The sequence below is a fragment of the Micropterus salmoides genome, unplaced genomic scaffold (assembly GCF_014851395.1).
Source record: "Micropterus salmoides isolate LMB-PRFRI ecotype aquatic unplaced genomic scaffold, ASM1485139v1 Ms_hic_scaffold_18, whole genome shotgun sequence".
In the NCBI taxonomy this organism is placed as follows: domain Eukaryota; kingdom Metazoa; phylum Chordata; class Actinopteri; order Centrarchiformes; family Centrarchidae; genus Micropterus; species Micropterus salmoides.
The window spans coordinates 8,681,491-8,752,757 of NW_024040928.1; the positions used below are offsets into that span (position 1 = coordinate 8,681,491).

Consider the following 71,267-nt stretch of genomic DNA (forward strand, 5'->3'; position numbering starts at 1 on the left):
ATACCCCTACAGGAATGCTGATGGAGTCAGTGCTTGGTACTGTAATAGTAATTCTCTCTGAAGTTAAGCTGCTCTTTGCAACGTGTCGTGCTTCATAAGCAATCAAAGAGATGCATGTACGGTAGTGGATCCTTGAAACTATGCGTCCAAGTTGTCATTTTAATGAATGGACAGCACAAGCACAAGTAAATTTATCAGATCGTCACAGGGAAGTAACAACAAATAAAATGTATTTGCAGCCATGTGTTCCTCGCTTTAACTTTCTTCTTCTCTTGTAACTACCAAAGTGTCCATAAAAAAAGAGACTTCTTTCCATTTTTGGGTGCGAGGAGCTGATATTTTCTCTCCCTCTTCTTCAACCAGGTCCCGACTGCATTGTGAGACTGTCTCCTCTCTTTTGTCCCAGTGATCTTAATTACAGGCCCTGGGCCCTGTGCATAGAAGCCCATTTAAATCAGAACACATCCAGCTTCCATTATGGGCTTGGCATTTGGTCTTTGTGCCCATGCTCTTAAATTACATGCTGCCAATCCTAGTGGGCACGGGCAAGATGAGGAGCGGAGGATGGGTGAGAGATGAGGTGAAAGGGGGATGAGAGAAAGGAGAGAGGGGGCTGAGAGTAACAGCGGAGGGGGCCACAGGCTACACTTGTCGACAGAAAGCGCCCCCCCCCCCGCCCGGGCCCTCTCTTCTTCTGCCCTCTTTATCACCAGATAACTTATGTAAAGTAGCAGATGAAACCCATTCCCATTCACGTCGGCCTGATTGTCAGAATAAGCTTGCATTCCTTTGAAAAGTGATTGACCGCCTGAAAGGGTACAAATTAGGGGCCTGTTCGTCTTTTCTTCTCCGGTCGTAGGGTTTATTTGCGGCAGATTCACCCAGGCCCAAAATTAAGTGAACTCAGGCAGGGATGAATGGGAGAGCTCTGATTGAATAATTGATTTCCTTTGTGCGGCCTGTGTTTAAGAGGGATAACTAGACATCCTTTGGAGTGTAATGATTGTAATTACTGCGATGACTGGTCATGTCAAATATGACACAGGAAAGGACTGTTATTAACCTTTATTCTCCACATGGAAAAAAAAAACTAACCCAATATCCTCTAGTCTCTCCCGTCTGCATATGCGTTTCACCTCAGGTGGAGGCATGGCTGGTGTAGGTTCAATGCATGGATGAACTCATTCCCTGTCTTCTACTCCTGGTCCATGAAAGGTAGATGGGTAATTGACTGTGGAGTCGGAGTCACTGGTGTGTCAATGACTCAGATGGCTAGTGAGCCTTGGAGTAACTCTCAAAGTACAATGCATTATGCTCCAGAATTTAAGTGTAAAAGATAGGAGTTATAGCCGTGTTCATGATATCTGTCAGATTCCCATATGCCTTGACCTCTCAAGCAGTGCAGCCCGAATTGGGCTTTAATGCACTTGATGCATTTGAGGGCCTCAGTGAAACAGACATTCATCATGTAGTGATCAGACACAGTCTGCTGAAGTTACTGGACATGTGGTCCATATGAATCACAGTTGCCACCACTGATCTACTGAGACTTGTCTAAAGCCCCAGCTTTAAAGGTGAATATGCAGACTTGACTGGTGGTAGCAATTCTCTGCTTTTAACCATCCTAGGCTCTGACCTTGTTTCTAGGTGTTAAGGCCTTTGCAGACCAAATATTAATACAATAACATTATATAGTGTGTATTTCCCGTTCGCGTTTTTTATTCCGTCATCCAATAAAAATTGTGACGCAAAGTAACCCTTGCACACTGAGTCAGAGGCTTTTTATTATTCTATTCTTTGCGAAAATTCACAATGCAAGACACAATGGAGTTGTCAAGCAGTGAGGATGATTTTGTGGACACCTCCTCTGTCTGCAGCTCCTGACGCTACTGTTGTCCTATCTCTCGCTTCTTCTCTCTCATTTCCTCCCTTGCTTCTCTCCATTGGAGGAATCTCATGAGGCTGTCGCCACTCTCTGCCCAAGTCTTGCATTTGGCACGACGGCTACCTGAATGAGCTGAGTAAGTAATGATGACCGAAAGTTTCAGAGTTTTTATGTTATATACAAACGTGAAGTGGTATTTATGTTTTAACGTGTAACAATTTCAGCCAAAAAAAAAATCGACTTGGTGTGCAAAGGTCTTTAGGATAAGGCTGATGATCTGGGTGTGTGCGTGCATCTTCATTTATTTGGGGGGGTTCCTGCCTCAATTTAATTTAATTTTATTGCATTGTATGACTACTGCAAACACTTCATTTCCTTTGACATTTAATTTTTAAATGTAATGGACATAAGGATTCTCAAGCCTATGCCGCCAGTTTTTAATTGCTAATTACTACTTGCTTTATTCTGTTTTTACATTTTTATTTGACAGCTGGAATGTTTGGCACTTTGTGTTGACAGTGATGACAGGAGACAAATTTGAAACACATTTAGGGAATATCAGGTGTTTTGACCAACTTTTCTCCAGATTGTGCTAAGTATCCTATATCTTTTACTCATTTAATCTATGCCTACATGACAAAAATCTACCTTAAAGGGGCTATATGTAGTTTTTCACTTATAAATAAATCAAATTTTTACTTCCTTTTTGTCAGTGGGCTCTAACCTCACTTAGAAGCACACGCCTGTTTTCTCTGTTGCTTGCACCAGCCACTATTCTGCTATTAATGTGAGGACTCCAGGTCGTGATGTAACCCTTTGCGCACTCCCGAGCCTCTCGCCGACTACAGCAACAACAACGCAGCTAACGACATGCAGTTCACTAACACCAGAAAACAACATGCTCCCAGCACAACACAGACTCTAACATAAACTCCACGTAAGTATATAAAACACCAATAAAGTTTTATATGCTGAAGCCCGTCAGACTAAAAGAGATTCAGATGATGTTGAGTGAAAACACAGTGAACATCAGAAAGGCTGGAATCATGGAGAGTCACGTTAGCCAAGCAGTTGCTAACCTTATCCGGTGCAAAGTATCGCTTTCCACATTACCTCACCAGCTAACACGAACCATATTACTATCCTGTGTACCACCGGTATTATGCCAAAGTGTTGATTTAGTCTGCAAGACAGGATGTAACTGTACAAAGCAAATGTGTCTAGCCTAGTGATGGAAGGCAGGGCAGCCAGCTAACACTAAATAGCCCGGACCTGCTGTTGTTTGCTTCTTAATATTCGATTTAGATTTATTGTGGTTTTACCGATACTCAGGTACACAGCTTCTTCACCATCTGTCGCTGTAACGTGACCCACATAATATACAATGCTGTAGCAAAACGGCGACCACACGGAGGAAGAGTCATCAACTAACACTACAGTAAAGTTAATTACTGCGGTCTAACTGTTGTAAAGTGTGACAGCAATCTCATTTATAATATTCAGTCCAGCTCACTAACATTAACCGTTTCGTTATCATCCACAACATTTAGCTGTGCTCACATTGCTGAGCCAGTGAAAGATACACATATAGTTATGTTAATTACTGAAAAGTAGCAGGCAAGCTAACGCCAATGTATCACGTCAGCTAAATACGAACAAAGCCTGAACATGTCAGCCGGCATGCCGGTATTTCTGCGTTTATTGCAGGATCTCTGTATGAAAGCGGTTGTGTTTCGGATTATGCTCGCTCATTAGTTCAAGCAAGCACGCGTACGAGCACACGCCTGGTTGCAATCTTAAAACCGCACTGCTAGTGGCCGCTGAAAACTCCATAATACCCCCTTAAACATAGTTCCAATAACATGATTTTCATATTCACAAAAAAATCAACCTTATAAATTAGGCTGTATATTAGAATTTAGCTTACAACAAACAAACATGTCAGAATGCACCAGCAGCACACACACAGCGCAGAAAGGCCACAGTGGACAGGATGAAGTATGCGCAAAATAATGGAAATATTCTTACACCTATTGAGAGAAAGTATATAGTCTGCACCAGTGGTACTTTTTCACATCAAGGACCCCTAAACTGACACATATTACACCATGGACCCCCATTTGATAAGATTTTGTCCCATGGTCCCCCATCTTAAAGGATTTTTGAAAATAGGCACAATTAATATATTAACTTTTAAATGTCAGATTACAATTTCAACTTTTTGCCCCCTGGTATCCCCTTACTTTTAAGAACCACTGGTCTACACAGTGTACTGCCTGTTATTGTACTATCAAAAGTATCTGAATTGATACTACTATTAAAATTCGACAGAAACAAAATAAAACTCACCAAAACTGTCTTGGTTTTAGTCTTTAAACTGTTCCAACAATCACCAACACTGGTCGAAATAAACTCAAAATTAGATATGAAAATATTCTGGCTCCTAATGCTGTTTGTCTCCGCCTAAATGTGAACGACTTCCCAACTCTGAAAGTGGGGAAAGTGGGACCATCTGAGGAGCACATGAAATCAGCATTAGTGTGTAATGAGGGAGGTAAGGAGACATCAACCAGAGCGACTGACAGACTAACCATTGGTCAGAGTAGCAGGAACAGCTGTATTGGGCTGGTAACCAGCCATGAGCAGCTATTGCCAGACTCTCCATCAGCTACTAACCTACTAAATATTATAAACACACAACTAACAACTAATAAAATGAAAAGTACGCTAAAATGATTATGCTAACAGTACAATCTAACTTGTCAATCACTATACTCAGTCTACTCTTCACTAATACTCTAACACCACACTAATACTACACAATCTGCAGAGTCAGGAAATGTTCATTTTATAGGGGGGGGCTTAGTTGGTGATGAAAGCTGCCACTATATTCTTCACTTGCCACCAGAGCAAAATTCAATATCAATAGCTGTGTTTCAACCAGTAGGGTAGAGGGCAGTCACTGTGTAAATTTATAACACAATATGTAGAATTCAAATACTTGGCACTAAAATGTCAAGATTTGGATCTGAATCCATCAACACCACTACTTCTTCAGTTGAAAAATGTAATTTTGGGGTTGGCGTCTGACAAATGAGTAAATGAGCCAGTAAAGTTGTTGTTTTTATCACTTACATAAACACGTATTACCTAACCCAAAATAAAACCTAAACAAAGCACCATGTGTCTGAATTCAACACTGATTTGTCTTCATGTGTGTCAGTCAATCAGTGTCATTGTCAAGGCTGTTACCAGCCTATGAGTCACAGGCGAGCATCGCTTAGGGCTCTTTATGACAGAACCTGTCGGTATGCTAACGATTAGCTGTCATGCCAAAGAGAAAGTCTGTTTTCAGAAGAGCTCCAGGAGGCTTACTCCTTCATGAAGTACCTGGCAACCAAAATGTTGTGTTCATGGAGTCCATAGTGTTGAATTGTGCTCTCGGTAGGTGTGCCATGCACTGAAATAATTGTCCCCCATCCTGATTAAATGCCTGTGGTGTGTCACCAGCGCATACAGGAGCACCTGCATAAATGGTTTGGGGGTTTGAAAATATGGTCACCCTATCCAGAGCTATGGAGGGCTGCAGAGTTGGGTGAACTCTGGGTTCATCATGACAATTGACCTGTTTCATATTACACATAGTCATTAGATCCATTGCTGATATAAAAAATATTGATTAGTGCAGCTTTAAATGGAGATGCTCCACTGGAAGAGTAGAGAGTAATATAAATTCTACTATTTCAGTAATTTAGTCCAGCTCAGATTTAAATTGTAAATAGAAACAAGTCTCTGCTTAAGCTGAACAGCGGAGAGACAAAACTACAGTTACAATGTTAAACTGAAACCAATCTTGGAGCTGATCCATAGGCGGTGAATAATTCAACAACTTCAAGGCCACTGTGAAAACCTCCATGGCATATTTTACTGGGATATGTAGACATTTTATGATTCATAGCTGTAACGCCTACAGTCAAATAAAACTTAACTTAAATTTGGATGTTAAATCTCAAACATTCTACAGACCCATAGAGTCAGACACTAATTCAGTGTCAGTGAACCACCTACTAGAAGTGAAATTATCAATTCAAGACTTGATGCTGTGATTTCCTTCCATCCATCGTCAACTGCTTATCCCGCGTACAGGGTCGCAGGGGTTGTGATTTCCATTTTAGGCAAATTCACCACACCATAGACCGATCCATCCAACTCCAGGCAAAACATTTAGAGACATTAGAATTGCTTGTTCACTAACTTGTCACTGGAAACCCCAGGCCTCTTTGCCCTTTACTTGAACCTCTAGAGTGCTGCCAGCCGTGCCAGCTGTGGAGACAACTGAAAAACTTAATTTGTAACTTCATTTGAAGCCTTTAATTAGGTACCACAAGCACTTGTACAGGGAAAGTGTGACCGATTTACGATTTGTAAAGAAGTGTAAGCTAATGATAGCATGTGACCTGCGTTTAAAGGTGAAATTGGGTTAGCAAGGTCAACCTGAAGGGCCACTGGCTCATACTGACATGCACTGTGCATTGCAAATGCGGGGAAAAGCCAAACCATTCTGAAAACTTTCACATAGATATTCATAAGCTACAGTTTAAAGGGTAATTTTGGTACTTTTTATACCTAGGCCCTATTTTCACATATTTTGGGGTCAGAATGGCTACTAAAAAGCTCAGCAGGATTTATCTAATCTCATGCTACACACCATCACAAGCCATTTCAACTGCTATACTTTACCAGATTTTTTTTGTCAAACAAACAGGGCATTATGTTCGATCGATTGCTTAGTTCTTTTTTGTCAGCATCCATAATTTGCAGATACAAAATCCGAAAGTTTCTGACTCGGTATGGATTTATTTTCCCAAATTATTTAGGTTTGTTCTGAAAAGGCCTTTAATCTTAGTTCTTATTTGACAGCATTATTTGAATGCAGCCCCAGAACATTCACGGATTCCACCTTCTGTGTCTCATTTAGTCCAAGGAGTATTTAGGAACCTGCTGCAGGAATATGGTTACCTCTCTGTTGCTTCTGCTTTTTCCTCAGGGGGCCCTGTGTACCTTTCATGTGAGATCCTGGAGGTATAGTGGAGTAACCATCAGCTGTGTTAAGATGAGACTGTTCAGCTGTCTGGACTGGTAATCTTTCAAACTAATGACAGTTTTTTAGTATTTGCATCTATTGTGACCAACAAGAATTCCGGCTGACATTTCAGTGAACAACCAAAACTATTACTACATTAATTAATGGTAACTTTTTATATCAGTATTTGCATTGAAGAGAATGATCTCACAGGTGAGATTAAATTAAAGAAAAGCCTTACCTAAAGAGAGAATCTGAATTTCAAATAATACATTTTGCTCAATAATGAGCAAAACAATTTTTTTTTTCTCCCATGAGTCTTTAAATGAAGACACACATTTAGTCTGGAGTTGGTTGCGACTGTGCCATCCTGCTATTTGTGTTCCTTAATGACTTTCTAATTCCTCATCAGTGGGTAGCTAGCCTCCACAGCAGGCAGACAGAGAGCAGTGGCAGGGTGCCATCCAGGAACAGGTGCTCTTCCATGTTGTGCTTATGGTGTCCGTAGACCTCAGTTACATCCTTTAGTTGATTTGAAATTGGGAGCATTTCAGTGGGTTCATTGCTTTGCTCTGAGCTTAACCTTTTCTGCTTACACACTTGGCTAGCTTTGTTTTTTAACATGGTGGGAAAGTTAGCTGATTACAACAGTAAGCAGGATAAGCTACATTTATCTGCTACCACTTACACTATTAAAGTCAACCTTTGACCTGTCAAACATCTGATTTGAACCTGTCCATTGAAGACTTTATTAAATTTGACGCAATTTAAAGTCTTCAACAAGTATTTAGAGAACATTTACATCTGAACATCAGGCAAAATGTTATGTTAGGGGGAGAATATGAAAAATGTTTACCACAAAATGAATTACTCATCTTTAAATATATCTCTGCATGGAGCTTTGTACCAGACACCACCTGCAGTCGAGTCACATTACAATTCAGATTTCTCAAAGAACGTAGTTTTCTGGTTTTTTTCTGATGTTGAATTCCTTTTTTTAAATTTTTTTGCTGTGTTCATGTACTTTGGCTAATTTGGAAGATCTCCGCTGGTCCACACATCTTCCACCATCATGGAGATTTTGGTTGTGGCCCCAACCTTACTGATAATTGGCACAACAAATTTAGTTAAAATACTCCAAGATTGCAGTAACTGTATCTCCATTAGGCTCTTATTACCACCCTTGTTTTTATTGAGTAATCTTAACATAACCCTCTTCTTCCTTTGACTGAGCTAATATTTTCATTTCATGCTCATTAACTTCTGTTCTTTTACTCTCAAACAGTCATGTGTTTTTCCATTTGTTCTCCTTCACTACTCTTCAATGCTTTACACTATCTCACTGGTCATTATTGACAGATTGACATCTGGGTTAGCTAACTTTCTTACATCTTCCTGAATACTTTGCAGGCTACACAAAATCAATGTTTAGCCAGGTAGTACAATACAGTACATACTTATTTTTTTGCAACACTGAGACTCACAGAACTCCAAGGAGGCTGAAGACAAGGGACTAATCAAGATCCCACACAAAATTAGCATGAGAAAAAGCATTTGATCAGCTGTTGTCAGCTTTTTTCTTTTTGTCTTTTTATAGTGTTTTTGTTGATTTTTGCTGTCATGAAGTTTCTTAAGGTTATTAATTGAATATTACATGCAATATTGTGGTGGTAATTATATTTGTGTTGTTTAATGACAAATGAATTATACCGACATTACCCAGTAATGGTAACTAGAGCCCGACAGAAATTGGATTTTTAAGGCATTTACCAATATTGCTATTTGAGGATTTTAAAATAAGATATTCTGATATATCAACCAGTTTTTTTTTCTTTTCTTTTCAGAAACATAACTTTAACAACGTTTATTATGTGTAGTTATGAGACCTCACCAAGATAACATGACATAATGCAGTTTAAAAATAAACTGTTTTTTATTGTTAATAGTATTTTTAACAAAGGTACAGCTGATTATGTCAGGTACTTCCCATGGTGGATTTGTAGCATTAAATGTAAATGTTTGAATTTGTGTTATGTTGCCAACAGGGGAGTTGTAGAAAGCCCTCTGGTGGACAAACGATGCAACCACAACACTCATAACAGGATTGAATGACTCTCTGTTTCTTCTAAGATTGTCCTTATAAACACAGATACTGATTTATCTGCAACTTACTCACATCGGCCAATAATATCAGCACACAGATGCATCGGTTGGGCTCTAATGGTAAACCTTTATTAAAGCCTGCCTGAGGAAGTATCATATTTATAAGTTTAACGTTTTCAGTCAAAGAGGATGACACCCCCTGCTGTCCCCCCTCATATCAACCCTTGACCAGCTCAAATATTGTTGCACAATATGCCATGATGTGGAATGGGCTACTGATGAGCATTTAGATGATCAACTCTCTAGATTAAATTCCTCACAAAAAAAAATGCCCTCATAAATTAGCAGCATGAGCAGTAGTTAATATGCTGTTGTTTTAGGTGGCATTGTGTATCTAATTTAATAAAGTTTAGTGAACTTTGTTGTATAGTTATTGTTGTGACTGAAATGGTTAAACTGTATATAGGAATGTTTATGGATTAATATTGTTGTATATTGTATTGTCATTGAACTTTATTTTTAAATATAATGAAGTATACTCAGAAGCTGCTAGTAACCTCCTGCCTTTTCATGATGCTCTTACCCCCTACCTTCCCAAAAAGGACCACAATGGGAATAAGATGTTTGGCTTTATTGTGTTTATATCCTTTTGATGTTTTTTGTAGTTGGGGCGCCAACAGGCGCCAATTTTCATATTAGCAATCAATAAAGAAGTTAAATCAATCAACCAGTACAATACAAACACACACACACACACACACACACACACACACACACCAAGGGAACAAATAACAACACAAAACAATATTTGGTGATTGAGGATGACATTTTCGCTCTTGGTCAGGAGCGAGAAAGTGACAATGTTATCTTCAGGCACGTCAACCAATCAGTGATGCTCAACTTCGCCTGCTGTAAAAGACGCACGAAGGATCAGGGTTGTTAGACTTACAAATTCATGAAGGAGCATGTAACCCCCCCATTCTCTTGCTCCATAAGCAAGCAGAAGAAAAATTAACAAAGCAATGGCTGGTGATGGAGGTTGAAGTTTTGTGCACTTGGTCAGGAGTGGGAAAGTGAGGATGTAATCTTCAGGCTCGTCAACCAATCCGTGGCACTGGATCACTTGTGCCTGCTGTATGATATGTGAAGGAACAGGGTTGTAAGACTTACAGGTTCATGGAGTAGCACGTAACATCCCTTCTCTTAAAAGGTCATCGATGGGCACCATAAAGATGGTGTGTGAAAGTGATCAGCTACCACAATGTCATATTACATACAATTTAGAGGTGTAATTATCACAGTGCATTCCTTAACTACTCCATTTGTGTACTAAATACCAAATCTTCATTTTTGGTATGGACTGTGGTGTGTGCAGTGCTTTATTATGACCCTGATAATTAAAGTGGTCATCAAACTAGCTAACTAACTTCATATTTTCATTAAAATGATGCCATTTCCAGGAATTAAAAGTAATTCACAGCACCATCTGATAATCAGCAACATCAAATGCAGATAAAAAACAAAATCCTGATAGTTGGAAACCTTTTCCAAATGCAGTACACCAAATTCCTTCAAGTAAAAACTGACACAGATACACATCCCAGTAAGTCTGTCCGCCGTGACACCTCTCCTCCACCACGTTGGTCAGATCACTCAGAGCAACATAACAGTACACATCTACCGGCCTCCACTGATCTCACCCGGGAAGCAGACAACACTTTCATATCAACACCCTGTCATCTCACAATGTGGCATCTTCCCCTTTGAAGGTACAGTAGCATTGTTGCAGTTTCTCAGATGTGAAACTCTGGCTTTTATCATCCTGTTTTGGGCAAGGAGGAGAGGAGTGGGAGATGAAGGGAGCGATTTCCTTTTAACTTGGACCCACCAAAGTGGAAAGAAACAGAGTGTTGACAGGCGTGTGAAAGCAGTACTGCTGGGTCAACTGGGGAACTTCAGAGACCAGTTTAGAAGGCTTCATAAAGTCTCTCCGAAGAGGAGGCGTAATAGGCTCACTGGCAACAGGGCAAGTATCAATGCTCATGTACAAATCAGAAGTTAGCATTGAAGGCTAGTTTCTATGGATGACTGCATATGCTTTTACCATAGATTATTGTTCATTCAGATTTAACCACATAATGTAAGACTTGCTAATGTGCACAGAAGCCAGAGAGATTTGCTCCTTGTCCTGAATTACCAGCCAGCTGTAAACTACAAGTCCCATTCCACAGCAGGAGGATCACTCCTCACATTAGCCTTGGCATAGTGCCGACTGCAAATGTGAGATCAGTGGTCGTCAGGAGGCCCAGTTGGGACGGATCCTTTGTCACTCACGGCGACACATGTCATAAACTCATTGTCTTGCCATCAATCCGGGGACCTAACCACCTCCACAGCAGATGGAGGCCCAGCAGGATGACAGGGGGCCATGCCCTGAGTCTCTGCCCCACACAGAGTGCACGCGGCGGGAGAAAGAGGGGCAACAGCTATAGGGGAGCCCCATACACTGGACTGGACCTCCTGTGGATAGACCTCTGGATGAAGTCCTAATGTTGCCCATGATTAATTAGAGACAAATGTAAGTACGCCGATATCGCTCTGCAAGATAATAAACTTGCTTCTTATATGAACATTGAACTCACTGGATAACTATTTAAAAGTTTCAAATCACATATCGTCTCTGTGATCAGCTTCTCCTTAATGTCAGCAATTACACAGCATCACAACTGCATCTATCAGTAAATATATGAAGGTCTAAAACCACAGTGAGCATAAACATCCATCCAAATTTAGGAGTGAAAATAGCGATAAACATGGTTTACAAGGGATAAAGATGTCTTGCCTCGCGTGAATGGGGACATGTAATGATATTCATAAAGAGACCACCTACTGGGAGCACAGGAAAAACTGTTCCTAAGCAACAACATACACGCTCTTACAAGATACATCTTGGGAAATTTTGACCGGATTGGGATGCAAACAACTGAAAACCTTTAACTAGGCCATGTTATGAGTCTGCTCCCCATGGCTGAGTATCTGGGTGTCTCGTCTGGCACAAAATCCCCCTCCACTAATGATACATACTATATTTCAACAAAAAATAATGAAGTGACGAGTAACAAGCTTGTGGTGTGTTGCTAAACCAAATCTCTACCCTTCTCAGTAGTCCTTCAGTTCAAAATCAAGTCATATAATCAATGAAAATCGCTGAAAAATCCATCAAGTCTCAAGAAAATATACATTTTAAGTTCTTTTTTTGTTAAACTTGGACAAGACAGTTGTACAAGTTACTGTTCAATAGATTCATATTTCAAAGGTCAAGAACTGGTCAACCCATCCATCTAATTCCTGTTCTCCCTCCAGCACAATCAGTTGATGAGAAAACTCATGATAGCTCAGGTGCATTAAAGAAGTCTTGTGCCCATTTAATGTAATTAATTGGTGAGTCCTGTCCAAGAATTTGCATCGTGGTCTTACTGAATATGAGAAAATAAAAATAAAAATAAAGAAAAGTCAATGTGGAGGGTGGAAATCTAGTCAGAACCACATGAAAAATATGAAATTATTTTTTAGACAATGTAGCACTCTGTTTGTTGATTGTTATTTACATATGTTGTGGGGGACAGGTAAAGCTTGGCTCTATACACTTTAATGCACAAGTTCAATCTTGCTGTCTACGCTACAGTGTGTGTATTAGTGGTGTTAGATTGAGTGTGATTTTTTTTACAGTACTCAAATCTTAGGTATACTTGCTATTATCCTCTTCATCCAAAAAGGCCTAGAAACAATTACCGTCCAGTAATGAGTGATGTTTGTTTCTCCCTGTCATTAATTACAATTAATCAAAGACAGCAGATTACTTAAAAGCATCATTCTGCGTAGAGCTCACTGAGGTCAACTCACAAAACATTATCTTCCGGGAACAGCACTTCCAGGAATATGATCAAACAACAGCACGGGGTGGGAAATTGAAAAGAAAAAAAAAAAGCTTTTTAAAGCACAACATGATAGATCGTCCTCCCAAATACATCACAAAATTATTAATCAGCACCTCACTACTATTATCGGGTGCAAATCAACACATTAAGGTGAAAAATGCGAGCATTCAAAATCCCTCTGTGAAGACTCAACCATTTATAAAAAGATTACTGACGGTAGAGATGCTCCCTTAACTCTAATCTGCATCAGGTTTTGCTGTCACCAAATGACTAGTCTTTGAACAGTGTGCCTGTTTACCCATTCCCTTGCTAGGGTTGAAGAAGAGGCCAGCAGAAAGGCTTCATTGCCCTCTTGTGGTGAAAAGATAGAGACCATATTCCAGCTCTGTAACGTCGGCTGTACAATGGGCCTTCCATGAACCTCAGGATGAATACTGTATGTGAGGATGTCTGTCATTTGGGGGACATGACAAGGTAGGAGAGTGAAGAAGTGTGTGCAGCTAGAGGGAACAAAGGAGACATATCTATTCTTAATTCTGTGCTGTACCTGATAAGTCGAAATTTGATGGCGTGTTTCACAACAGCAGTCGGCTTGGTGGGGCCGGGAGGCAAGTCGGACAGTTCGACAGTGGGCGGACTCTGGGAGGGAAGGAACAGATAGTATCAAGTTTAATATTGTATGTTAACTTGACAGAACACCTTCGAAGATAGTTTAGCACACCAGGTGAAATTTGAACTTCTTGGTTGGCCTCTCAGGCTCAGAAGCGCCAGGTCTCTTGGTGCTTGGTGAGCTCACAATGGGAGACGGATGCTCACTGAGTGGTGCACCTGTAGAGGAGCAGGTGGCTTGTGTGCCTGGAATTAGTTCCTCATAAGCTTTGAACTTCTGAGGTGAACTATCTGAGTGGGGAGAACATGGTCTCTTTGTGGCCTGTGGAGTCATGGAGGGTAAAGCAGGTTTGCTGGACATTGATTTCTGTCACAGATGAGGGAAATGTTTTTTTAGGTATGTAAAGGAATAAATTTAGGAAATACACTCATTACATTTAGTGTTTGTTGAGTGGATTGATACCACTCCCATGTCTGTACGATAAATGTGAAGCTACAGCCAGCACAAAGAATGGAAACAGGGAAACAGCTTGCCAGGGTCTGTCCAAAATCTGTTCAAAAATGCTTAATGTTTACAAAAACGCATGTGTAAAAATGTCCAGTTGGGGATTTTACGTGGGGGTTATGTGCCGGACTACTTCTTGATTAGGAACAGTTACTTCCTGGAGTATCGTAATAACTGGGAGTTTGCCAGGCATACAGTGGAGACTTGTCATTTTTACACTTTGTACAGATTAAATACATGAGATAACAAGATGTAATTCACTGTAGGCTACAGACTTAAGAATGGTATCAATATTCTTGTCTAATTTGTGTCAAGAAAGCAAACAAGAGTATTTCCAAAATGTGAAAGAATTCCTTTAAAATGACGAGCGAAATAACATTTAACAGTTTTTCACAACAGAAATTTAAACAAATACATTTACTCATCAACAATACATGGAATGGTCTGGCATACCTTGTCAGCTTTGATCTTTCTGGCTGGCATCTCAGAGTGAGGCCAGTCTTTTCTCTTTGTGGCGGATTGGCCAGGTGGTAATGTGGCAGACATTTGGCGGCTCAGTGTGGCCTCTGGTTTTGGACTGAAAACCCTTTTGCATTCGCCATTAGGCATGCGCCAGCTAAGGTTTTCCCTCTTCACATGTGTGGCTGATATGGTCATCTCCTTTTCATACATCTCAGAGCTCGCTGCCTGGCTGTAGACTGCAACAGCACAAAATAAAAGTATGATTCACAGTGTCATGCAACATTGCTCCAATTCTACTGAATTTAAAAAAAGAAAAAAAAAGGGCTACTCGTACTAGTGTTAGTGAAGGATAGGAGGTCAGAGGTCAGGTTTATTTTCATGTTTTTAGACTCCTCCATATTAAGCCCAATCAGCCACATTGTGCTCATTCCCCCTCTGAAACAGATAGAAATATAGGCCAGTGAGTTGCCAAAGTAAAACACATCTAACTACCAAAATAACAAGCCAGTGCAAACTGAGAGTAAAAATATAGCATACGAACAAAAACTGTTAATAGAAATATGGTAACATATTAAAAATGTACATTATTCGCTTAAGAGCTAATACTCAAGAGAACTTGCCATAATTAAAATATAACTATAAAATCACATGTCCTTACTTGTCATTGACCTTCCTGGATCCAGGGAAGGACTGCAGATTAGCATGGGCCAGAGAAATGTGCACATTTCTCTCCAGAGTTCCAACCAGAAATCTGATTTTAGACTCCACCAGGCTAACCCTAACAGTATGAAAAAAACAACACAATTTTCAGAAACAGGAGACCACTGTAGTAGCTGGACATAAAAAATAAAATATTAAAACATAATTGTCTACAAAAATGTCTACATTGTTCTACTTAAACTTTTCTGAACTCTGTGTACTCGCCATTTATTATGCTGCTCCTCTGTTGCTGAAGTTGCTTGCAGCAGAACATAATACCTTGAAACATAAGAGACAGAACAATGGCAACAGACGTCACAGCATTGTGCCTTTGCACACAGCCTGGAATCTTATGCTTTAATCATATTTCCTGTTTTACCAATAGTCATAGATGAAGGAATTTCTGATCAATATATACTTAAAGCAGGCCAAGCTACAGCACAATGAGTACCAGTATGAAACAAAGATGGATACTATTCGTAATTGCATCATAATACTTTTTAAACATAACAAATCAAATTATTTTAAAATTTTTTAGACTTCCAGTTGCTAAAGAGTTGTGTAATCCAAGAAAATGAGTTTCAGTCCAAATTTGGCAAAATAATAAAGCACATCAGAGCACATGGCAGATTTATTCAGGTCAATAAAATAAATTGTAAATAAACTCCAGACTGGTCCAGGAACAACATCTTTAAGTCAGACAGCACATACTAAGAGCTAAAAACCTGATTAAAATATCCAACCGACTGACTTCTTAAATCACTTGAACAGGTCCATATTCTGAATTAACAGTAAATAGTAAAGCCTGGTCTGCAAATCCATAAGAAAATCACAAACCAACTATAAAATTTAGGTACAAATTTAAGTCCATTGGGGAAATATGTAAATCCACACAGAGACAAACAGATGATCCACTTCTTAAATTACTTGAACAAACTTCTGTCTACATTTTCGGTCAGCAACAGCTACAAAACCCAGTCTGCACATTCATTAAAAACCTTGGCATTCAACAATCAAAATCAGGTACAAATTGAAGCCAATAAAAATAAATAACAGCAAAAATAGCTTTAGTGCATTCATTACACAATAGGCATTCAAGAATTCACGTTTGGTACAAAATATGGTCAATTTACACAACAAACCTATATCAGTATTATACCAGAGTTTGCTTTAAGTCGCTCACATTAAGCATAAATCACAAAATAAACTAAAATACCAATTCACACACTATTAATCACAATAAAAACAAATAAATTCATGTCAGTAAGACAATACAGTATATAGTACAAAATGTATACAAAACCATTTGCTTTTGATAAAAAAAATAGGGTACAGGAATCAGAATTTTTTCTCAACACGTTTTATCAGGAAAACAAGTATATGATAAAAATATCATAATGATAAAGTATTGTAAAAAAGACTGGTTGGAAAATTTAGAAAGTGGTGTGTACGCGAGTGTGTTTTGTATATCCTCATTTTCATCTTTGAGCAGCTTAATACATACTTGTACTTTCCAAAAAAGTCTGGTGTTTCAAATAGTTTGGACCAGTCTGCTTTTTTCTGCTGTATTTCTTCAGTGATGACATGGCCTGCGAATGAAGCAGGATGCACTTGTTAAAGTCTAAGTAAAACAAAATCCCAGCTTTGTTTACAGAATAGAATCATTGTTGTGTTCTTGAAGTTTGCGTTTAACATGGTTTGGCTAAATTTTGGACAACTTCATCCAAAATGATGTTGGAATGCCCATTCCTGAACCGACTGATATTGCATTAGAGAAAAAAGGAAAGTTCTGAGATTGTGTTAAATCAACTTTGTTACAGTAAAGTTAACTGGCCCACGATGCGGGTAGTGCACTGTGAGGATTTGGTGGATTTCAGCAGAGCAACTACACACCCTGTTGGATCTCTTCCGTTATGATGGCTAAGGTGGAGGTAGACATGTTGAATGTGGTGTTCTGCTGTGGGTATGCTGGGGTGATAATGGGCATTAGGTGGCAGCGGTCTCTTCGATTAACCTAGAAATGCACAACACCACAACATATTCATCTAATTCTGACTTTTAACAGTTAATTGACTGACATGATTCTATATTTGTAGGGCAAAAGCCTGATAAAAATCCTGTAGAGGCCTTACCGTGGGATCCCAAATAGGAAGGTTGAAGTAGCGGTCCTCTACTCTCTTCAAGAGAATTGGGACTGGCCATGCCCTGACACAAAAAACAAGAAGTTCAGATCAACCAATCCCCATCTGCAACCTTTGTAAAGAATTCACATGCGTCTAGTGAAATATAATGAAAACATCTTAGTAATGATGTCAATTTGGCCCATCATTATCTAACGTAAAACCTGCCTCGTATGTTTCAAATGCTGTTTCAGTAGATTTTAAACAAACTGTAAATCAAAGGGTGTGGTCACAAATTGTGTCCCCCCCCAAAATCCACTTAAAATTTCACAACTGCCAATCCAATGATTAGGCCAAGTCTTCCAGAATGTAGCCATTATTTTACCCCTATAGTTTCTTTGGAAAAGTTGTGGCCTTTGAACTGAGAAAGGCTCGCCTTTAGAGAACAGCATCAAGTGAGGTTCTTTTTTCCCCTACCAATCACACAAAAGTTAACATTTCCCACAACAACAACACACAAAGCTTAAGAAATTGGTTATTGTAGTAAGTGCAAACCTATGTAGTCTGTCCATAGAGAGCAAGCTCAAATGGGCACAAGACAACAAGGCATTAACCAGACCCTCTCATGGTCAAGTAAGGTGACTCCCAGTTCAAACATCAAACCCAGTTTGATGTTTTCCCATTTAAGGACACCAGAAAAGGGACAACCCACCACATTGAGAAGACCTTGAAGAATTTGTTCACCAGCGTGGACACTGTGGCATTTGGGTACGCCTGACAAACTCTGGCTACCAGTATGGCCCACGATACACCGCCCAAGAAGCCCAGAATGCTGGAGTAAATATTACGGCCTGAAGAAAATTAAGAGGATGAGAAAAAAAGATCAAGACTCAAGTGCGCAGTGTTACCTAATGTTAACATTAGCCTGATGTAATTTGCTTTAGCCCACTGCCAATTGAGTTTATAAAATAAGTGTTATAAGATGTCTATGTAATATGTCTAATATGTACGTGTATATAATATCGGTCACCTCCATTTTATTTCATAATACTACCGCAACCTTTGAAACCTTTGAGAGACAGGAGCAGCTAAACGGCTAAGTAAACCTGTGCCTTGCTTATTTCTGCAAAATAGCCATTGGGCTGTGGTTGCCTGGTAGCAAATATAGACAAGCCAAAGCAAGTATCCTTGTCAGCAGGAGACACTGAAACTTGAGCCAAAAGTAAATAAAGAAACAATGGTGTCCAAAATGACTGACTTGTACAATACTAAACACTAAAAAGTCCATAGTGACAACTAAATTGAGATAGAAGTCGTCATTTTGCACTACTGACAGTTGTAGTGTTCACTTTACTGTAATTTAAATCTATTAAAAGTACTGTGTTGTGTGATTTTTAGCAAAAGTAACATACATGCTATGGCCGCTAATGTTTTATGACACTGTGTGAGTTTTTGAGTGCACAATATAGTGCATATATTTTACACTTATTGTTGGGAAATGCATACAATTTCAGGAAGTAGATATAGCGTCGTAACATTGGGTACTGATTGTGTAGGGGCCATGTTCAAAAGAATCATCCACCTATTTTGTTCCCTTGGGCGATTAGCAAGCCTAACTAGTTGTGAGTGTTGAACTCACGTTTGGCCCACAGCTTGATGGCTCTCAAAGCGAGCCTGAAATTAAAAATATTTGGCACAAGACTGAGGATCTCCTCTGTAACTCTGTAGCCTAGATAAAACAGAATAAGAAACAGATGAATATAGACACAGTCACAGTAAAAAGGTTCAACAACAAATGAACAAAATGGTACACTGTCATACTTCACAACGACATTCCTGGCGAGTACAGCTGCCAGGTACTAATACTGTAGGATTTCCAAGCGTGTTCTTTAATCTGATCCTTACCATTGAGACTCCTGATGCAGCGTTTATCTATGTCCTTCAACAAGATGTCATTAAGAAGGTCCAGATTCTCAGGAATGCTCTTCAGCTCCAACCGGGCAAAGACTAAGTCAATCTAGGAAATAACAGGAACACAAAAACAATGATTAATGCAAACAAAACTTCAGTTGAGGCATACTGCAGACAGCATAGAGTTTTTACTTTTTTCTCTAGCCAAATTACCTCAATCCCATAAAAGGACAGTTTGATGACAGGGACAAACGCCTCTTCAATGGCCTAAAGACAACAATACTGTCAGTCACTTAAAATAGGGAGAAAAATGTCCTTTGACTTGAACGCAGTGAATCACTCATAATGCTAACCTGTATGTCTTTGACCTCCACATGAGCCTTCAGCTTCTCAAAGAAGGATGTGAAGAAGTCTTTTCTCTCAAGAAATCTGGGTCCGACACAGAGGGCATCAATTTCAGCACCTGTCAAAACAGCCCAGATTTACATGAGAGGAAAGCCTATATTTAAATGTGTAACAATACCCTGAACTATTATCTTCACCATGTACTTTTAGAGGTCACCAACCTCTGAAAGACCCTCTGCTGTGTCCCTTGAATAAAAAGTGTAACTTGTTAAATGTATGACTAGCAAATGTATCACAACACAACTTTACATATACTAATGTAGAGTGAATGAACAAAGTTTGATCACAAAATGTAGCAACTATACTTAAAAGTCAAAACAAAGTCGGTAAGAGGCTGTGGTAGGGCCTTGTGGTGCTGTTTGTCTGACTCGCTGCACAAATAATTTGCAGATCTCAAAAATATGTAGTCTGTAATGTTTATTGATGAAAATATGCAACTTAATATAATGTGCAGCGATCAAACAAACTGCGGTCAACAAAAAATCAATCAAATCAACCTATACACAATTAACTCCAAATTTGCAATAAATCAGCTTATGACTCCTACACATATTAAAAAGCACATTAGTTAAAGTCCTGAGCCACTGTGCAATCCAAGCTTCCACAATCATGACCGGCTCTTACAGTCGAGGAAAGAAAATGGTAATTACCTTTTGAGTGAACTCCCAGACGATAGGAGCCAAATGGGAAGATCTTACCGCCGACGTTTTCTGTCATCGTTTCAGGTAAGTTCTAAAATCAAAAATAGTAATTATATTTATTGCATCATCTATGCAATAACATGTTTCCAGGATCATATCTGGAATTACTTTTGAAACAACAATGTAGATAGAAAAGATGTCTTACCATTCTTTTAGACATTTCTTTGAGCCACTCCTTATAAAGTGTCTCCAGTCGTTTGACAACCTTCTCTCTGATAAAACAAAGAACATTTCCAAATATTGTCATTTCTCTGAAGCAAAGGATGCTATAGCCCCTTCCACTCCTGGTCTACCACGTGCATTGACTTCATTAACTGAGGAAGTTGATGTTTAACTGGTTACACTGTTTGCAGTAATAACCAATCCAGCTCATAGGCCTCAACTGTGGCATAACATTGAAGACACTGAGTCACAAAAATAGGTCTTCCCCTCCAAGCTGAATTAATAACAATATGAAAACATGAATATGAAATTGAAATATGTCTATCCCACCTGTGATTCAGCTCCAAGTTGTCCTCAAATACACCATATGACTCCAGAGTGTCAATCACTTTTCTGGTCTGGATCAAGTCAGCCTCTTCGGGCAGATCCTGGCTGATAGGACCAGTGATCCCATACCACTTGGGGATGTCTGGGAATGGTGAAGTTTGGCTCTGAATTGGACTGAAAAGGCACATTTGCATGTTAGTGGACCAGTCATGACACATAAGTATATACATAAAGCTATATCAAGAAACCTTTTAGTTAATGAAAGGTGACTTGAGCCTCCCAATCTGAAATAAATTGCGTCAACTAGTACACAAGTCCAATCACAAGCTGTTATACCAGTGCAAAACAAAATCGCAAATTCTATGAGGACTGTGATGTGCTTGTAGAATTACCTGTTTTAACTTACCCAGATCTTTGAAAAGGTACGGGAAAAAACAACGCACACCATACTTACCAAGACATAGCGACATTAAGCACTTCTTTGTTTGTTTTGTGGTTTCCGAACAATAATGCTGCGTTATCCAGTCAGAAATAACTTATTTTCTCTCAGAAAAAATTAGTACAGTTCACACACTTACTGTGTGGCAACACACAGGCTCCTTGGATATTTGGAAGGAACGCCTTCCATTTCACTGTGTCGTCCTTTCACTCTAAGAATCGAATCAGAGAACGAAGGCACGTGAGCAGGACAAAAAGACGCGTGAGCCTGAAGTGCGTCGCGATCGATGTGTATTCGCACCGATTCATCTAAGAAATGCATAGATACAATCTCTCAATCAAACTACAATCCAGTGGAATGTTTCTGTCTATTCTTTTTGTAAAATATATTAATAAACATTAGTCCATTTGTTTTGGGACTACATTTCTATCAGCAATACCCCAGCTGACGCCTAAATAAAATACCGAAAATGAATTAGCAATAACTCCTCAACCACTTGGCCTAGATATGGTCTCCTTTGATAGGTCAGAAGCTAAGAAATGTGAATCCACTCTATGTATGTAAATGAACACGTTTATGTTACCATACAGAGTAAATGGAGACGCAATAAAGAAAAATATGAGATTTTTATCCTTGCCTGGTATAAAATCTGTATTTCAAAGGCAATCTCACCATCATAGCCATCCTCCTGCAGATTATAATGAAACTGATTATGTTCTACTACACCTTGACTGCAAGTGTAAATGTAAATTTGATGAAAATTAACTAAAAAACAACATTTAGGCTGATGATACATTTTATAAAGAAATACTCAGACAAGGTCGAGGTTTTGACACTATTTACTGTTTAGGTGATGACTTTTCCTTCAAAACACTATTTCCATACAACCACATTACAAATAACATAGAAATATTCATAAATACAATGGATATTGATCATTATTCCTCCCATGCTTTACAGGCCGGTAAGTTGAAAACAGAAGCCCAGGGCATTCATTTGACAATTGTAGGTCTCTGTAGCCACCACAACACAAGTCAGCCACCAGACGGCGATGAAGACCGTGTGTTGGAATCCAACACTGTAGATAGATAGATAGATAGTGGCTTGCATACTATTTTACCATTTTCTTTGAGGTTAATGCAGCAATTCAGACACAATGCTCTTTGTGACAGAACAATCATGTTAAATGAAGTGGCTCCATTTTAAACTTCTGAAACCACTAGTTTACCAACTCTAAACTGCAGATAATTTTTTTAAAATATAAAAACTTTAAAAAAGAAAGAAAACAGGTGTATAATTACACCAGCCAGAAAATGTAACTATTTACCTCAATCCAATTTACTGATTGAAGTAAAAAATAATATAAGGACCACTCTTAATGTACTGTGCTTCCTCTGGTGGTTTTGAAATAAAGAGATGATAAGTCATGCCCAAGTTTGTCTATGTTTTCGCAATTGTCCCTAAAAGAATGATAGATATTCAGACATGTTATGGATTTGGTTTGACCAGTGAGTTGGTGAAAAGAGTTACCCTTACATCTGCAAAAACCCTAAATATACAGCTCTAATTGATTAGTATGATTAACTTTGGACATCTGTGGTATATGATTTTGAGAGTAGTTTCCCTTAAACCACCAAAATGTATGCTAATATATGATAGTTGATGCAATTATATTTACACTAGTTATTATTGCTGTAATACTCTCTTTTCAACCTTAAAACCTTTGCAATATGAGGATGTAAAACACATACTGTATTATGTGGCATTGGTTTTCATAGATTTTGGAATAAATAATGTTTCTTTCCCAACTCCTTTTTACCAAAATAAGCAGGACGCAATGTACAGAAATGCTTTGCTGATTCAATCTCTCTCTGGTACGAGAGACCATATACTAATCTGACTTGAGGATCACAAAAAATTAGGCCTGTGCAATCTTGTTGAGTTTTCTTATTTTATAAATTTTATACAGTTTGTTGTTGTTTCTTTGCTCTTGTTCCTGCGTTTTCTGAAATATTTTGTGTATTTTGCATTGCAAGGCCACCATACACAGTCCAAATAGCGTCATAATCTCACAATGTTGGTCACTTGATTCGCGTCAAATTGTGTGTTCAAATAAAACTTTGGTCATTCTTATTTTGTATTGCTAATATCGGCGAATTACCTGTACAGCTTGTTTTAACACTACACCGCAGATCGGAGCCAGTGAATAAGGCAAATGTCCTACTACTTGTTGCTGTTGACGATAAAAAAAACCCAACGAAAACGACATTTCCAGGCAGCGTTCACTTCCACAGAGAGACCTGAACGCAGCATACTGAGCAATGAATTGAGGGTTGAGAAGGACGATGAAAACAAAAATGGACATCGATCGAAAATAGCCCAGTAAGACTGAAAATGCATTGTGTCGTGTAAAAGAATTGGCACCGCTAATATTTTTTGACAATATAACGAGGGGAAAACGTATATTCGCTAAAAAAAAACCCTATCGTTTCGAGCAATGACTGGTAGCTCGGTAGCTTAGTTAGCCTCGGTAGCTTAGAAACGTATGCTAGCGTTATTAGCTGTGTGTAACATTAACGGTACGACATTGACCAGTAAGACTAACATAATAGGAATATTACCTAGCAGTTGCTGATTTAAATAGCGTTAAACGAAAGCATCTGATGAACGGTCTGTGACGCTTGCAGCAGTTACTTCCCACCCCCTAACGTTACCCTGCGCTACTACTAGATCTCTCGGTCAGCTGTTGTTGTTATTATGCTCTGTTACCGAAATCAAACAGCAGCCATTTTTATCTCGCAGAACAGAGGTTCAGTTTGACGCGTTGTCAGAAATTAAATGCAAGCAGACGTGCAACAATTTTATCTGCGCAAGCGGTACAGCGAATACTGGAAACGAGCTAGCACTGTGTTGTAACTGTAGGAAAATTGTACATAGTTTGGCCATGGTTGTATTTTCTTTAACGGCCTCAGGTTGTCGCTGTTATGTGTTGACTTGCATCTAAGCAAGTCGCTACGGTTGAACTGTCCTGTGGAAGAATAGAATTACATCTAGAAGTTACTTAGTTTATGTGTGGAGCCTCCAGTTAAAGATATCTGCAGTTCAAGTTTGACTATCTGAAATGTGAATTCCAGATACCTCCATTGTTATAAATCATGATTTTAATGAAAGATATATTTATTTCCCTAATTAGTGTCAAGAGAAACCAAAACTATCTTTGGAGAGCTAAAATAAACATTTAACTACGAAATTAAGATTAAGTTATTACCTCTTATTACCTATAAATGCAATTTTAAATATCTAGAACTGGTATTATGGCTACCCAAAACTAAGAAAGACATGTAGTCACAGTCCCTCTAAAGATATTTACAATATGATCAATCATGTGGTGTCCTCTTTGTGCCATCCATTAACGTGCAGGCTGTTTGGGTGTCACAAAAATAATAGACTAAATGAATGATGACAACATTTAGGAGAGCAGTTAAGCAAGACGGGGATTTGTTGTTAGGTCAGGTCAGAGGACATAGTATAGTTGTTTCTGTTTACAAGCACATCAGCTCGCTTAGTAATGTGTGAGTTGCAACTCCAGCCACAGACCCAGAACCAGTTTAAAAGTGTCTTTGGTTTGCTGAGACATGTCTTTTAAAGTATCCCAGAATACTGTAGCTTTGCCACTGTGTCAGTGCAACACGAGGGTGCACCATGTTAAACTGAGAAGTTGTCCGGGTTGGCTGGATACTCATATCACTCCTAATTGTGTTTGTCTGATTGCATAACAGGCTGTCTATGTCAGACCCCTGACTGGCACTTGACAAAGAACCCAGAAGAGAGGGTTAAAGTGAGAGGCCAGAATTCAGAACCATGGAGGCTCGCTTTGGTAATATTGTGTTCAGCTCCAAGTTTGACTCAGGGAACCTGGCACGTGTGGAGAAGGTGGATAAGGGCAGCTCCAGCCCTCCTACCGATATAGCTCCCAGTGGGAGTGCCCCCTCAGGGTCAAACTGTACCCCTGACTATGAGTTCAATGTGTGGACGCAGCCAGACTGCGCTGGCACAGAACACGAGAATGGAAACAGGTAACAAATCTTCAAAAAGCATTTTGGTTTTCACATAAGAGGGCAGCAAAAAGCATGAGCAATGCATCTGCACACAACCCGCTACACTGAGCTACATTACTTATCCCAAATTGTGTTTTTGTGTTTCAGATCATGGTTTTACTTCAGTGTGCGGGGTGCAGCACCTGGAAAGATACTGAAGATCAATGTGATGAACATGAACAACCAGAGGAAGCTCTACAGCCAGGGCATGGCTCCTCTCGTACGCACTTTACCTGGCAAGAACCGGTGGGAAAGGATCCGGGACAGACCCACATCTGAGGTATATATGCATGCTCGGAGGCTGCCAAGGAGAGGATGTGGGCATCAGGAACCAGCAAGGCAGAGTAATGTCTTTCTAATAATTTGTCGCTTCTTCCCTTCCTCTGTCGCTTACCAGATTGTAGATAACCAGTTCATCTTGTCATTCACCCACCGGCTGCTGGAGGTGCGAGGGGCGACCACTTATTTCTCCTTCTGCTACCCGTTCTCTTACGGTGAGTGCCAGGAGATGCTGCAGCAGTTGGACGAGAGCTATCCCAATGCTGCTCAACTCAATCCGAGCAGGTAAAACACAACACACACACAGACGCCTCAAACACATACACACACAATACTATTTTATTAGTAATTAGTAATTGACTGTTTTTCCCCTTTCCCCTCTAATTTGTACAATTTCTGACTTTCTCTTCCATCAATCTCCATCCTCGACTGCTCTCACTGTCAGTGCACCGGACAGTGTGTATTACCATAGGGAGTTGCTGTGCGACTCTCTAGATGGAAATAGGGTAGACCTGCTCACTGTGACCAACTGCATCGGGATGCAAGAGGAGAGAGAAGCCCGTCTCCCTAAGCTGTTTCCCGACACCAAGACTCCAAGACCACACCGCTTCTCTGGCAAAAGGGTATCACTCAATCAAACATAAACCCACAACCAAAATTGTCTTTAGTAATGTGACACCTTTAATGGCCTTGAATGTCTCAGCACCTTGAGGCTGATTATGGAATCTTTGAATAATGGCAAAGCAGTGAAGCTGACTGATGGCTCTTGTGTGTCTGCATGTGTTTGCAGGTGTTTTTCCTTAGCAGCCGAGTACACCCCGGGGAGACTCCCTCATCCTTTGTATTTAACGGTTTCCTCAACTTTATCCTGAGAAAAGATGACCCTCGTGCCCACGCGCTTCGAAACATGTTTGTGTTCAAGCTCATTCCCATGCTCAACCCGGACGGGGTTGTTCGTGGGCACTACAGGTAGGAATCGCACATTTGGATGTGAAATTGCAGTCATTGCCTCACAACAAGAGGCAATGACTGAATGACAAGATGCTTTAGGATCTCGGCACAGCGTCGACACTTCTGGTATATGAACGGCCCATTTTAGCATTTTGAGGAGAAACACAGAGAGAGTTATTATCTACTCCGTTACAAGACACGGACACAGTGGATATTTTACAAGCACCAACCAGGTAAAGCAACAGCGAACACACCAATGCAGATGTCATTCAGTACCACATTGGTTTAAAACGTTCCGATAGGCTTCGTCTTTAACAAGCTTCCTCCACACACGGTGCTCCTGCGACTGAGAACAAAATAGCGGGTGGAAAAATCCTAAAGATGACTTCTGTGTGTTTTTTGGCGACTTTATAAAACATAGCCTACAGCAGAGAAAGAGAAAGAGCTGGGGCTGTGTTGGCAGCAGAGGTGTGCATGGCTGGGGAAAAGAGAACTGAAGGGAATGGGAGCCGATTCAAGTAGGCTAGTGAGTAAACACTAAAATAAGGTGGAGAATGAATGAATTATAATTAAAATGGTTAAATAAGAAAAAACGTAGGCTACTTAAAATAGAAGTTTACCCTGCTAGCCCCAACACGTTAGCCAATCACTGATCTTCTCTTTATCTAAAGGGCTTCTGCTGGCTCAACTATGTTAAAAGGTGTTTTTTGAACTAATCGGTCTCTCTTTTGCAGGACTGATTCCAGGGGTGTGAACTTGAATAGGCAGTACCTGAACCCCAGCCCTGAGCTGCATCCTTCCATCTATGCAGCCAAAGCACTGTTGCTCTACCACCACAAACACAACCGCCTGCATAATACACAGTCCAGCACTCACTGTAACAGCCTCACACACACACAGACCGCTAACCTTAACATCAAAGCCACCAGTCAGCAACAATCTCCTCCCTTCACTGCCCTTGAAGTCAGCTTGAACCAACGAAATGCAGAGAAGGACGCAAATCCCGCGCAGCCAGAGGTTCCCATGGTCACAGAGGAAAACGTCTGGGTCAACACAGAGGGGGGGAGGGGGGACCTGAACAGCTCAGAGACTGCAGCTCCAGTTACTCTAGAGGTAACTGTACCACAGGTGGAGGAACAAGAATCAATTCCACCCCAGGAGGGCGGTGTGGCATATTATGTGGACTTACATGGCCACGCCTCTAAACGGGGATGCTTCATGTACGGAAATAACCTTCCTGACGAAAGCCAGCAGGTGAAAATGATGATTAAAATAACTCACCCTGCCTATGCAGTCTTTTTGGAATATTGTCAAATTACATTTAGTTGTCATTGTTTGTTTTTTTAGCAAAGAGTTTATTTCATTTCAGTAAGAATAATAGTTGTTTTGATTTGTATCATTGACACATCTTTTTTTATCCCTATACGGCAGCCAGAGCAGATGGGGTACCAATGCTTGATATTACAAAGGTCTTAACTCCTGTGCACTTTGCTTCCTCTCTCTGCAGGTAGAGAACATGCTGTATCCGAGGCTGATCGCTGTGAATTCCGCCCACTTTGATTTCCTGGGCTGTAACTTCTCCGAGAAAAACATGTATGCTCGAGACAAGAGAGATGGCCAGTCTAAAGAAGGCAGTGGGCGGGTGGCCATTCACAAGGCCATAGGGCTGCTTCACAGGTCCGATTCAGCGTAGTCCACTCAAATAGCACATGGCAACTTTCTTATCTGTTTTGGAGAGTCACAAGTAGGCTTTCCTGAAATGAAGAGAAAAGTGATTATCCCACTGTTGGTCAGGTGTTTTTCATGGTGCTTTTACCCATGTTTAAATTTGTCAAAATGTTTACATGGAAAAACATGCAAAACAACTGCTGTAGTAATATTTAAATGTGCTGTAATGATATTTTCTTTCTCAATATACATCTCAATATATCAATAGATATCAACTCATATATTTTTTATATCTAAGCTGTAAATGTGTATATATATTTAACATATTTCTGTTATTGGGTCCCCACCAGCTACACTTTGGAGTGCAACTACAACACAGGAAAAACCATGAACACCATCCCACCTGCTTGCCATGACAATGGACGGGCAACCCCACCTCCACCGCCGTCATTCCCTCCAAAATACACTCCAGAAATATTTGAACAGGTGGGAAAACAAGAATGGTTTCTGTACAAGTATTCATTCTCGCTCAGAGAGGAATGTGCTTCTTTTGATTAAGGAGTATTTTTTGCAGTGTTAATGGTTTTGATATCTTCAAAACAAATACACATATTATATATATATATTTTTTTATTATATATTTTTTTATTATATATATATATATATATATATATATATATATATATATATATATATATAAAAGATAAGGCACTTCTCAAAGTAAACGCAGTTGATGTTGTGCATCAGGTGGGACGTGCAGTTGCTGTTGCAGCCCTGGATATGGCAGAGTGTAACCCCTGGCCTCGGCTGGTGCTGTCTGAGCACAGCTGCCTTATGAACCTTCGAGCTTGGATCCTCAAGCACGTCCGCAACACCAAAGGCCTGAACACGCACATCCACGCTCAACCTCCACTAAGAATACACCACAATGGCAGCAAGGTGTCGCCGCCAAAGAGCTTTAACAAGTGAGTTTACACACAACTCTTTATTAAACCCCCAAATATTTCAGTTCCCTTAGTTTATCTGTCATTATGTAACATTGCGGTTATGGGTTTCTGCTTTTGCCTCGTTTTTCCAAGCAGCTGTCTGTCGGGCCCAGCGTCGGAGAATACCTTCAGTCGCGTTCGCTGCAACAGCCACAGTAGCAGCAGCCAGACACCCTCCCCAAAGATGCACAGCTCCCCGAGCTTTACTTTTGGCTGCCCCCCACCCAGAACTCACTCACAGCACAACAGCACGCACACCAGCGGACGTGGAGGCAGCAAGACACTCGGCCCGGTTAGGGGTAAGTTGATCTCTCAACCATCTGCTTGTGTTTGCTGGCTGGCATTTTCTATCACCTCTGCCTGGGTGTAGCTCCACTCTTCTCTTTTTCCTCTCTAAATATCACATATTCTGTCATCTAGTCTCTCTCTTTCCTGCTAGCATCCTCGCTTTTTCTTGTTGGAGTTATTAAGAAAGGCTGATGGACGGTTGACGTGTCTGTGTAACGGTTAGCTTCAGGTTTGTTGTGATTGTGATGTAAAATTGCTCACAGGGTTGGGATAAGCTTGATTTTAGAAACATGAATGAATGGATACATTTCCTGGATGTCTGTGGCTTGGAATGTGAGCATGACCCCTGCATTACCTTGGCATGACCCTGGCATGACCCCACCTGCTGCTGCTGTCTGTGCTTGCATTTTGTCACCTCTGAAGATTAGTTTTACCCAGACTGGGGATAAAACCCCATGAGCTCTGTTGTTCTAAGGCCCCAAGACCAAATTGACTATTTGGGAAATAAAAAAAATCTTGAAACACACTTACAGCCACTTGTCAACTTAGAGCCAGTTTTGCATATCATCATACATCTCGTCAATGGGCTTTCTCAGAGCATCTAAACATCTGTCTTGGTACATGGCTCTAGTCAGGGCAGTTTCAGCACACAGTTCCCCGCATGTCTCTGAGCTTGTGCGCGTGTGTGTGTATGTGTCTCCCTCTCCTTAGACCCTAAGCCTCAAGAGAAGAGACGCCCCCCCCACCACCGCTCCATCCTACGGTCTCCTAGCAACAGTCACACACCCTCCCGCCCCCCACTCTCACCCCCTTCCTCCTCTTCCTCCTCGTCTTCCTCGGTGTGTGCGGCGGGCTCCTGTCCCCTCCCGGCCTCCGTCAGTATGACAGGTCTGTACTCCCTCCAGACCCCGAGCCTCTCCACCTTGTTCCCCTCTCTGCAGGCTCTGCCCCGCCCCGGTCTGCTCTCCAAACTGAGCCCCCTGCTTCTTCAGAGCCTACCGCCGGCCTCCAGCACTCCCTCTGGTCCCACAAATGACTGAATCTAATCTAACCTAACCTATGAGAGCTTGGGCATAGGTGTGGGTGGGTAGACAGAATGAGTGTATAGTCTTAAAATGAAAAACAAGCAGTGTTTTAAGTTATATCAAGAGACTGTCTTTACAGAATCCTATACCTGTCTGGTACCTATGTAGGTCAAAATAAGTGCAAATCACTGTTTGATCTGGGTTGTGTGTCTGTGTGTGTGTGTGTGTGCGTCTGAAACATCATTGGTGCTAGCTCTTCTATGTTTCCCTACTGCACATATCTGTGAAATTACATGTATCTACAGTTTTAGCACCTTAGGATGAATAATACACAAGAGTGCCAAGTGTTCCTCGAATCTCAGTCATGATTGAAATATGTTGAAAAATGTTTTTCATTTTATTACCAATCAAACTGAGCATTGCTTATGACACTGTCCTCTGGCACAGTACTTGTGGATGTCCTTTAGTCAACAAAGCAGGCCAGTGTGCGAATGTGTATAGTAAAGTTGTTGGCTAGATAATCTCCATTGTCCCCTAGGACAGAATATATAGTATATATACTAATGGATTACATTACATTGAGCAAGTCTTCTTTTCAGTCTGTATACAAGTAATAAGCTGAGAAGAATTAACCATGTTACCAAGATTGTCAATTTTAAGACTTTCTTCTTTTCCCATAGTTACCATTAAGTTTTATTAGTAGCTGTTCATGATCAGCTACAGTATGAATGAGATACTTTAGCTTTTGCCATTTTGCACTTTCAATTTTTAAGTATTTATTGTTTTTTTGTTTGTTTTTGTTGAGAAATTGGGTTTGCAGAATTAGACTGAACATAGTGTGGCTTTTGTTTCTGTCAAATCTTGTAAGGCATTTAATGATCTTCTGTTTCTTTATTCAATGTATTTGTATTTCGCTCTGTAATGTAACTGTAGCAGTGCAAGCCGCAGGCTGATCACACCGTCCACTTGTAGTCACATTTGGAGTTTGTTCAGAGTAGGACTGAGCATTCTGTAGATTACATTTCATTTCTAGTGACTGAAAATCCCATTTAAAAGGACTGTGGTTTAATGTGTATGTACAGCTGTGATTTATTTCTTTTATAGTTATGAAACCTCTATCATTCCGGTGTCAGTCCAGTGTTGGTCTTGACATTATGATGTTCACAGTATAGCCTACTGCCAGAAACCTCATGGGGATCATCACTGGTTTAAATCCTCATAGATGGTGAAACCTTGAAAGTAGGGCTGGACAATACGGCCAAAAATAATATCACAATAAAAAGTTTCATATCTTTCGTTATCGATAATTATCATGATAAGTATCAAATTGTTATTTATTTCGGGTTTAAATACAGATTTTTGCTGTGAAAGTTGAAGAAACCTGCTTAATTGTGGTGTAAACTCTTCTTTATGGTCAATACTTGAGGCTAAACAGTGGATAAATTCACAAATCTGAGGTAGAACATTCAAAAAAATTGTGATAAAATCTTTGTCAACAAATATGTATGAGTAAAATTAAGTAAAAGCTTTTTTCGGTCCTTTTTCTTCAACAAAATAAACATCTTCTATCCTATCTAATCCTAATTAGTAGTGTATGATTCAAGTGAATAAAATCAAACATTTATTGAATATTTATTGAACATTTGTTATATTGTTATTGGAAAAAAAATCATATTGCAACAGTTATTGTTTTATTGTCCAGCCCTACTTGAAAGTTTCTTTGGGATAAAACCAGTTGCTTTATTAAGCTGTTTGCCAACAAGCAATATCATATAAAAACGCTTTGGTTGATTCCATGTAACAGCAGTTTGACTAAGTCAAAGTGTGTTATAATTTTCTAAGATTCCAATATTGATTTTGGTGTAAATAAATTGTAGAGTTTTTAAAATTTTATTACGTTTCATCAAACTGGTGAAGAAAACGCTGATCATTATTTATTCAAGCATATTTGAGTGTTTCCTTGTGGAAATTAGTCGATGGTCAAAATTAATATATTTTGTGGTTAGCAGAGATAAGAAATGATGTTGTTGTCTTAGTCTTTATGTAAGCCTCATAGATCAGTTGTGGAATTATAGTATTTTGTCTGTAATTCAGTTTTGTGTGCCGTCATCCGAGTACTTGATGATGGTCTGTGTTTTAGGACCAGCCATTTTAGATGCACTGTAGATGTAGAGGTAGAGCCTGTTAGACCTAGAGAGGTTTCTATAAGGGATGGGTATTTCAAGCAAAAATACAACTACTATTCAATAGTATTTGGTTAGTATCTGGTTTAACTTGGACTAATTTAGACTGGCTCGTAGCTGGTAATGTATAACCAGACTGATCTCCACACTTTGTTTTAGCGCTGGAGAGAGTAGTAAAGTACGTAGCTGGTAACTAGCGGTCCGAAGGATGGTTGCAAGACATTGTGATGGTGGTCATACTGTACACAGTCTTTATTTCCTCTGCAGCTGCGAACACAGTACGCAAACTTAACACTGCATCTAGCCCATCTCACAGCGCTGTAGCCGAACTAAACGTTGTAACGACTATTCGTAAACCGTGACCTATCCCTAATTTTAATGAGCAGCAGATAAACCAGACCATTCATCGAATGGATCGAAAAGCAGTCAGAATATCTAGCCTTGACTCGCTGTAGCCGTTGTCTGTTCCAGTGCTGTATTTATGGTGTGCCTTGCTCTGGTGTCTGTTGTAAGCAGTAGGTTTTGGAGGCTCCGCTTATTTTTTTACTAGGACTCTGATAGGTAATTCATCCTGTCTCCTCCTGCAAGATAGGGTAACCCCTAAACCTAACCCACTTATTTATTATTTAATGGCTTTCTGAGTATACAGGCCTTAAACACTGTATGGTTAAATATATCTATGTATCTATCAATATATACACCGATCAGCCGTAACATTATGACCACTGACAAGTGAAGTGATTAACACTGAATGCAGATAATGTTTGGACATTAAAGTTAAACAGGTGTGTGTGTATATTATATATATATTATACACACATATTTAGGACTTTTGTAGACTTTTTCCCAAAAACAAAAAGCTAGCTAATGACAGCAGATCAAACAAAACCTGATGCTAGTGATTCTCTTGCAGCACCATCTTCTTGTTATATAGATGGGGGGAAAAAAGGGGTATAGCCCTGAAATAGAAATCAGGAGCTTTCACTTTAGATCAGTACCCTGAGTGTACTGTAGTTTTATTCTGCTTTCTCACTGTGAACTTTGATGTCCTGTTTCTTAGTTGTTTCAGTCCTAAAGTTGTTTCAGTCCTTACACTGTGTGTGTGCGCACACACACACACAATATATATCTTCATCCAAAATGACAATAAAAAGCTTTAGGTGGAAACACACTATATGCATAGTCACATTCTCTCTAGGTCTTTCTGCTTTATACTCCTTATGAGAATTGTGCCGTTTCCTTCAGTGTGGTGCTAATCTTCTATACTGTTAACTGTTTGTCTGTGTAGCATCTTCACAAATATCACCTTCTTGAATGTGCTGCTGTCTTTTACCCCTTCTATGTTTAACCTCTGGAATAAAAACTATTCATTTGTGAAGCAACTACTGTGTGTGGGTCCCACTCTCTGTTGGCTCTGTTTGTGTGAGTGTGTAATTTTTATTTTTTAGCCTTCACATATTGTAGGTCACAACTGTTTGAGAGTAAAACCTCTCCTCTTTCATATTGAATGAGATGGTCAGTCCAAGGTATGTCAGGTAAAGGGAAGGTTCTGCTGTAGAATCATAAATATAAGCCATATATTTCTTCTTGTGGCCACTCATACATTCACATTCAGCCAAAAGCCACTTCCAAATTGTTTTTAATATATGGTTTTTGTTTACCATGAACAGGCATCCATTTATGAATGCTGTGTTACTCATGTACCACCCACTGTTTCTCCTTTCCTCTCTCTGTTCCTTGTGTTTATGTCCCTTCATCTGGTTAACAGGCATCAGCTGCCCAGACTTTCAGGCTGGTGGAACCAGTTCAGGGGGTTGGTCCAGAACGCCTTTCCCCATGCGTCCTGGGCGTGTGGGGAGAGGGTGCCGATCTCTTACAATCACTCATCACCCCGCAGAGGCCCGCGCAGAGGTTAGCGGAACCTTGTTGGCTCACTCACGGAGAGCAAATTCTCCTCAGTTCTTGTATTATCAGCTTTTTCACATACACACTTTTGGTTTGTGAAGTCTCACTGTAATGTCTCCATCTGTCACAGACTGATAAAGACTTGGGGCCTGAACACATCCTTTCCTCCATCAAATTTAGCAAGTGAGTCCAATCTTGTCTAAGTACCTCGGAGCAGTTTTTAAATCACAGGGACATTTTTAAGCAAAATAAGTCAAGAAAGGGTTGGAAATCACAAATGGAATGAAATCCTTATGGAAAACAGCGCATAATGATGAAGATCATTACAATAAAAAAGGTTGCACATCTGCATTGTCACCATGGAGCATTATATGCTATGGACATTAGCGTAATGTTTGCTATGATTTATCAATGAGTGGTGAAAACTATTAACACCTCTGTTGCCTGCCCAGGTGTGAGCTGCAGCCTCATATGAGCCGCATCCCCATCAGGAGGGTGGAGTCAACTGAAACCCCTCCTACACATGACAGTAAAACATCCCCTAGCAGCATTAACCCAGTCTCATCTGGAAATAAGGACGACTCAGCCACCATGAAGGTCTGGAAGCTGTTGAGACCTGGCCTCCATCGACACCTGTCACTGTCAGGCATGTATACACACATGTTGCTGTGCTGTTGACTCTGAAATAGAGAGTCACCTGACCAACAGTTGCATCAGTCAAAATATGATACGTGACATACCGGGTTTTTGCAAATTTGTCATCTAAAAGATGGGTTTTACATTATCTTAAAGGAAAACTGTTCTTTTCTGCACAACAAATCATTCAAGTTTTGTATTTTGTGTACGTAACGGTAATATTAATTCTGAAGAATACTTAAACTGTCTATGCCATTACTTTGACTACATTTTATTTTTACTAAGGATCGGTCCGTACACCACTTTGGACCAGACTGAAATATCTCGACAACTATTGGATAGAAGACATTTTGTACAGACATTCATGGTGCCTAGAGGGTGAATCCTTCTGAATTTGGGGATTCTCTGTGTGCCCCTAACAAGAAAAAATGTTCACTTATCCAGTGAAATATTTGTACATCCACTTGATGGATTTGCACAACATTTTCTACAGACATTCAAGATCCGCAGACGTGTCCTTCTGACTTTAGTCATCCCCAATATCTTTGGTTTTGAGAGACATATCTCAAAAGCTATTAAATGAATTGCCATGAAATATAGTATAGACATTATGTCCCCCTCAGGATGACTTGTAATCACTTTAGTCATTCCTGGAATTTGTCCATTTCTTCAGTATCTCAGCTGTACTTTGTGTTTAGTGCTATTAAGCAAATGTTAGCATGCAGTGCCTGAGTATCATCTATTTAAATGATGGCGCAACTACAACAAGCTGTGTTGTGCCTGTGACATTCCATCATGCACTTTCTAAAATGCTGCTCCCTATTTGCATACTTTTAGCACTCAATTTGGCTTCAGTATGTATTCCTATGCAAGTTTCACAGCATTACAGAAGATATAAAAGTGCTGCGTGACATTGCTTTTTGAGTTCCCTCTTTCCAGTATGTAAAATGCACATGCACACACTTAACATCACTCTTATTTCACTCCACAGCTGTGTCGGGGAAAGAGGGTAAATCACTAATGAAGAAAGGCTCAGACAAGAGTTTACACTACAAAGGAAGTACTATTATGGAAACCGCACCAGAGAAGGATGAAACTCTGCAAGAGGTGAAAACAGATACACACATTGTGTCTCTAATAGCATTAATGTACATTCAAAGAGAAATTATTTCTGTACATAAATGAATGAATGAACAAAATTACAACAACTTGACGTGGGTGTATGATGTTTTTGAAGGTTGAGGAAACTCCAGTGGTGCCTCTGCCTGAGACTGCGAACATGTGTGAGACAGTGACCCTGTGTGGAGAAGCTTAAGAACTGCTCAGAAGAGGACGCACTTGCGTAGAAGGGGAGGCGTCCTCACAGGATGATTATTTGGATTATTTATCCTAATGTGCAATAGAACTTTAACACTATTTATTTACATTTCCCAGAGCATGCATGGTGTTTCCAACCAATGCTGTTCAACATAGTCAGAGCTAGGAGCTGTCCAGCACTACCACTGAGCAGCCTTACTGGAGCAAGTGGAGTGCCTAGCTCAACGAAACCACAATGACTGAGGAAGGGGAGAGGAAAAAACTTTACAACTGACCGAGAAAACCATAGACTTGAAAGATCCTTGAACATTTCAGCTACCATCACTGACCACACATTTCCGTTTGTTATTTTAGTCCTTTCCTTCTGCTGTCCTCTCCCCTAAAAAGATATGAAATGCACTCTGACCAACACTGTTATGCACTGATGAGTATTTTCACAGTCAGCCACTTGTACTATTACAGCAAATTCAGACTGACAAACACCGCAGCACCGTTTTAACCTCCTCATTTCTATGGTGAGTTTAGAGACAAATGTGTGCGGAAAGTGTGTTTTTAATGTAATTATTCCAGAAGTTGCTTGTGCTTTGCATATAGTGGCTATAAAAATGTATTCACACCCCATTGGACTTTTTCATGGTTTGTTTTACACAGATATAAGTAGGAACAGCAAAGAAATTGAAATGTCACATTGTAAAGTAGTACTGCGCAAGTAAACAATACTTAACTGCAAGTATTGAAATCAATTTTCCACATATACATGAAGCCAGTTATAAGTGGCTTATAAACAAGTCAGTTAACACAGACCTTAAAGATGGACGTAATGGCTGTAATTGTTGCCAAAAAGAGATTGTTTTACTTTGATTTGTTTAAATGTCAAGATGTTATACCCACAGTGATTCAAAATAATTTAACATGATATGGTCCAATGAGCGGATAAATAACTTTATACACGCTATATGTATACTTTAGAAACTTTCCTCGTCACATTCCTGTAGAGCGTTTTGCTCCATAGCACACCAAAACAAGATGTCCTTTATCATCATATATTCACATTTGTCTAAGTGTAATAAGCATATCTTAAACCCAGTGACAAATGGCGACTGCTATAATACTGTGTTAGAATTTGAAACAAACTTGAAGTATAAATAAAATAACTTGAAAAACACTTGTTTGTTACGTTTTGTAATATAATAACTCAATGAGGATGTACCTGGTGTGTGAGGAGAATAAGTGAAGGAATTTATTGAAACATTTATGCAAAAGGAATTTCACACATTTTTATTAGAAAAAACACTACTGTGCAATCGTACAAAGAAATTCAAAGATGGGAATGTTGTTTCCATGGTGGTGACACCGAGTCCCATCTCACCTGTGGGGAGAAGAAGACTTTAAGCTGGTTCAGAGGAGTTAAAACCTTTGAAGGAAAAGTCATCTTTGTAGCTGGATGTGCTTCGACTTTCAAATGAGGCTGAGAGAAGTCATTAACAAACATTTATGTAGTATGGTTCCTCCACATTTTTACTGATGCTCAAGGATCAAGTGTTAACTCATCAGCCAAGTACTGAATTGGCACATCTCAACCACATCTCATGTTACCATGATGAGCTTGAATTATGTGCGTTTAGACATACGGAAGACCACATTTGCTTTCACTCATTAGTATGACATTCATTAAATAACCATAGATGGAACTATTGTACAATTCAATAATGTAGCATAGAATTAAAAACTTGGCTTGTTCGAAGTCAAAGTGGAACACGACAGAGATTGGCAACCACAAAAAAAAAAAAAGATCTTGAAAGTGCTGAGCCAATTTAGGCTAACCTAAACTGCACTCACCTCTCCGGTCATATTGGCGGACCCTACTCCTGCTTCTTGGGGTTATTGACAGCAACGTAGTGATATAACACAACCAGCAGGAACAATGACACGCCAAGCATGTTGGCAAATATTGCCAGCTGCACGTCTGTCACCATTCTGCAAAGGATGAAGAGACATTAATACAAGTGCAAGTAAGCTACTCACTCTAAATAAAAGTATGTTAGGCCGTTAGTCAAAGGCAGCTGAGGATCATACCAGTGTTTTCGCATGCTTTAGTCCATTTTACTATAAAAGGTAATATGTTTACTTAGAATCATCTCTTTCCATCTCAGTAACACACCTTTTTGGATATCTGAAAACAGTCTATGGCCCTCCGGTCACATTTAGGTCATACACAAGACTATCTACTATTCACAATAATACTAAGCATGATGGTCATGTTTAATCTTTAAATTATTGATTTTTATTGTATTGAATAAGGGCAGCAAATGGCGGAAACGCACCGGTAAAGCATCTAAAAACACCAACATAGTACTGTCTACTTTACAATACCACATAAGCTAAGTGGTAATACTATACGTGACAGAAGCAGAGACAGGTGACTTTCTGAGCACATAACGCAGACACTTAACTAGTATATTAGCTGGGTTCTGCATATGAATATTTTGTATATGAATCCGAAAATCATGGTAATTGTACCAATCACCACTGCCTCACTGATTGCATGGGTTTAAATCTGTCTGCCAAATTATGCTAAATATTAAGACTGCACCGTAAATCTGTGTGAAGTTAACCTGGCTAATGTTAGCTAACGTTAGCTAGCTAGCTTACTAGTAGAACCACCACTGGCTGAAACAACCAATATAGTGAACACTACATATGAATCTTCAAGAAAATTACAAAATTAACATATTGCAAAGTAATTTAACTAATGTTAATACTTACATTATCCCTTAAATTGGGGTTTTACTCTCGGTTTCAGCGACAGTACTTCAGCCACTCAGCAGCAAACAAGCAAATCTCTCTTCCGGCTGGAGGGGAAAGCCACGTCACGTTTGACAGCGCCATAGAAATAGTTTTAATAGAGCAGACTTCAGTGATCAGTAAACAAAATAAAGCCTAGATGCGACACCTCAATAAAAATGATCCGCATTCGTTTTCTGAAGCGGTAGCAAAACTAATTAAAATCATGCAGTTTTGGACCACTCGAGAGAATTTCGTTATGTTTTTTCCCATTCTTTATTGCCATCACCCAGACCAGAGGCGGCGGTAGTGAGCTTCTGCCAGCTGGACGTTTGCGCTCCGTAGGAGTGGCCCAAATGTTTCGACATCACCTCACCCGGCGTGAAAGAACGACAGCGGCCAAGCTAGATGGTACTTCGACTCGGCAGCTAACGTTGGGGATTTGCATTTCCAAAGGAAGTGATATCTATTTATCTCTTGTGGAGCCATACTGTACCGACATGGCTCTTTACGAATATGTCACTCAGGAGCAGCTTGCGGGCTTCGACAAATACAAGGTATGATTAATAGATTTTAATAGCCTGTTAGCAGATAGCTATTGAGCCAATAGTGTGTGTGTGTGTGTGTTTGTGTGTGTGTGTGTAACAGCTAGGTTAGCTGTCACGATCTGCAGGGTGCTTCCATGAATGTGACGTTATTATACATCCATGGGTGCTTCCCTGGCAAAAAAACAATAGGGTTATAAAGGTAGCCAGAGTTAGCTAGCTAATACCATACCAGATGCTGGTCCAATTTCCCCTAGAAAATAAAAGCGTGGCCCAATATATAGATCATTTTGCATGTGGTTAGTTACTTATAACTACAATATAATCCTGTTCGGGTTAATTTTAATGGTGTCTTGTAAAATGATGCTGCTATAGCCATAATGTTGTTGTTTATGGAGTTGTTCTCACTAACTACTGATTGGATAGCGTTCAAGTTTGGGGTCAGCAGACTGACTTTAAAAAGCACATTTGGAGGATTGATTCAATGTCTTGCTCAATGACACTTAAACAGTGGTGCTTGAACACTTCCAACGACAAAGTTGACCTTCTGCCCCCAATATAACCATTTTACACGCTATTATAAGTCTGGTGAATACAACAAAACGTATAATATATAAATGATTCAAAGATGTGTGAATGTTTAGACATAATGTAGGTGAATAGTTTTTTTTTATTTTGAAAGTGATGGCTGGAGGTCTCAATGTTTATCACGTTGGGCTTGGCATTGGCGCATAACTTTACATGCTAAGTTAATCCTTAGCTAGAGACTATTTCTCTTCTGCTGGGCTTGGCTATCAAACAAAGGCTTTACTTTGTGTGTGTTTTCACACATCTCTTGCCCACATGTCTCCTCTTGGAGCGTAGAAGGGTACTTGCTAACATTGCAAACACAGAAGAGAAAGAAAACCAAGTAACTTAGCTGCTGTAATGGATAAGTAAGGGGGAAACCACTGAAGTTCAACGGGTACACTGTACACTACATTGGAAAACGAAGAATTACAGTGAATATAGAATTGAAATGTTAAAGCAGTAACGTCCCTTATGTAAGTCACACAAACCTTTTAGTGTTAAGTTAATTCCAATAAAGATGAACAGCAATGTGGCAATACAGATATAAGGAGTCTGTTGTCTTGACACAGGCTGTGGAGGACTGTAGAAAACAGGATTTGCAGTTATTCAAGGATCTTACAGTAATTCAAACAAACCAGTTTTGATAAAGGGGATATCATTTTACTTGGGCGCTGTACATGTATTAGTTTAAGATGAGTATAGCCCACAATTCTTAGACAATTAGACTCATTTGGTATTTCCCTGGTCATGCTCTTTGTTCTTACATGACACATGCCTTGATCATTTAGTCCCTCTCTAATACCTCCTCCTTTGATTAATGCGTGGAACTGCTCCCCTGAGCTGAGAGACCATTTTCCAATAAGTGCTTTTTAAGTACCTCACTTCTTGTGTTAGCTGCTCAGCCTCAAGCATCAGTGGCTGGGGGAGAGTGGATGGATGACAAATGTGAGTGAATGAAAAGGCTGTGGCCCTATTTGACACAGTGTTTGCAAGGTGCACAGACGGAAGCATGCAAGTGGAGAGCACGTGAGAGCGAAAGATTATTCCACTGATCGTCTCGCTCGCACCTTGCTGCCTCTCGCTTCCTCGGTCACCTCGCTTGCTGTGTGGACGTAGCTTGTGTCTGTGTGAATGCATGTATGTTGTGTCTGTTCAAGATGAGAGTGATGGCTACAGTGTCTTGTTTTTGCAAATGTGACGATGATTAATCGCATTGGTTGTTCTTGTTGATTTGATGAACACAATCTGTTGACATTACGGAACATCAGCCAGTAATCTGTGATTTTTTTATTTTGCAATGTTGATAATGGATTCAATGATTAATTGTGCAATCCCAGGCAAGCTTCTGTACATATGAGAAAGAGGGTGCTAATCTGTGTCCTTGGTTGACTGTTGAAGTATTAACTGCTTAAGTATATCTACAGGAATGTTTCTTGTGGTACATTTGAACTCAAGAGCCTACTGCTCCTGCGAGAACAACACCGTTAAAAATAATTAATTAATTATACCTGTAATCACCTGAAAATACAAATCCTCGTCTTCTTCTAAGTGAACTATGAGTAAGAATGAGATCTTAAATCTAAACTAATCACAAGAAAACAGCCCTCCTCAATTGTATAAACAACAAAGAAGATATATTATGTTGTAGCACGCACACGTGGTCATCATGTCTGGATAAAGTAACAAGAAATTGGAATCAGGTTTGTTTTGATCTGCATGATGACAGGCTTGCAGCATTACCCAGTAAACATGTTATTTGTCAGGCCATAGGGCCATTTTTTTTTTTTACAAGTCATGGTTCCTTTGCAATGAGATGAAATGAATCAAATGTGACACGAAATGCAACCAAATTAGATGAACAGTTCGCTTTCGATAATGACATCCTGACTGATTAAATTGTGTCTCTTTGCAGTACAGCGCAGTGGACTCGAATCCCCTCTCTGTCTATATCATGCACCCTTTTTGGAACTTTGTGGTGAAGGTGAGAAAGACCTGTTCACCTCTGTGTGTGTCCTGTTTGCACGTTGTGTCTGCGTGTGCATGCGTGAGTACGTACATCATTGATGAGGTTTCCAACGGTATGCTGTGACACAGTAACAAGACAGCCTCACCCACCACCACCTCCTTCCTTTCCTCTGTCAGAACACATCAGTCTCTGATGGTTATAGTTTGTTCTGGTCTTTGGAGATACTGTGTTGTTTTGAATGCAGTGGTGTTAAAATGCACAGAATGTTCATTTCTAAGATACTAATACATGCAATACATATTAGAGTATGGGTGCCTTGGAAACAATATTAATGATGGAAATTATAACTCTTCCTGTGTGAAACAAAAAGTCAAATTTAGGCTACATATTTTTATATTTAATTTTATATAAGGCTATTTCTTTTCAGGTCGCATCACATCTCATATCAACTGTGCTGATTTTGATATGATTGTAGAAGTGAGCACTATTTTACAGCCACACACGAAAAAAGAAATTAAAGAAAAAGCAGGCTACTTGTTTTGCAAGATCCAGTCAAGCTGGGTTTGAGCTCACTAGAGCAAAAACAACTCAAACAGTCTAAATTCTCCAATTTCTAGCTTAAGTACTTCAGCATCAAGGGAGCATTTTGTTTTGGGCGGATATGAAGCAGATGGTTACCTGAGCGATCTAAGAAAATACCCAAATATGTTTATCAAAGGTTTTATGGCCAGGGTGCAAACTGTTAATGACAAAAACAAAAACCGATGTCTGATTATTTTGTTTTAAAACCAAAACAGAAAAACTAAGAACAAACCATACACGGATTAATTTTATTCACTTGAATCACATAAGGAATTGATTTTTTATTAAGATGTTTATTTTGTTGAGGAAAAAGGACTGAAAAAAGCTTTACTTAATTTTACTCATGCATATTTTTTGAAAAAGATTTTATCATAATTGTTTTGAATGTTCTACCTCATATTTGTGAAGTGATCCACTGTTTGGAATCAAGTGTTTTGTCACAACAGTAAAAAGAACGGCTCTCATCAAGTACGACTCCGTTCCCTTCGTTCGTACCAAAGAGCCGTTGAAAAGAACAGGCTCGTTCGCGAACATAACATCACTAAACAATATGTTACGGCACATTTATCTTCTTATCTGTATCAAGCCTTTTATTTTTTCCATTAATCTCTGCTTAACTGCAACCTGATATTCATTTGTACAAAATTCACATCCCTTTCCCTAAACACCGTCTATAAAGTGTGACAACAGTAATTACTGTCTAGTTATTTAATCATTGTCAAAAGTTTGCTGAAAAGAAAAGTGACATGTAGATTAACTGTCACTCACTATCTTTTTGTCTCTGTCTATCTCTTTCTCAACAGTTTCTACCAACATGGTTAGCTCCAAACCTCATTACATTTACAGGCTTTATGTTCCTTGTGTTGAATTTCCTTATGTTGGCCTTCTTCGACTTTGACTTCACTGCCTCTGGTAGGTCCTCTGCGCACTTATTTTTCCCTTGTTGCTAGTCGTGTTTGTGTTTGTTTATGAAAGACGAAGTCCACCGACTCGCTGAAACATGACTGCCCATGGTGGCTCAGGGTAATCACTAACCCATCACACACACACACACACACACACACACACACGCACAAAGCTACTACTGTGACCATGTACAACAGTATCTCTAGGACATAAACAAAGATTGACGCACATCTGTAAAGATACTGTGCCCCATCATGTCTCTTATGTCATATACCGTATCTCACAAAAGTGTGTACACCCTGACATATTTGATTATATCTTTTCACGTGACATAACTGAAGAAATGACACTTTGCTACAATGTCAAGTAGTGAGATACTGTAACTACTCACGTTTTGCACACATAACTACACATACACACACAAAGTGCATTAAACAGGCAGACATGACACTTACTCTAAACTTCTATAGTCACTACAGAGACGAGTGAAAATGTCCTCACCAGAATATTTGCTGTCAGGGGTCAGCCTTTATTAGAATAGCTAAACCAAATTATGCACACGTTTTAAGGGTTGGCCTCAAAATGTGCTCTTTTGCAGTTCTTATTCCATACAGTTGCTCTTGCGTTCCCTTCCATTTTAGATTAGATATGTTTTAACCAACCCCTGAGGTAATTTAAGTAAAGTGAAAATTAATTTGGCTGATCAGTGGTTCTCCATTTTTCTCTGTTTCTGCGTGGTGTGCTGCATATTTACATTATTTGTGTCTCAGGTGCAGCACATCAACACGTGCCTAGTTGGGTCTGGGTTGCTGCAGGGATCTTCAACTTCTTGGCCTATACACTCGGTGAGTCCTAACCCCTGTGTGTTGTTTTTCGCTGACTTTTTGAGAGGCTCGGGGGAGAGTCTTCCCAGTGGAATGTATTCTTCACAGCAACTATGAGACTCTTAATCATGACCAGTATAGGGCGACATGTACTAGTGAAAATGAAATGCCTAAAACATATCGCACCTGATATCTTGGAGGTTTGGATGTGTTTAATTTTGTTTCATCATATTCTCCTTAGATAAACAAGGTACTTTGTGTTGTGTGTTGAAATGTGATTGCAGTGTTTGTGAGGGATATAAAACAAGTAACAACCGATACCAATATCAAAGGATTGCCACATTATCGATCAGTAGGATTATCATTTGAATATACTGGCCTGCTAGGAGATTTTGTAGTGAAGAAACTGAAATAAATATTTGAATCAACACTTTTCATGTGGAAAAGAATACACTGAAACATAGACAGCACGATTAAGATTGAGCTTTAAAAAGAAACATAACTTACATTGTGTGGTTTCACTTTTAGTAGTAGGTTTTGGTGTAGTAATCACAAAACTTAAAACAAAAAATTCAGATTATTAAATGTCCTGATAACAGTGTGGTTGCCAGGCAAGCAATCAAAAACAAAGGCCACCTGAAGTGTATCACACAGGAAACAAGGTAGGAGAAGCAGGCCATAAAATGTGGGTGGGGAAATTATTGATAGACTCTGCCTTCTTTTAACAACTGCTGTTTAATTAAGTGCCCTCAAGAAAAGATAATTCAAGATGTTCATGTGGGATATGATAACAGCATTCATAGCATCCTTAAACACCTATTACGATCAACATGGATACACAAAATTATTGTACACAATCAGTATTTACTCCAACCTACTCGTTTATGAAGCCTGCGTTGTAGACTGGTCAGCTGAGTAGTTTACAGTTCACATACATTGGGCGCTGCAGTTTTAATTTGTTAAAACTTCCCTGATCAGTATTTTTGTAGGGGATATGATGAATTTTGGTGGAGAGCAAAACAGAGCCAAAGAAGAGAGAATATTGCACTTAAGTTCATCAGGTACTTTTAAGTCCCCGGATCTCTTTTCAAGGAACTAAAAGGTTCCTTCAGCCCACTATTGTGTGTGTTTCCACCGTGGTCTAAAGATCTGCGAAGATTAGGCAAATTAACCAGCTGACATAGGCCGTTGGCCCTCGCCTGACAAAGTGATGCACAGGCAGGCAGGCGACAGTTTGGATGGTTATTACAACATTTCCAGCCGACAAGAGTTGAAGACCAGCTGCAGCACTCAAGTCTGTGTCGCCTGAGCGTCGAAGGAACGGGATTTTAACAAGCTTTATTACCTGTTGTAATCAGAAAGAGGAGACCGATTTCGGCTCTGTGTAAAAACCTTCTGACTGATGAAAACTTAAAACAGCAATTCCGGTCCCAGTATTTAGCTTAACCCCATCAGCTGTTTGCTGTAAACACACTACTGCAACTGGCTGCCATTTCCAAGCATTAGGCCTACATTTAATGTTGATGTCAGGCGGACATCAGCGAGACTTGTGTTGTTATCTGACTGTTGATAGTGATTTATTGGTTTGGAATGGAATGGTGGTGTTGGAATGGTGGAAAAGAGAGGAGCAGTCTAGAAAATCACCTGACTGCAAGGCAAGCCCCCCCCCCCCGCTTCATGTCTGCTGGATGTTTAAATACTCACAATAGTCAACTATTTGCTGACATGTTCATATCAACTGTATAAGGTGATAATGTGTCAATATAGTGTTTTTTTAGCTTGTTCCGCTGCTCCCAAGTGGCCGAACAACTCAGATTGAAGCGGTTTTAATTGTATGTGAAGTGGAGATGCTCCAAGTCAGATAAAAAAAGGACGTTTGACTTAAAGGTTAAATGTTTACCATTTGGTGCGATCATCCAAGGCATTTAAAGGAGAATTTAATTAGCAAGATACTTAATCCCCACCCCAATCCAGTATGCTCTGTGAACCAGACTAAAGCCAGTTTCAGATCTTGCTAATGACTTTGTGAATCATTGAAATAAAACAACTTTCCCTATGGCGTTTCTTATAAGAAAGAGAATTCTTCAACTTCACTGTGTGGAAGAAATGATCAGTTGCTGTGACAGTCAATTCAGTCGTGGGAAGCAGTAATGTGGCTGTTTGTACAGGTGAAGTAGGAATGGGAGATGTAAAAAAAAGAATATCACTTTGTGATTCCTATATAAATGTCCACATAAACATGGATTGTATGTAATGATCCCTGTCTTTTTTTTTTTTTTTTTTTTGTTATGTGTAGATGGTGTTGATGGGAAACAGGCTCGTCGCACCAACTCCTCCACGCCACTAGGGGAGCTGTTTGACCACGGCCTGGACAGTTGGGCCTGCATCTTCTTTGTCGCTACCGTCTACTCCATATTCGGGCGTGGTGAAAGCGGTGTGGGCGTAGCCACACTGTATTACATCCTGTGGGTGGTGCTGTTCTCATTCATTCTATCTCACTGGGAGAAATATAACACTGGCATCTTGTTTCTGCCCTGGGGATACGACATCAGCCAAGTGGTAAGAACGCATACAAACGCGCATAAAACCTGGATTCTTATTTCTAACCAACAGCCATTGATTTTATCAGCTTCATGAGTTGGTTGAAAATGGTTTTTCAACGCAAACTTTGGTTTTAATGTTTCTAGCTGAACTCTGTAAAAGGTACCGCAATTTTGCACTTGCTTACGTACAGCTAAATACGGCTAAAGCTGCATGTCAGTTAGCATCCCTCACCACTTGAAGATCCATGAAGAAGACATGAAAAGAAAGAAACATCTACTTGTATCATAATGTAGAGTTAGTTGGCTCTAGTATTTTAGTGTAATACGCAAAAATACAGTTTTCACGCTTAAAAAAAAGTTAGTTTGTAGTAACACTACTGTTTAGCTGCTCAGCTTACATATTTGGACAAGCAAGACAGGCATTGAATTTACGCTTTATTGCTTGTCATTTCAAACAGTATGTTTCACTTTTAAGGTAACAGAAAGGAGAAAAGGCTCTTAGGATGATGACTAACCCCTGTATTTAGCGAATGGAACACTATCTTAAGTTTGAATGAGGTTGCTGGAATATAAACTTTGTCAAATCAAATAAAAAGCAGGACTGAGCAACTAACGTTAGCCTACTCAGCTATAGTAGCATCCAGGACTGGCTCCCATACAGTGGGAGAATACTGAGAGATACTGGGAGAGGATGTGCTAGTCGTGAACAGGGTGTTAATGAACATAACCTGTAACCCCATAGAATAATGTGGCCTTGGCCTTGAAAATAACGCTTGGTTGCTACTGTAGGTTTCAACAATCACTGTCTGGGGGGAGGGGGTTAGCCAATGGTCGCCACCATGACACACGAGCCTTTTAATGACTTGATGCCTTGGGTCTCATCTCCTTCCAGACCATCTCTCTCATATTCTTGGTCACTGCCGTGGTCGGCGTGGAAACATGGTACCAGCCAATCCTGTGGCAATTCCTCTATAGAGACCTTTTCACCTTTATGATCATTGGTGAGCTGTGATTGGTCACTCTGAATACATTCATTCACTAGCTGAAGCAGCTACAATAATGCGTGTCTTTTGTTTCCCAGCCTGTTCCTTCACTGTGACCTTACCCATGAGCCTCTACAACGTCCTGAAGTAAGTCAACTTTTCATTAGTTTTTTATTATATTGTAGTATTGTTATTTCACACAGTGCTCTGAACTCTTCAACCTCTGTGGTTTTGCAGAGCTCATCGCAGTAACACTCTGAAGCACAGCAGCCTGTACGAAGCCTTCCTGCCCTTTCTTTCTCCCGTCCTCCTTTTTGTCTTGTCCACCACTTGGGTGGTCTTTTCTCCATCCAACATCCTCGAGCTGCAGCCCAGGATCTTCTACCTCATGGTGGGGACAGCCTTCGCTAACGTCACGGTGAGTGCCTGCTGATTTTTCACACGTTTCTTTTTGGGTTTTTTTAAAGGTGCACATACTTTCATCACCCACTATATATATCTATAGATATATAGATATAGATGTGTGAATATATAAAATCTGTATTCAGGTGATAATGTAGGTTTATTCATGCATGAATGTCTGTATTTATCTTGCAGTGTAAGCTGATTGTGTGTCAGATGAGTAACACACGTTGTCAGGCGCTGAGCTGGCTGTTGCTGCCCATGACACCAGTGGTGATGTTAGCGGTGACCGGGGTGTTCAACGAGACCCTTCTGCTGTATCTGTGGACTTCTGCTGTCATACTAGCACACATACACTATGGTGTATCAGTGGTAAGAGCAGCCGGTTAGCTTAGCTTAGCATGAAGACTTGAAACCGGGAAATAGCAAGCCTGGCTCTGTCGAACGGTACCAAAATCCACCTACCTGCTCCTCTTAAGCTCAATAATGAACACGCTATGTTTTGTTGTTTAATTCAGTTCAAAGGCTGTCAATTTGCTGTTTTACAGGGGGTTATGTGTTGCACTATTTCTTTGCTCTGTGTAATAATTTACTGGAATCTCTGCCAGTTGCTTGGCCAGATACAGTATCTCACAAAGGTGAGCACACTGCTCACATTTTAGTAAATATTTGATTATCATTTCATGTGACAACACTGAAGAAATTACACTTTACTACAATGTAAAGTGGTGAGTGTTCAGCTTGTATAACAGTGTAAATTTGCTGTCCTCTCAAAATAATCACGCAGCCATTAATGTATAAACCGCTGGCAACAAAAGCGAGTACACCCCTAAGTGAAAATGTCCAAATTGGGCCCAAAGTGTCAATATTTTGTGTGGCCACTAGGGCTGAACAATTTGTAAAAAAAAATTGATTTGCGATTATTAAAAAAAGTTCAGCTAAAGTTCAACATTCACTGCTTTACATTGTAGCAAAGTGTAGTTTCTTCAGTGTGGTCTCATGAAAAGACATAATCAAATATTTACAAAAATGTGAGGGGTGTACTCACTTTTGTGAGATACTGTACAGTTAGAGCCAGGCAAGCAGTTTCCTTGTTTCCAGTCTTTGTGCTAAGCTTAGCTAAGCTGGCTGCTAGTTGTAGCCTTATATACTGAACATAATTCTAAACGCAACACTTTTGTTTTTGCCCCCATTCATCATGAGCTGAACTCAAAGATCTAAGACTTTCTCTGTGTTTACAAAAGGCCTGTTTCTCTCAAAGGCACAGGTGTGCCTTAGGCTGGCCACAATAAAAGGCAACTCGAAAATGTGCAGTTTCACTGTAATAGTGGGGTCTGGAAACCAGTCAGTATCTGGTGTGACCACCATTTGCCTCACGCAGTGTAACACATCTCCTTTGCATAGAGTTGATCAGGCTGTTGATTGTGGCCTGTGGAATGTTGGTCCACTCCTCTTCAATGGCTGTGCGAAGTTGCAGTCAGGTCAAGACCCCGATGAGGACGACGAGCATGCAGATGAGCTTCCCTGAAACGGTTCCTGACAGTTTGTGCAGAAACTCTTTGGTTATTGTTGCAGCAGCTGTCCGGGTGGCTGGTCTCAGATGATCTTGGAGGTGAAGATGCTGTGGAGGTTCTGGGCTGGTGTGGTTACACATGGTCTGCGGTTGTGAGGCCGGTTGGATGTACTGCCAAATTCTCTGAAACGCCTTTGGAGACGGCTTATGGTAGAGAAATGAACATTCAATTCACAGGCAACAGCTCTGATGGACATTCCTGCAGTCAGCATGTCAATTGCACGCTCCCTCAAAATTTGTGACATCTGTGGCATTGTGCTGTGTGATGGAACTGCACATTTTCGAGTGGCCTTTTATTGTGGCCAGCCTAAGGCACACCTGTGCCTTTGAGAGAAATAGGCCTTTTGCGTACATAGAGAAAGTCTTAGATCTTTGAGTTCAGTTCATGATGAATGGGGGCAAAAACAAAAATGTTGCATTTATAATTTTGTTCAGTGTATTTAACGGTGTATTTTACAAAATGTCAAACTAGGGGGGCAGTCCTCAACGTATTTTGAGCTGTTTTCTCATGGCTTGTTGTCCTGTTTCTAACCAGATCAGTAACTATTTTAATGCACTGGACTTCAGATTGTCGTGGTACCTTGGTCTTGTGCTGCTAAATGTTGGAAATTAAATTTTTTTTTTTAACTGAATCCGGACATGGATTTGAATGTGGTACAAAATAATGTTTTTTTTTTTCCATTGCTAGGTACAACAGCTCAGTGGCCACTTCAATATCCTCGCCTTCTCCCTGAAGAAGTCCAACAGTGACTGACAGGAGGAGGAACGAATCGGCTTGAAAGAAGCGGAGGTTTAGGCTCCTCCCCTCCTTGGCTTATCGACACTTCACTCTCATCACCACGGAAACCACATCCCCTCCTCTCCATCCATGAGGACACTGCAAGTGGAATGGATTGTGGCCCTTTGTTCCACTGTCCCCAAACACACGCACACAACACACACGTGCGCACACACGTTCCCAACCAACCAAACTTTGGTCTCGGCGACGGGACGGGCCCAGGGGCTGTGGCTTCCGTCATTGGTTGAGCCAATGAGGTGCAATTGTTTCCTACGGAAATGTGCTTCAGTCATGAGGACAGGAGCCATACGAACACACACACACACACACACACACAATGTACATACATTATTCTGCTTTCGTGCAGACAATTTATATCTCGTGGCCGGTATTTCAAATACAAACGCAGCCACAACTCCAAAACACACACAAACAGTTGCGCTCACATAGTATTATGAATGTATGATATGCCTTGGGGAAATGCCATTTAAGTTTTAATTATATTAACAGGAATGCCTCGAGTAGTGTTTAAAACTTGACCAAACCACTAAATTCTGACCACATGTAGCTCATACATCCACAACTGTGTCCAGAGTTTAAAGGTTCAGTCACATTTTTATCATGAGATGATTTTCAGTTGGATATTACAGTGATGTATGTATATATATATATATATATATATATATATATATATATATATATATAAAAATAAATAATGTGTTAAGGGGTTTGGGGCATTTTATTTTCTAACTAAAACGAAACTGAAAGAAATTATGATTACTTCTGTAAAAAAAAATTGTATAAATTTCCCTCTAATTAATTCCTACTCTGTGGTGACAGTTGTCATGAGTAAACAGAGTAGGATTTTGACTAACCAGGGCAAGAATTGACCAGGGTGACCTCTGATCTTTTTTGAACTCCACTAACCCTCCACTGAATTCTGTCTGAGCACTGGCCTCCCGGCTCTCCCTTCGTTTTGAGGTGTCGTGTCTTCATGCTGATTCGTTCCGTTAAATTTTTTTTTAATTTTTTAAAAAATTTTTACATTTGTTTTATACATATAATTGGTATTCTTTTGTCTGTTGCCGTGGCAATGGTTTGTGGTGTAGTTGCCCAGCGCTTGAATGAAGAGTGCGTTCAAAAACCGTTAACGGAGCGGACTCACTCTGAGGGAACAAGCCGTCGCACAGGACACCGCAAACTCCACAACACAGCCTGGCGTCACACTCTCCTGCTCCCACACACACATTATTACACCCTTTATACTGTCTGTCAGATCATGTCTGTATCGTTGCGGGTTTTTTTCACTCTGTTTAACACTGTTCCTCTGCGTGTTTCAATTCAATGTTTCCATGGCTAAGATGGATATTTTTCACTGCCCGGACAGTTAAGGTTTACTTCTCATCTGTGTCACCTCATCACAAAAATCTCTCTTTTTCTTCTTGTTACAACATAGACAGTTTGCCACTGTGGTTGTAGTTTGGAGGAAATGTGCTCTTTGTGTGTAACCTGACCCTTTGGAATTCTTTTCAGCCTTGCTATTGAAAAATGATTAGTCTTGTCCATCTGCAAGGACTTTGCCCTATTTCATGTCTGCAGAACAACAATTGTTGAGAGAGCCTCGTACTTGCCTTGTATAGCGCAGGTTCAACTGAGAGTTATTCATCAGTTATTTGACTGAACATGAAGTCTGAATGTGTCACGATAATTATCTCATATACAGTAGATTGCTGAAAAATGAGTGTGACGATACTTTATGATTAAAAAGGTACATGGGGAAACGGATACACTGGCAATGAAAAACAGAAATATACTCGGATCTTTGTGGATCATTTTTACCACTTGTCCATATATTTTGTACATAAACTGTTATTGAGCAACACTGGACATTTAGACCACGGCCTTGTACTGTCCCTGTAGTACTATCGTGACTGGGAGAAACAATCTAACTCTACTGCCATAATACCCAGTAAAGTAGCCCATGTTGGTTTGCAGTACCTCTGCACTGAAACTGGGGAAAGCTTGTATGCAGTCATAAGCACATTATTATAGTTGAAATTTGATTTGAGACGTTAATAATATAGCCCCATATTTGTAACTTTGGAGACCATAGATTGTAGTTATGTGAGAGCAACTGTGACTGAGATTTTGCCACCGTAACAGTGAACTGTTTTTCTGGTGGGTACCTGCACTGGCTGGGTATGTGCAGAGCCATGTGTACAAGTCCGTTAATGTGTGGTTGTATAGTCTATGTGTGGATAAATGTGTAAATACATGTATTGTTTCTTCATTTTTATTTTATTTTATTGAAACTCTCCAAACATGGGGGAGGTAGGAACTTGTAGACCAGGGGATGATTCCAATCAGCATTGTTTTTATTGTCAGCTCCAAACCCTGCAAAGCTACAAATCTGTACAGCATTTCTTAGATCTGGTAACAAATTTATTTAACAATTCTCATCTCTGCTGCTCTATTGGCTGATTGGATCTGGTCTTCTTTTTCATGGGATAGTTTGGAGAGGGGTGGACTCTGGGTGTGAAGGCCTCCACCCCAGGCTGCAAACACTACCAACAATGCTAAATGCAGCCAGGGATTTCATATCACATTCGTAGAAACAGGTTCGCTGGGTAAGAAAATGTGTGCCATTCAGTGAAACGAACAAACATCAAGCAGGAATATCGGATTAAAATGGGTGAAGTTCTCATCCAGTGGACAGGTGTATTTGTTGATTTCTTAAGGATAAAGCAAACTCTTTCTGAGCTAATTTTCTGGGTATATTTTGTAGTGTGCGCCTCAGCTTCACTCCCCAATGTTTTGGGGAAAATAGTCTTAATCCCCCCTGGATCAATGAACCAAGTTGTTCAAATTGTGACTAAGTTGTTGTGTAATGCTGCCCTGGCAAACACCCCAGGGCTTCAGTGTGGCTACTTGTGATGTTGTATTTAACCAGTGAAAGAAAGGAATGTCCAGAAACAAATAAAAGTGAATTTTCTTTAACCACTTTGCTGTGTCACAGCCAGAAACTTTAACTTTTTATGAGCTACAGTTCCTTTAATATCCGCTAGGTGCCGGCAGAGAGCAACTTTGAGCCTTATGTACTCAATCCTTGATCCCTGATAACTCAATTGCATGGCAGGTAATAATATTTCTTCACTGTAAACGCTGTAAACCTGTTCCATGGTTGTAACAGGCTATTCCCAGAGACATCCTTTATCAGAATCAGAAGGAGCTTTATTGCCAAATAGTGTTTTACACATAAGAGGAATTTGCTTTGTTGATAAGGTGCTACGCATAGACAAACATACAGTTGACATAAATAAATGTAGAAATATATAAATATGGAATGGACAATGCAAGTTATATAAGAATAATAAAAAGAATAGAGAAAAATAATACAACTTTTTGCAGAGAAATAACAATGTCACAGATATTTACATAGCATTATTCTGTGTTTGTGTTGTGCAGATGTATTGCAACAGAAGAGAATATTGTGTACATAAATATGTAAATTGACAATATAAAAATATACAACAACAAAGATTAACAACAATGTGCAATGTGCCAGGTTTGTGCATGATATGAAATGAAAGTGTTTACATGTGCAGAGACATTTGTATCATTTGCAAGAGGGGGGGGGGGTCAGTGGGTGACCCGGGCCTTGGTGATGAGGCTAGCTGCAGACGGGAAGAAGCTGCTTTTGTGGTGAGAGGTTTGGTCCTGATTGACCGCAGCCTCCTGCCAGAGGGGAGAGTCTGAAACAGTTTGTGACTGGGATAGGATAGGTCAGCTGCAATCTTTCCTGGTCGCCTCAGAGTCCTGGAGGCGTAAAGGTCCTGAAGTGATGGAAGATTGCAGCCTGCATCACCTTCTCTGCCCTTGTCCCTGGCAGTGGCAGCAGCGTACCAGATGGTGATAGAGGAGGTGAGGATGGACTCGAGGATGGCGGTGTAGAAGTGCACCATCATTGTCTTTGGCAGGCTGAACTTCTTCAGCGGCCGCAGGAAGTACATCCTCTGCTGGGCCTTTTGGTGAGGGAGGTGAGGTTCAGCTTCCACTTGAAGTCCTGGGAGATGATGCAAGGGGTCCACAGTGGTGACCAGGGAGTCACACAGGATGATGGGGGAGGGCATTCAAAGGACTTCATAACCACAGAGGTCAGGACGACGGGTCGGAAGTCGGGTATTATTAAGTGGTATGTATCAATGAGTTTTTCTCTATTGCTTACACACATCTCTTACAAAAAGCCCCGTGTTTGCAACTGCGTTACCAGGGTTTACGCCTCCCACTTGAAGTGAATGTAAGACCACATGCTCTAAACACAGCACTCAATAAATGAAAAAAAGCCTTCAGCCGGAAGTTTTCCCCTAATGGCTCCTTCATAGACAGTTCAGCAACCACTTCCCAGTTCAATCTTGATCTCTGAAGCTGACTTCTGGTCAAGTTAAAACTGTTACATTCAACTTCTTTCGCTTCCATCACACCAGCTGTGCAGTCATGTAAAATCCTCCCCTCAGTGACACCAGGAAAGGTCAAATCTGCTGCTGGCCCCATTATTGCTTGTTGGGTGCATACTACTGTATAACTATAGAAAGCACACATCAGAATACTACAAATCAATATGATTTACAAGTAAGTTGGATTTCAGACTTGTGGTTTTGCTGCAGTCCACTTACATGTTTGCAGACACTTGCACATCACTGTGGTATTTCTGTTACGAGAGTTTCACAGATTTTTTTCCCCCTGAGAGAGCATGTAGGCCTATATAAGAAAAGTGATGCTTTGTGTTCACTCTTTGGTAAATGCCTTTGAGTTTTGCAGTGAGAGTGCAATGGATAAAATGCGCTGTCCAGAGAGGGAGAGAGCTGAGACATTACAGGTATGTAATTTGAGAATTGTACCCACATATGAGGGTAAGTAATTGACTAATATCGAAAACAACCTGCACTACATAGAGCCTTCAGCAGATGGAGCTGCAGAACAGCAGTAGCCTTCATGTCTGTTGACGGTCGAAGCAGGGTTGAGAGCGGCGAGTGATTGACCTTTCTGCACCTCTAAAACAACAGGTAATACAACAGTTATTTTATAGTCTTCTTCACAGTGTGAACAACACGTGTGCTTAACACCCCTGAGTCATGTGGCTCTTCTTTCTGTTACAGGCGTGATTCGTTATTGATTGTCTCCTCGCCCGCAAGTTTGTCCGGCAGCAAAAGCTTGTAAGCCTGTGTTCGTTTTTCTCCTCTTCGCATCCACAGCAACCCTTTAACCCCCACGCTCGGGAGGCGGGTGTTTCCTCGGAGCAAATGAAAGCTTTTCAAACGATAGAGTTTTCCTTTTATAATGGCTTGTATATCATTGAGTCAGTTAGGTTTCAACGTGGCGGCCCGGCATGTCTGTCTTGGATCGGTCCTCTATTGTGAAAGTGTAGGTGGTGAGTTCTGCCTGTCAAAACAGCTGGCAGGCGATCAGGACGGTCGCTTATCTTGACGGGATCATTTTCATCCAGAAATATGACTCTCGTCAAGCAATGATTCATCCAAACAATGTGCCGTGAGCAAGCCACAGGTTTGCACGTCCCTTAAATCAGCCGGCTCATTGTGTGGGAGCAGCCGAATGCAGCGGGGTTAGAAGTGTTTTCTTGGTCTTAAACTCACCATGCAATAAATGTAGGTTCGTTTTCTTTTTTCTTTTTTTTTTTTTAGCACTATGGTTTCTCTCGCCCCACTGTTCTTTCTGCACTGAAGGGACCTTACTCCAAGAGTTTCCTGAATTTACATGCATATGCTGAATTGTCAAACAAGTTTCTAATTATGACATTGAATATATTTATTTCATGAATTTGTTTAATGTTTTTATCTTCAAAGGAATAGGCTACTCAACCAAAAGTCAGTGTTCGTAGTCTCCGCCTGAAGGCTTGACATCCCCATGAAAAGTTTGTAACTTTCTCCCTCACTGATGACCACAGCTGTCAAAGTCTATAGAAACCACTCAAACAAATCCTGCAGCATGTCAGCCATATCCTGTCAAAGTTCTGCTTCTCTGCAAAGGAGACACACATTGGTGCAGAATTCCTTTAAAAAGTTAGAACAACTTTCTATTAAGTCAACTTTTATAGGATTTAGAAGTTGTAGCTTGTGATGTTGTTAATGGTTTTTAAATCAATTACAAATGCTTTATAGATGAGCAGTATCGAAAAGCAAAATTTCTATGCACTTTGGAAGTAAAGGAAGGACTAAGCTAAACTAGTCTCCTCAGGCAGATTTTTCCATAGTCTATAAACCAATGACTTATGAACATTAATCATTTAAGGTGACTTACTAAATTTAGCTTTAATATTGAATTTTGTCACATCTAACTGCAGTATTTATGTTATTACCCTTAATAAATCACTTATTACCCCTCCAAATGAGAAACTATGTTAGAAACATGAGCATTTACTAATAACTCAAATATGATTCATCAGCATAAGCATGTTGTTATTAATGGCTAATAACTGATCTTTAAAGTATTGGTAAAAGATGTGTGAACCCAGCTTGTGATAAAGTGATCCCAAAAATTTTTAACAGGCAATGTTGGGCTAATTCCAGTCATAGAATTAAAACGCCGCTCCCATGGCACTGAAGGATGGCAATTCACGTGACTATCAATAGGATTGTCCCACTTTTTCTACACAAGACCAGCACAATCAAAAAGGAGACTTATGCCATCAACATCTTTTAGCAAGATGTTATAGTCACCAAAAAATTCTACATATGCTAGTGTTAATTGTGTGTTAAAATCAAGGCTCAGTAACTCAGTTGTAAGGACCTTTTCCTCAAATTCGTTCAGTGATTTGATAGAAAATCTAGCTTTCACTGCCTAGATAATCACCCAATTTTCTGATACCTTCTTTTTGACCCTGCTGTGGAGGTAGAGGTCCCATATGTTGAGGTTAAAGTGACACAGTGTCCCTCTGGTCGGGGTGTATTTTAGTGAATTAGCTGGTGTTAATGCTGAACTGACAGTTAATAAGACGTGGCATCAATTAAATAGCATTCGGCTCGGGTTGCTGCTCTGCGACGCTGGACGTTTTGTGCGCCGCTGACCCCCATGACTCATGCACGCACGCACGCACGCACACACACACACACACACACACACACACACTGTCATGACGGGCAGCTGGAGCCTACTAAACCACTGCGCCACCCGGGACTGCTCCCCCTGTGAGGTGACACTCAATTATGGATGACCATCATTAGAAACCAGACACGCCAGGACACAGGCTTGCCCAGCCTGACACACACGCACTGTGATGGGCATGGCGATTATTCTCAGAGACACCTAAGACTATTGAAGTGCTAATGGAGTAACACCATCCATTTCATTCCATAACCACTGCACCTGTAACCCCTGTGGCCTCCAGGTGACCACCGTTATACATTGTCCATATCAGTATTATTATTAGAAAATTAAGATCTAGTTCAAATTATGATATTATGCTAAACTAGCTACATTTCATTCATTTGCATTTTTACTTTGGTTTTTCTGGTTTATCATACAATAATGCTGGGGTTTTCCTAGTCATTGTATCTGGAAGTTGATGTTGGGGGCAGCTGCATGTTCATCCTTTTGTTTCGGCTCTTAATCCTGCATTTGTTCTATGAGAAAGCAAACACAAAGGACACATCTCTCATCAGTCATTAACACAGGGATTAAGCTGCAATATATCAAATGATGGCATAGATGGTCATACATCCACAACGTGTACACACACATCTTATGAAGGTTTCAGCTTTCAGACTGGAATCTGGGTATGTTAGTTTTCAGCATGTTCATCATTATTGTTGATAGCAGGGTGGCTTTTGGGACCACTACTTTGGTCCAGACTGAAATATCTCAAAAGATATTGTACATATTGCCATGAAATTCTGTACAGACGTATCTGCCTTCCTTAGAATTCATTGTCTTTGGCAATGCCTCAACTTTTCAGCTCACACCATCAGCATCAACACCGTCAAAGTTTTAATTTGAGACTAAATATTTTCAAAACTAGCTGTATTTGTTCTCAGTGCTAACTAGCAAATGTTAGCATTTTAACATGCTAAACTAAGATGGTAAACATGTTAGCTCATTTCATTCAGTTTATTATGTATGGTATTTATACACCACTAAAACACAGTTATGTATATTATTTCTGCGTTTCCTAAATATTACACATTGGAACTTTAACTTTTCAGCCCTGGAGGTTGCCGCTTGGAAAAATATTTTTGTGTGTGAATTAATACAAACACACAAAATGTTTCAACTTGAGCGAAAAGTTCAGGCTTATACAGGGAATTTATGAATCAGTTTCAAAAATGTGAAGAGACTAGAGGGAAAGGAGAGACTGGGGGCAATAGCAGAAAATATTTTTTGGTGAGTTCTGAGTTGAGTTGGGCGCTGATCTGAACACACAGGCACACTCCCACAGACACGACTACACATCCATTGCTAGGTAACTTACAGCTAACATGTGTACAATTGAAAATTCGCATCACTGTGTGAACATTCCTTGGTGCATGTGACCTAAAGTGGTGTACAGCGAGTGCACAGCCGTACTCGACTGGACTGAATACCGTGTGGATTTACAACCTCATGCCTCTGTCAAGGTGAAATAAGAAAGACAAAAATAATTTAGGACCTGTTTAAATCCTCTTTGTTTGGATTCCAACAGCATATAAGTCTGTCTGTTCTGAGACTTCTTCATTAAGTAACTAGCTCAACCCAAAATAACAAAAATCAGAAGAAACAGTTGCTGGTGGACAAGTACCAAGTAGACATGTCCAGGCATGTTTTGTGTCTTTAATAATGCCAAGAAACCAATTAAACACACACATGCGTGACTTACTTCCAGTGACTGCAGCTGGCCATAGCGTCCTACCTAATTGGGCATGACAGTGGCTGAAACTTCAATGCAACTTAACCTAGATTTTGCCATATTAGCAACGGAGAGTGGGAGGATGCCAGTAAAGCCGATCAAAGGTGAGAATGCGTCTCAGGATGGGAGAGGAGAAAAGATACAGGTCTCCGTAAGACCTTGTGAATTGCTTCCTCTGTAAAGCCAGAGACAGATGAACTCTACTGGCAACTGACACTTTACAGTATGATTGTGTTCATCAGCAAAGCTGCAGAAGAAAACAACAACCTGCTGAAACCAGCATGTAGCAACAGTATGATGTTGTGCAACCAGAGATGTTTAGGTGGAGTCCGTTCTAGGTCAAGTCCTAGTCAAGGCTCAAGTCAAGTCTCAAGATATGGGTAATTAAGCTTAAGAGGCAAATTGGGTCTTGTAGTCTTATTTATTTTTTATTATTCTGAGATTTCACCAGCTCAAAACTTGAGACTTTCAAATCTCATGTCTTGCAGAAAGTCTGAAGACATCCTTTTTCTGACTAAAGTCTGACTGGCGTCTCAAGCCTTGACCTCTGTTTGAACTCTTTGTCTCTATCACAAACTCAAACACATAAATACACACAGCACGCATTTATAGCCACACAGATCTATAGATATTTCAACCTGTGCTTGCTCTAACCCCGCTGGGCAGATATACTTTTGCCCACTGCTCTTTATAAAAGAACGGGTTCCAAGTACCGCTATAAACTGTTGCGGAATTTCATGGATGAGATTACAAAGTACTGACTCATAAGCTTTATGTGTAGACTTTCACTTTGCTATTTACTTTTGATTTTGTGGTGTCGCTCACGGTATCATTGATACACATGGAAAGATGTTTTAAGTTGCCGCTTGATGTTGCTGTTAAAGGCAGACTCTTCTGACGGCATAATGTTGACTGTGAACGCTGTGTTCCAGTAGCCATGGATACATTCTTATGTGCAACATGCATTATTAAACAGTTTTCCGTCCTGTACCTTGTTCTTGTTTGTCCAAATCTTACGCACATGCACCATTCAGATTCACTCTGACCAAGCTCAGTTCTCAAGGAGAGGGTATTTGATTCGTTTAGTGATTTGACTTGTTTTAGCGCAGGGAACATCTCCAACATCCAAAACAAAGCTTTTGTAGTTTTTTTGGTGGGTCTTCTGCATGAGTGCTAATGTGTACTTAAAGAGTTTGTGTCACAGGATTACACTGAAATTATCTTAGTTGGTGTCTGGCAAGTGCCCTTGCCTGTATTTCTTTAGGCTTAGTGAACATGGGAAGTTGACTGTTAACCAGCCATTCTTGTTTAGTGCACTGCCATTGTGCAGTTTGAATGTGTGTGTGTTTGTCTGATACAGTATCAGAGCTTACTGGTTCATATCACTGTTAAGTAGCCAGAGATGTAACTGGAGTGGGGATGTGTCCACCTCAGTGGGTTCAATCTGTCCTTATTGGGCACTCACAGAACTTGCGCCATACCCCAACACACACACATGCACACAGAGTATCAGGTAACAATGAATCAATTATTTAGCAGCCACGAAGAGCACCACGAAGCAGCAACCAGATTCCTCCACCGCTTTGCAGCAAGCCTGAATATTAATGATCCCGAGACAGTGACATGAGGAAAGAAGAGTGCAGAGACAGAAGGCGTATGAGGGAAAAGACACTTGTCAGAGATTTGGGAGAAAGATTGTTAAAGCATGAACTTTTGGGTATAAATTAGCTTTGCAGTACTGTGACAAATCATTTAGTAAGCACATGTGACACACTCACCGTGGTCTAGTGAACAACTGGCGTTGTGCAGTGAAAAGCTAAATATCTAACAAAATGGTCAAGTAAAAGATGGAGCTTCAAACCTGTGTTGGTAGTTGTAACATGGTTCATCGAAAATATCAAAACTGTTTCCAAGTTGAGGTTACTGCAATGATTTCACCCTGGCCATTTTGGTCCTCGTCCATACCGCAAAGCACTACAAACTGTAATGTGAGACGTGTCAGCTCATCAGTTTACCAAACAAATAGTTGTGGTAGCACTAACAAAATCCTGATTAGTTGTCAGTTTAGATATGCACCTGAGTCTAAGATTATAAATGGGGAACAGACTGCTAGATAGCATCTGCTAATGGGGACCAGATTAAATTAAGTTGCTGTATACATCTTAGTGTTTTTTAAATTTAAATTTTTTTTTTTTTTACATCTTTCACATGTGCATATTAGTACCGTTTTTGTGGTGCCTGTGGTGGGCATACAGTAAAATTGACAAGGGAAAGACGTTCGAACGTACTGATACATTCTTAGCTAGCCATCAGCCAAGAAAAAATACCAAAGCTAATGCTAGTTTCTTCTCAATATTTAAGCTAGTGCTTAAATAAAATTATTTTACACAGGCACCTTAGCAGGCAATAGATATTTGCTCTCTAACAACTCATAACGTCTTATTTGTTCATTGGTTGAAGAACATATTGCCAAATGACTGCAGTTGAAAATTACACTGGCACAGAAATGTTGATCGATGTGTGCATTATATTTAAATAAATTAAATATGAACATGTTTCTCCAGTCGCCTCACAACAAGGAGGTCGTGGGTTCAAACCCCGGTTGCCCCGGCCTTTCTGTGTGGAGTTTGCATGTTCTCTCCGTGTCCACGTGGGTTCTCTCCGGGTGCTCCGGCTTCTTCCCACCATCCAAAGACATGCAGACTAGGTTGATTGGTGACCCTAAATTGTCCTTAGGTGTGAGTGTGAGTGTGAGCAGTTTTTTGTCTATGTGTGGCCCTGCGATGGACTGTCGACCTGTCCAGGGTGTACCCCGCCTTTCGCCCGATGTCAGCTGGGATCGGCTCCAGCCCCCCCGCGACCCTGTACGCAGGATAAGCAGTTGGCGATGGATGGATGTTTCTGCAAATTTTGTGATGTGTTGATGTGTGAAATGAACTTTATATTGTAGTAAAAAATGGATGCAGTCACTTTAGAGGGAACTCTTAAAGCCCAGGGTTTCCTTTAGCGCCATAGGCAAATGGCAGAAAATATATATATACAGCTGATCATGATATTCCTAATTGAGCAGGAACTTTGCCACAAAGACACATAACAAGAGGTTCAGGTAGATTTGAAACTTGTTTTTACTTTGACTTTCAATGGTAGTACAAAAATGTATTTAAGAACAGTGAATACAAATAGAACCAAATGTCTGTGTGCATTCTGCACTTCACATTGTGATGGGTGGAGCTTAACATGCTGAAATTACAGAAGAAGATGGATAAGAGTAGCTAGACCAAAGCCTAGCCACCAAAGGTTGCATTAAAATAGATGAGCTTGGTCAGAAATGAAGTTTTTGGCACTGCAGCATATAAATGAAGCATACTGTATGTTGTTTAGAGTCCTGTTCGTGAGCAAGGCATGAATCAAAACTGTATAAGTAGAGAATAATAGCTTTAGCATCTTTATGTAGCTGCTGTTTTTGGACTGACCTGTTCCTCAAAATGTCTATGCACACAGTTCTCAACTGCTGCTCTTTCTGTAATCAGTATATCATACAATCAACCCTTTATTCTTCTTCTCTTTAATTCAACTTAGTGTAGCCCCTACTTCACTACAGGCTAGTATATGTAATTGCTAATCTGATTTCCAAATGTGTCTATTAACCTCAGTCCTATATTTTCTGTATTTCCATAGCACTTTTTTCTAGCCACTTTCATTGCCTCTCTATAGTGTCCTCCCATCTACATATGTATCAGTAGTCCATACTGTGTAGCTGGTTCTTCCTCTCTGCCTTTCCCTGCAGGGCTGCAGGAAGCAGCGGCAGATTCAGTTCCGCCACCCGACGCTGGAGAGATGAACGTAACTGAACTGAGTTCCTCTTTGCTCCATTCATCCCACCCCCTGCCATCCTTCTTTCTCCACCGCCTCCTCCTGCTGCTGCCGACAGATCTCTTCTCTTGCCTCTCTCATGCCTGAGGCTCTTAATGACCAAAGTATGTTGTCTCTGTGACGGGAAGGCGGGTGGTTTAGACCCGTTCACCAGGAGTCCTGGGGGCCCGGGTCGGGTCAACCCTACCCATGTCATCTTCCTGCCTCGTCCGTCTTTTAGCCCGATGTTGCGCAGGCGGGGCAAAGGGGCAGAAGGTGATGTCTGCGTCATCGCCTTAGTACCCAGGAGGTCTCTGTCTGGAGAGTGGGTGGTGTTTGTGTCGGCCTCTAGGAGCATCCTAGGAGAGATGCCATTCTTCTCTGAGGAATAAAATGTCTGCAGCTTCTCCAGACGCTCGTTAATGCTCAGGTGATGAGAGCGGTCATCCTGTTGGCATTTGTCGTGGAAGCAGTCTGATCCAAGGTCAGCCGCCCCGTCTGACTGAGTCGTCCTGAGCAGGTGTGTGTGTCGGATCGGTCTTGATGTGCTGCTGTCTCTGGTTGGCTCAGAGGGTAAGGGGACTTGGCAAGGGGCAGAGTCATAGAGTTGAGATGCAGAGCTTTTGGGAGGAGAATGATGGACGAGTTCCCTGTCTCTGAACACAGACACTGGAACAAACACACAGATGCAGTATTGAATGTCACACACTGTCCTGTGCATGTGCCTTCTGTTTCTGCATATGCTATAAATCCTTACCTTCAGGAAACAGGGTCTCTCTGGTGTTCAACGTGATGGCGATCTCCTCATCAGTGGCCCTATCCTCGGTGGACAGAGGGGCAGGGGAGGGGGATGGAAGGCGAGGGGGTACTAAAGGGGAGGCAGAGTAAGGAAGCTGGGGTAAAGATGAAGAGGGTGGACGGTTCTCCACGTCCTCACGGTGGTCCTTTCTGTGCAGGTCCTCAGGCCTCTTCCTGTTGCTCTGACATTCAGTGGTCTGTTGGGCTCTTAGAGGCCTGCTGGACTGCTTTGAGCTTTTTTCATTGGTTGGTTCATTCTAAAAACAAGCAATGAATAGTTGTCAGGAGGCCCAAGCATGTTTTCTACTAGCACATAAGGGTAACAAAGACTGTGATCACATATCACCTGAAATAGTAAGTTGCCTGACTCTTTCCAATAAAACCACAACACTTCCTTTGCTTATACACACTTGATTGGACTATTTGCAACAAGCAAACAGGGCTACAGCATCTGGTCGAATGCATGCAGGCATCTTTCTTCATTGCCATGAACAAGGGTGCTGTACCTTATTTTCTGTCCTACATACAGCTTCAGGCTCCAGGAAATACTGACTTGTGCACCAAATCTGTAATAATCTGCTGCTGAAAATAGTCCTCAACAAATGCACAGTTTCTAAAGATTTTTGTCTTCATAGGAACAAAAGGGCTTGGGGCTGAGTGCCACAGACAGAGAAGGGGAAGCCAGAAAGCACTGAGACATGGACTGTCATTGTTGGTAACATACATAGAACAACAGCACTCATATCTTTTAATATAATACTATTACTTTAACATCTCATAATGAATACTGTATTTGTGTTTATGATGTTACTGACAAAATTACCTGCTGCTGAGTCTTTGATTCAGTGCTATTCCTCTCTCTCCATGTATTCTTGCTGGGAATACTCCAGTCATTACTCTCTAGCTTCTGCCAAATCAAAATTTTCAGTTGTTAAAACTTCATAACAGAGCACTTGTGTATTTTATGCTATATATACTAAACTAATGGCATCAGAAAAGCGTACTTGTGTGTGTGTGTGTGTGTGTGTGTGTGTGTGTGTGTGTGTGTGTGTGTGTGTGTGTGTGTGTTCATTTCATCAAATAAACTGATATTTGCGCAGGGAGAGCACACCTCTCTGCCCTTCCACATGCCTACGTGGAAAAGCCATATAGCTGGGAGAGCACCTCCCTGCCCATCCATGTCCATTCATGGAAAGCCCGAGGCAGAGAGCAGCAAGAAACCCCACCCCACCCCGGGGTACAGAATAGAGCAGGCATTAAGAACAAAATGACATGATTAATCAGATACGGCCTGAAAGGAGGAGCTGGAGTGGTGGCGGATTACAAGCTGCTTGCAGAGGAAGCAATAAGGGGCTATAGCAGTTTAAATCAGATGCCTGGAATGAATGAATCCCAATGAAGGCTAAGATAACAATCAGCTGAGCTGTCAGCTGATGTGGCTAGCTTTAAGTTGGCTGCTATAAGCTGATGTGCTGGGATTGTGAGCTGAGCTTGACTAGGTTGACTTGATGTGTGAACCTTGCTGGCCTTGGCTCCTTTCTGGCTCCTGCTGAGTTTGTTGAGCAGCAGATGATAGGAGGCCATGATGGCAGAGGGACGGTTAGTGGTGAGTGTGTGTATGATTTCAGAGAGGGAGTAGCCCAGCGTCTCTGTCATGTATGCCAGCACAGACGAGTTGAGATCCTCTGGACACAACCTGGGAAATAACAAGAGAGAGAGGGATGGGAAAACAGTTAGAAAGGTAAAGTGTGAAGAGTGAAGCTAACCGAAGGGTTTTGGTTTGATTATTTTCAGCTGTGAGCAGAACAGAGCTGGAACAGTTCTTGGTTCATTCATGTGGATTTCAGAAAATGCACTATTGCCAGGAGGAGCCACACATGATTGCATTTCCACACTGCGTAAAGTGATAAGAGCCTTTTAGTCATGCTATAATATTCAAAGCTGTTACCCTACTGACCACAAAAAATTTCATTTTGTTAGAAAACTCGCAACAATTTCCTTCTTGGTTCTTTTGCCCACATTGTAATGTTTACTGCAGAACTTTCCCTCTTTGTGTCTCACTTTGCTCTCATGGTGCAAACATATACACTTACAGTAGGTTACAAATATAGTGTCAAAGAATATAATGGGCATATATTACTCACTTTTCTCTATCTTTAGATATATTTAGAAAATAATATGATAAACTGTAACTTTTTGTAGTATATAAAATTGTTAAATTTGGCAAAATATAATATTTTGAGGGCTTTTTGACTTTATTTGATAGAACAGCTGAAAAGAGAGAGAAAATGTGGGAGAGAGAGGACATAACCTTTGTGTCTGGTGTAGCATTCTCTACCTGGTGAACTGACCAGCGCCCCTACAAAATATATTATTAAAACTATGTCACTTTATTTCAGCTGCATACGTGGAAAAGAGGTTTCACTTGCTTTAGGGTGTGTTAGTAGTGGGTGTGTTTAAGTGTAGTCATGCACTAGATCTCTACCTGTTTTTATGAGAGAGTGTGCGTAGTGGTTTCTTTGCGTATCCCTCATTGATCCATCTCTCCTCCATCGCAGCTCTGACACTGGGTCTCTTATCTGGGTCTGGCTCTAGGAGGGACAACACAAATGCCGCCGCACCTGAAGAAGGAGCAGTGTACCTTTATTTCTTTAATTTTCAGAATTTTGAATTCAGCGATTTCTGCATTTCTGAGGGTGGAAATTCTCACTGCCCAGTTAAAATTTTATAAATTGTCAGTCATCTCATATGGAGCAACTGCTGATCAACAACCATTTTGTTGTAAGAATTAAACCCAAATGCGCTTGTAAGAGGTTATGCTAAATGGTCTTTACGCTTCATATTCATCTATACTATGTCCATGCAGGGCTCTGGGTTGGTTATTGAGTAGCAGTTTTGGATCAGTGGCTTATCTGGCTAAAGGGTACATTAGCATGCAGACTGATGGAGTTTAAGATCAGATCACAAACAATGCATGTATGATTTTTGCACAAATCTTGCCTGGCCAAAATGGACAAAACTAAATGACCCAATGTTACACAACTACTCCAGACTGCCAGACTGATGCCACTCATTGTGTCTTCACTGGAACTGTATCCGAGAGAACAGCTTGGAGAGATGCAGGATTTCCCTTCAGAGAACCAATTTAGCCTGTCAGCCTGTGACATAGAGCTGTCCTGTAACAACCAAGCGGGGTTGATAGTTTGACTCCTGATGGGGATTCTTGATAAGCACCACAGTCTGGAGGAGCAGATAGATTCCAACAGGATGGCTACCACATTCACATATATCTTAGCCAAGAGTACTCCATTCAATTTGCTACTATCAGTTTCCTTGCTTTCAATGACAGAGCCAAAGCAGCTTGTCTCAATCAGGGTTAACACATTTTGTTTATCACTGATAGAATCAAATCCACCATTTGTAGCTTTTAATCTATGAGCCTGTGGAATAATAGTTTCTGAAGACAGTTTGTTTGCAATAATAAAAGTCTAAAAACAGGGTAAAGATAACATAACAAATCATACAAAGAAGTGATAAGTAATATTATTTAAATTAAAAACATGACATCACCAAAACATTGCAAAACAAACAAAAGAAAGACAAAAAATTACAAGAAAAGAAATGAATGAGCTAGCAGAATTACAAATGGTAAAAACACAGACTGATTCAGATGCAGAATAAAGTCTACAAGTTTATGTCGATGTCTCAGATGCCCATCTGTGGCAACGATACAGCCACTAATCTGATCTTGTCACAGTTTCAGGGCATCGGAGTCGGATTGGTTTTGCCCACAGTAACAGGAGCTATGTTTGTTTGTGGTGACATGGCGCCATGACAGAGTGTAATGGAGTGACTATGTGTGAGAAAGAGAGACCAAAATAAAAGAGAGAGAAACAGAGACACAAAGGCCACTATGTACTTGGTACAGAACAAGTGGAAGAAACAAGTGTAAAACACTTTCCTTCAATTCTCTGTCTCATGACAGGCCAGTGGTCTGTAGAAACAAGACTAAATCCCAGTTTGTGTTTGCAAAGAGTCATTTACAAAAGCTTAAAAAATATTACTCACTATTATCATTAATGCATATTTGGCATTTCATATTCAAATTAGTTCTCACTCAAGTGCTTACTAGACTTTTTCAAAGGCAAATTCAATCAGTGTGAAGAACATCTTTCATTTGGTCTTTGATATTTAAAACTTTTGTTTTTGGTTCACAAAAATGCTTTGCTGATAAAACACATTATTGCATAATAATATGCCAAATTCTTTTTCTGTGGTTTTGTTTTGTCTAATGACATTTCTTGCTAGTATTTCCAGTATTACCTTTGCTTATGTCACTGGGGAGGCTGCCAATCTCTCCGCTGACCATTTTCTGGTGCAGCTGTTTGATGTTGAAAGGCTCAACAGTGAAGGGAAGAGTCCCTGTCAGCATGGCAAACATACTCACACCTCTGCACACACACAGACACACAAGTAAAATGTCAAGAAACACAAATATTTACAAGAGGCATACACAGAAATGCATCAAATAACACCAAAGAAAAACTGCCTCAGCTTTTCCACAAAGCCACACTAAGCTATGATTGAACAGGCTGGACAGCAGACTTCCTTAACAGACATACTGAGACTTTATCACTTACACGGACCAGACGTCCACTTTGGGTCCATACTTCCTGTGAGCGAGCAGCTCAGGGGCTGCATAGGCAGGACTTCCACACTGGGTGTTGAGGAGATCCAGAGACAAGGATTCAGCCTTCAGAGTGTTACTCAGGCCAAAGTCTGTGAGAAACATCATCATTTTAACAGTGGAGCACATATACAGATGCACTAGATAGCTAAGACAGGTTCTGCCATGCTGAAACACTTTGCATCAGTACTCTGTATGCTGTCTGATAGATGTCAGTGAAGGAATGCCAACATACCCACAATCTTTATGTTGTTATGTTCATCCAGGAGGAAGTTTTCAATCTTTAAATCTCTACAGGAGGAAAGAAGAGAGCTGTTAGGCCACAAGGAACAATATGGTTCACTGTAGTGTTTTCATGAATTCTGTCCTGCCTAAATTTCTCCTTACAGATGAGTGTTTTGGAACACTTTACACTTTAGTTGTTAAATTGAAGAACTCTTGCGTTGTGCATTTGGGCTTACTAAGCGTTCTCTGTGTATTTATGGACAACCAGATGAGATTGGACCAGACTGGACCCACAGAAGCAAAGGAAAACCAAAGCTAAATTTAGGTTTGGGTTGAGCACAAGCTTTAAAAACACTGGTGAAAAATAGTTTTATTTCAGTTTTTATTTCAGTTTTTTTTCTGGATGAACATTCAGTGGTAATTTGGGAGATTAGTTTGTGTTGGACTTGTAAAAACCTTCACCCATCATGAGGCCAAAGTGAAGCTCTTCTTCACTTACTCGCTCCTTTGTACCAAAGTAGTATCTCTCTGTTCACCTGGAAAAGTTGCCTGACTCCCCTGAAAGTACCCCAGCCTCGCCACCAACCACGTCGCCTGCTCTAAAACTACCAAGCTAAATGAAAATCTGCGGTTCGGAGAAGGAGATCCCCCTATAAACTATAGCCTGGGAATCAGCCATGTTCCTTTCATCTGCCTTCATCTAACCAACAGACACTCAGGGTCCCGAAAATCCAGAGAACGCTGCACACACAACCCAAGAAAAGTTCAAAGACAGATGGAGGAAGAAAGAAGGAAAAAGAGCAAGAGAGAGTGAGAGCAGACATTGTCATAAAGGAGAAAATGTATGCGGTGAACCAACTGGATGTGGGTGGCATGAGGTGCATTTAAGTGCAAACTTTCCATTTATTTCCAGTTTAATCATCTCTGTGTGGGACTGTGGTGGAGAGTGAATGTGTGTGTGTGTGTGTGTGTGTGTGTGTGTGTGAGTGACAGAGAGAGGTGCAATAGAAGGGTTGAGAGCGACGTCGTTTAGGGACTTCATTAGAGAGGAAGTCCATGATGTTGTGATGATGTGTGAATCATGGCGCCGGCGCAGGATGATGAGGTCATTGCCTGGTAATCACATTCCCACCTTCAGAGGAGCCAAGGTCTTAAACCAAAGCCCAGCAATGTGCATATTGTGTGTGTGTGTGTGTGTGTGTGTGTGTGTGTGTGTGTGTGTGGAGGGTGTTGGGTCTCTAACGCCTACACATACTAAAATGGCACCGAAATAACACTATCAACTCCCACACTGCACTGTGCCATATACAGCCTTTCTTGCAGCTTTTCCTCCTCTGTAGGCTGTTAATGCCCTGCAAACTACCCTGTGTGATGTGTGTGCTCACAAGTGTGTATACATGCGTGTGAATGTACAAAGCCCAACCTTAACATCCACTATGCAACAAACAGCTACTGTTTGGAGGTACTGTAGGTTTGGCTCTCTTGGACAGCAACATTTTGAGACAATAATATATGAGTGCCTTTGTTTTACTTAGTGGTTTTGCCAAATCTCTAATTGGGTCGAGATCAGAAACACTTTCTACATCACATGCTCTTGATGGGTTGACTGTTAAACTAGCCCAGTAAGCAAGGCCATACTCGCCATTGGGAGTCCCGGTGGACTGTTGGA

General features: G+C 40.5%; 5 protein-coding genes across 7 annotated transcripts in view; 2 read left to right on the forward strand and 3 right to left on the reverse strand.

The window, feature by feature from the left end:
• Nucleotides 1-9,827: 9,827 nt before the first annotated feature.
• On the reverse strand, nt 9,828-23,525 carry LOC119909240 (poly(A) polymerase type 3-like). Of its 2 annotated transcripts, XM_038727349.1 has the most exons (16): nt 20,914-23,391; nt 20,567-20,633; nt 20,371-20,452; nt 19,669-19,778; nt 19,529-19,582; nt 19,310-19,421; nt 19,044-19,133; nt 18,117-18,255; nt 17,417-17,489; nt 17,178-17,298; nt 16,789-16,873; nt 15,510-15,563; nt 15,244-15,363; nt 14,920-15,020; nt 14,577-14,821; nt 9,828-13,648 (listed from the first exon to the last, which is right to left on the reverse strand). In XM_038727349.1, exons 1-16 carry the CDS (start codon nt 21,138-21,140, stop codon nt 13,463-13,465), a joined length of 1,866 nt encoding a protein of 621 aa, XP_038583277.1. In that variant the 5' UTR covers nt 21,141-23,391; the 3' UTR covers nt 9,828-13,462. The 2 variants fall into 2 exon arrangements, with proteins under 2 accessions (XP_038583277.1, XP_038583276.1); XM_038727348.1 differs by lacking the exons at nt 9,828-13,648; nt 14,577-14,821; nt 14,920-15,020; nt 15,244-15,363; nt 15,510-15,563 and having other exon boundaries at nt 15,898-16,873; nt 20,914-21,084; nt 21,365-23,525.
• Nucleotides 23,526-23,576: 51 nt separating this feature from the next.
• On the forward strand, nt 23,577-37,849 carry agbl5 (ATP/GTP binding protein-like 5). 2 transcript variants are annotated; one of them, XM_038727345.1, is made up of 17 exons: nt 23,577-23,731; nt 25,129-25,425; nt 25,555-25,726; nt 25,844-26,010; nt 26,171-26,348; nt 26,516-26,694; nt 27,411-27,930; nt 28,184-28,353; nt 28,695-28,830; nt 29,092-29,309; nt 29,427-29,629; nt 30,330-30,506; nt 34,595-34,737; nt 34,862-34,914; nt 35,184-35,377; nt 36,359-36,474; nt 36,605-37,849. In XM_038727345.1, exons 2-17 carry the CDS (start codon nt 25,211-25,213, stop codon nt 36,680-36,682), a joined length of 2,919 nt encoding a protein of 972 aa, XP_038583273.1. In that variant the 5' UTR covers nt 23,577-23,731; nt 25,129-25,210; the 3' UTR covers nt 36,683-37,849. The 2 variants fall into 2 exon arrangements, with proteins under 2 accessions (XP_038583273.1, XP_038583274.1); XM_038727346.1 differs by lacking the exons at nt 23,577-23,731; nt 30,330-30,506 and having other exon boundaries at nt 25,211-25,425.
• A 51-nt stretch (nt 37,850-37,900) lies between these two features.
• ost4 (oligosaccharyltransferase complex subunit 4 (non-catalytic)) lies at nt 37,901-39,456 on the reverse strand. Its single transcript, XM_038727351.1, has 3 exons — nt 39,451-39,456; nt 38,524-38,661; nt 37,901-38,053 (listed from the first exon to the last, which is right to left on the reverse strand). Exon 2 carries the CDS (start codon nt 38,658-38,660, stop codon nt 38,547-38,549), a length of 114 nt encoding a protein of 37 aa, XP_038583279.1. The 5' UTR covers nt 38,661; nt 39,451-39,456; the 3' UTR covers nt 37,901-38,053; nt 38,524-38,546.
• A 380-nt stretch (nt 39,457-39,836) lies between these two features.
• selenoi (selenoprotein I) lies at nt 39,837-54,141 on the forward strand. Its single transcript, XM_038727347.1, has 10 exons — nt 39,837-40,025; nt 42,496-42,564; nt 43,935-44,043; nt 44,808-44,882; nt 47,158-47,420; nt 48,297-48,405; nt 48,486-48,534; nt 48,625-48,805; nt 48,985-49,161; nt 51,051-54,141. Exons 1-10 carry the CDS (start codon nt 39,969-39,971, stop codon nt 51,156-51,158), a joined length of 1,197 nt encoding a protein of 398 aa, XP_038583275.1. The 5' UTR covers nt 39,837-39,968; the 3' UTR covers nt 51,159-54,141.
• Nucleotides 54,142-63,184: 9,043 nt separating this feature from the next.
• The window catches only part of LOC119908459 (hormonally up-regulated neu tumor-associated kinase homolog), a 12,549-nt gene continuing 4,466 nt past the window's right edge, over nt 63,185-71,267 (reverse strand). Inside the window, exons 4-11 of the mRNA XM_038726152.1 lie at nt 69,609-69,664; nt 69,327-69,465; nt 69,010-69,137; nt 67,172-67,307; nt 66,205-66,382; nt 65,510-65,593; nt 64,646-64,943; nt 63,185-64,557 (exon numbers count right to left, since the gene is read on the reverse strand). Of these exons, the coding sequence (XP_038582080.1) occupies nt 63,773-64,557; nt 64,646-64,943; nt 65,510-65,593; nt 66,205-66,382; nt 67,172-67,307; nt 69,010-69,137; nt 69,327-69,465; nt 69,609-69,664 (1,804 nt within the window). The 3' untranslated portion in view covers nt 63,185-63,772. The remainder of the gene's footprint in view (nt 64,558-64,645; nt 64,944-65,509; nt 65,594-66,204; nt 66,383-67,171; nt 67,308-69,009; nt 69,138-69,326; nt 69,466-69,608; nt 69,665-71,267) is intronic.

Excerpts from the sequence above, each read along its gene's own strand:
- LOC119909240 (XM_038727349.1), bottom strand. The coding sequence starts at position 21,140 with ATGTATATACTTATGTGTCATGACTGGTCCACTAACATGCAAATGTGC. Across the intron at positions 18,256-19,043 it reads CATCAAGCTGTGGGCCAAAC|GCCGTAATATTTACTCCAGC; the intron begins GTGAGTTCAACA and ends AATTTTCTTCAG. Across the intron at positions 13,649-14,576 it reads GAAAGATCAAAGCTGACAAG|AGTCCGCCCACTGTCGAACT; the intron begins GTATGCCAGACC and ends CTTCCCTCCCAG.
- agbl5 (XM_038727345.1), top strand. The coding sequence starts at position 25,211 with ATGGAGGCTCGCTTTGGTAATATTGTGTTCAGCTCCAAGTTTGACTCA. Across the intron at positions 30,507-34,594 it reads GGCCTCCGTCAGTATGACAG|GCATCAGCTGCCCAGACTTT; the intron begins GTCTGTACTCCC and ends TCTGGTTAACAG. Across the intron at positions 34,915-35,183 it reads TCCTCCATCAAATTTAGCAA|GTGTGAGCTGCAGCCTCATA; the intron begins GTGAGTCCAATC and ends TTGCCTGCCCAG.
- ost4 (XM_038727351.1), bottom strand. The coding sequence starts at position 38,660 with ATGGTGACAGACGTGCAGCTGGCAATATTTGCCAACATGCTTGGCGTG.